Genomic DNA, 72,089 nt, shown 5'->3' on the forward strand with positions numbered 1-72,089 from the left:
GTGTATAGTAGTGTAGTGTATAGTAGTGTATAGTGTAGTGTACAGTAGTGTATAGTGTAGTGTATAGTGTAGTGTATAGTGTAGTGTATAGTATAGTGTATAGTGGTGTGTAGGTGTACTTTTGAAGCATACGCAATTAGAAAAGAACACTTACTACCCAGGAAAATATTTTTTTTGTTACACAGTGAATTACCATCACTGTGTGTGGTGTGTGTAATGGTGTATATGGTGTGTAATCGTGTGTGTGGTGTGTGTTACTGTGTGTGTCACTGTGTGGGGAGCGGTGGTGTATTGTTTAGCGCTACGCTGCGCTACGAACCCGGCGACCCGAGTTCGATTCCCGCTCACGGCCAACACCAGTGGCGATTATCTGAACAGGTCCTCTGCCTCCCCTAGGTCGACTCAGAAACCGACTGGGTCTGTTTACCCAAAACAGACCCAGTCGGTTTCTGGGTTGCTTTGGAACTCGAGCGTTGCAGCACTGCCGACTTGTTTGAACACGAGAAGTCAACTGTAACGCACGGCAGACGGACAAAGAAAAAGACCCCCAGTGTAGCCTGCAACAGGCTGCTGGGGCAAGTGTTTGTTAGCGTGTCGCAGGGCCTATGAAGTCTACTGGCACTATGGCACACACAGAGGGGGTGGGTGCCCAGTACCACCACCACGCCCGGCTGCTTTTTATTCTCCCCAGTGGCGATGTTCACGACACACCACAGCACCATGTACTCATTTGTGGCTGAGTCGACCTAGGGGAGGCCCAGGACCGGTTCAGATAATCGTGGGCCGTGCAGCGAGCTAACCACGACACTACCACTCCCCACGTGACCGACACACACCGACACCACTACACACACAACAACAACCGCCATTCGCTACGAAGTGGCAGTGAGGTCATCGCGACACTTGTGTTAGGCTATGTGCACCTTGAGGCCACGTGAAGTGTCGAACGCCCGCTGGCAGGTCACCGGGCAGACCCAGATGCCACGGGTAGACTGACTGCGGAGCGACAGACCAGGTAGCTTCCACACAGCGTTACACAACCGATGAAAAGAAAATGCCGCTCGACTGATTCTGAGTGAGACCTCTGCTGCCAAACCGGAGCCGGTCATGAGCACACTGCCCAGGTATGGGAAACTCTCCACTCTCTCCACAACTGCCACATCACCGATAATCATGAGCAGAGGGTCAGGGACTCCGAAAGCTCAAAGAACAACCCAGAGCCCAGGCCTACTGATGATATCATAGCCCTTGACCAGGTCAATAAAGCAGAGATATAGGTCTTGTTGGAATTCTGCTACACCTCGGCTGCAGCAGATGGACACACTCTCACACACACACAGACACACACACACCCACGGAGAGTTTTATGCGCACACAGAATTTCCACAGAGTGGTGACGATGACAGATATCATTGAACGAAACTGAGAGTGATTGCTTTCGTTGAAAGTCCCCAAATCCCCCTGAATGGTGTTTATCGTGAACGGATTCGTTCTAAGCATAGTCAGCCAGCCGGCTATGGGGATCACTCGCGCCGCGCAAGGCCAGTCGCTTGTCGGTGAGTCCAGACCCTGCGTCGTCTTGTCCCGTCCGCGTTGTCTCGTGCGTAGCGAGAGAGAGTGAGTGACAGAGAGACAGAGAGACAGGGAGATAGAGAAATGGTGAGAGGGACAGAGAGCGAGAGAGAGAGCGAGAGAGTGAGCGAGAGAGTGACCGAGAGAGTGAGCGAGAGAGTGACCGAGAGAGTGAGCGAGAGGTGGGGGTTTACATAAAGCAAAGTTATTATTTAATAAAAAAAATTACGAAATGATAAACGAAGCAAAATGCCGATTACACCGAGCATCTTCTTGTTTCCTCTGATCGTAAAAAAGAGAGACAGAGAGGTAGACAGAGAGAGAGTGAGATAGTAAGAGAGCGAGAGACTTTTGACTTTTGAACAACTTTTATTGCCACCAGCAGCAAAAAGCACCGGAGGCGACTCCAATACGAAAACCAGTCACCAGCAACCGAAAAGAAAACAAACGTTACATAATGGTTACAAATCTACGTGCTGTGGTGCTGAGAGCACCGCACACAACACAAAAGTCACGTGGTTGTGGTGTCATCGCGCACGTCACGGTGACGAGCGAGCATTTCAGAAAGTGAACACGAGGGTGCCGTCCACGCTAGTGCAAAGGGCCTTTCCGGCTCCCCAGCGTTCGAAAAATACGTGCACATCACCGACGTGTGTGTGGTACGCGTGCTCCAGCCGGAGCCGCGCCTTAAGCAGGCCTCTGAACACCGGAAGCACAGAGCAGAGAGCGAGAGAGACAGGGAGATAGAGAGACACGGGATACGTAGTCAAGACGCTAACGATGTGTTGTCCTTCCCCCCACCCCCACACACTCCGATTAGCGTGGTTGGTGACATACGGTGCCAAAGAAGTACACATACACATATACACACACATACACGTACATACAAACACACATACATATACATACATATATACACGTACATACACACATACACACAAACACATACACACACATACATACACACACTTACATACATACAAAAACATACTGTACACACAAACACATACATACACACACACACGCGGGCGAATGGAGAATGGAACCAGGCTCAACCCGATGCACGAACACTGCGGCCGTCATGAGTCAGGACGAGGAGGGGCGGTGAGACTGCTGGTGATGTCTACGCTGCTCTGCCTGCTCTTGGTGAGTTCAACCTCTCGTGATGGATACTTCATTCATTGTGAAAGGTTCCAGATAAACGTTAATGTTGTAATGCGAGCGTAAATGGGGTTTGCTGCTGGGCTCTGGCTCAATCACACGACCCGAGGTATTGGGAGGCGGAGCCTGGTATGGGGGGCGTGTGGGAGGGACCGCCGTTCACCTCGGGTCCAATGGGAAGCGAGGTGAATGGGGGCGGAGCCAGCAGGGCAGTATGGGAAGGCCGGATCTGACGATCCGGAAGGGGAGGAGTCAGGGTCACGTGGGGGAGAGGATATAAGTGGGAGCCCGGAAGAGATCAGGGGAATGCGTTGTCTTTGAACTGTGCGCCTATTGGCATCATCTGGTCGAACACCATATGAGACTAGGCTCTAAAGAAAGCTGTCTCTGGTGTGGACCAATCAGTTTCAAAGACAACGCATAAATTATCAGAGTATTGTTTTTTGTTTGCATTTGACTGCAAGTATTGTGGTTAATGTAAGCATGATTCCTTGCAACAGGTGTCAGTTTTGTTGCCAGAAAAAAGGGGAAAACCCCTATTAGTAGATCAGGGGAAGTTGAGGGAGTTAAGAGGCTGAGCCACGTTGGGTGGTGAGAGGAGATCCGCGCCATCGGCCACGTGGCCGAAGGACCTCAGCACGCCGTCGGCCAGCGGTGTGCGGAGTGCGGGAGTGGAGGAGCTAACGGAGGAGCTAACGGAGGAGCATGCGTGGGCACGCGCGAGACGACGCTGGTCCGCAGACAGGACCAGCGGGATGCGGAGAAATAACCCAAAAAAAAGACCAACGGAGACCAGCAGTGCTGACGGAGTCTTTTATTACAATGTTAAAGGTTCACCCATAGACTTCAATGTTAAAGGCTCCCCATAGACTTGAATGTTAACATTAATCATTCAAATGCATAATGCGGCATTGCATCCGAGGATCCCAATGGCGCAATGCATGAAAGGCAGTCAACTACAAGAACAGAACCAGGGGCCAAGTGACCCATCTAGAGAGGCAAGGGTCATTTTAAAGAGATGGGGAGCTTCTCAAAGCCGACTTGAATCTGCCCCGATTTCAAGTGGCGTTCCATGGTTTGTGGGTACCGTTGTGCGTGAAGCGTCCTTGTGATATGTTATTATTGAATTTTATTGATTCTCGAAACGTAATAATAGGTTTTACCCTTTCTGGCCATAATAAAACAGCCGTGTGAACATGTTAAAATGCCAAACTGAAACCGTTCGCAAGGAATCGTGTCAGCATTGACCACACATATACTTGTGGTGACCATGCAAACAAAACCCACGCTCTGGTAGTATATGATGATGATGCATTGTATTTGAAACTGATTGGTCCACACGCTTTTATTTAACTCACTCTGTCTGTTGTTGTTGTCGTATACTCAAATCTTGTAACTCAATTTGAACCCACTTCCCAATGGGCTATCCACTGCAAACTTGGTATACTTATGTCTTATTGATGACAATACCATATTCTATCATAAAAAATATATTTTTAAACAATCTTTTTACACCCTTTCTATTAACTCACTCTGTCTGTTGTTGTCGTATCTTCAAATCCTGCAGAGACCTCGTTCCTCCAATCGGAGACCTCGGTTTGCCTTTTTGAATAGCCGCGAGGGTGCACATTGGCTTGGGGTCATTTACCGGTCATTGCACAAGTACAGCCAAGCCACGAACATTTACAATCTTGATTAGCGTGATGTTTCGCCGGTATTTCACAAACGGCCTTATCGGGCGACAGCCACAGTTGTGGCAGAAGTCCACCGGTTTCGTTCCTTAAATAGAGGGGTGGATGTAATGGCGTCACTTGTGCGCTGTGTCGGTTGGTGGCGGGTTTAACGACACATTATTATATATGAACGCGGTCTAACCCCAACAAAATCTGTATCGGGGATTAATTATAATCATCATGTAAAGCAACCAAAAAGACGTGAAAACACCTAGGTTTACAATTTATGAGTAAAACTCTACTCATAATATAGGTTTTTGGGTCAGATCGCGTTATTTATAAATGTGTCGTAACCCTCCACCACCCGACACGGCCAAACAGTAAAAAAATGTGTCACGTTTTACACAGGACAAATTAATTCACTTCTTTAGCCCACCGGTGTGCTGAAGAGAGAATCAACAGCATTTTAAAATTTGAATAGTCCGACGTTTCGCTGATAATTACAATCAGCTTCACCGGGCAAGAATGGTGAAGCTCTCCTGTTGCTTCCGGTCTTAAAAAACGTCGTACTACTCAAATTTTAAAAATGCTGTTGATTCTCTCTGGTGATGATGATATAACGACACAGCAGCCGCAGTGGGGCCTTACACCTGCTAACATACCACATCGTGTATTTGTATATTTGTTTATGTGATTTGTTTACCTCTTCTATACTGTTACACTCCTGTCGTGTTGTTGTTGTAACGTTCCAAGAGCCGTGCACTCCACTGGACCATCCGTGATTTTATTTTCGTACAAAGAGCTTCACAGCTCATCGGATTTCTCCTCCAGCCATCGACACGATAATCATTCCGATCATTTACATCATTGGAACCTCATTTGCCAGTAAAAAACATAACTGATAATGTATGCACTTAGCAGAGTTATGTTTTTTGTTTGCATTACGACTGCAGGTATTGTGGTATATGCAAACATGACTCCTTGTAAAAGAAAAGGTGTCAGTTTTGTTGCCAGATAGAAGGGTAAAAAACCAATGATCATTACGATCATTCTGAGGAGAAATTTAAAGTTGGTAGGTCCACTCTTTGGTTATTTCGGTAAAGTCACGTATAAAGAGAAAACAATACATTAAATACTAGGTCCATGACTCACTCAGCCCGCCAGGTAGCGCTGCGTCACAGTGAATTGTCATGGTGGGTGTGGTATTGGAGGTCACGTTGCTCAAGGGGGAACTACATCAGCCACGTCTACGCTGGTACACTTCCTTTCGCTTGTGGTCGACCAAGCCATCCACCGCCATGCACCGATGATGAAGTCGAGGTTGATGGCCTCGCGACTATAAAGGAATTGACAACGATGACGAGCCTGCCGGATTACATCACCGCACTTCTACTCGCGGCGTTCGTGGTGAGTCTCTGTGTGAGTGAGAGTCTCTGTGTGAGAGTCTGTGGGTCTCTGTGTGGGTGAGTCTCTGTGTGTGTGTGAGAGTCTCCGTGTGAGAGTCTGTGGGTCTCTGTGTGGGTGAGTCTCTGTGTGTGTGTATGAGTCTCTGTGTGAGGGTCTGTGGGTCTTTGTGTGGGTGAGTCTGTGAGTCTCTGTGTGTGTGAGTCTGTGTGTGAGTCTGTGAGTCTCTGTGTGTATGAGTCTCTGTGTGAGAGTCTGTAAGTCTCTGTGTGGGTGAGTCTCTGTGTGTGTGTATGAGTCTCTGTGTGGGTGAGTCTCTGTGTGTGTGTATGAGTCTCTGTGTGAGAGTCTGTGGGTCTTTGTGTGGGTGAGTCTCTGTGTGAGAGTCTGTGGGTCTCTGTGTGGGTGAGTCTGTGAGTCTCTGTGTGTGTGAGTCTGTGTGGGTGAGTCTGTGAGGCTCTGTGTGTATGAGTCTCTGTGTGAGAGTCTGTGAGTCTCTGTGTGGGTGAGTCTCTGTGTGTATGAGTCTCTGTGTGGGTGAGTCTGTGAGTCTCCGTGTGTGAGTCTGTGTGTGAGAGTCTGTGAGTCTCTGTGTGGGTGAGTCTCTGTGTGTGAGTCTCTGTGTGAGAGTCTGTGGGTCTCTGTGTGGGTGAGTCTGTGAGTCTCTGTGTGTGAGTCTGTGTGTGAGAGTCTGTGAGTCTCTGTGTGTGTGAGTCTATGTGTTAGAGTCTGTGGGTCTCTGTGGGTGAGTCTGTGTGTGTGAGTCTGTGTGTGTGTGAGTCGCTCTGTATGTGAGTGAGTCTCTGTGAGTGAGTCTCTGTGTGAGTCTCTGTGTGTGAGTGAGTCTCTGTGTGTGAGTGAGTCTCTGTGTGTGTGTGAGTCTCTGTGTGAGTCTTTGTGTGTGTGTGAGTCTCTGTGTGAGTCTCTGTGTGAGTCTCTGTGTGAGTCTCTGTGTGTGAGTGAGTCTCTGTGTGTGAGTGAGTCTCTGTGTGTGAGTCTGTGGGTCTCTGTTTGGGTGAGTCTCTGTGTGTGAGGGTCTCTGTGTGATGCTGTGGGTCTGTGTGTAGGTGAGTCTGTGGGTCTCTGTGTGTGTGAGTCTATGTGTTAGAGTCTGTTGGTCTCTGTGGGTGAGTCTGTGTGTGTGAGTCTGTGTGTGTGTGAGTCGCTCTGTATGTGAGTGAGTCTCTGTGTGTGAGTGAGTCTCTGTGTGTGTGTGAGTCTCTGTGTGTGTGTGAGTCTCTGTGTGAGTCTCTGTGTGTGAGTGAGTCTCTGTGTGAGTCTGTGTGAGTGAGTCTCTGTGTGTGTGAGTCTCTGTGTGTGTGTGAGTCTGTGTGAGTCTCTGTGTGAGTCTCTGTGTGTGAGTCTCTGTGAGTCTCTGTGTGAGTCTCTGTGTGTGAGGGAGTCTCTGTGTGAGTCTCTGTGTGTGAGTGAGTCTCTGTGTGTGAGTCTCTGTGTGTGTGAGTGAGTCTCTGTGTGTGAGTCTCTGTGTGTGAGTGAGTCTCTGTGTGTGAGTCTGTGGGTCTCTGTGTGGGTGAGTCTCTGTGTGGGTGAGGCTCTGTGTGTGATGCTGTGGGTCTCTGTGTGGGTGAGTCTCTGTGTGTCTGTTGAGGGGGAGCGGTAGTGTAGTGGTTAGCGCGCTGCCCTATGAACCTGGAGACCCACGTTCCAATCTCGCTCACGGCCAACATCAGTGACGATTATCTGAACCGGTCCTGGGCCTCCCCTGGTGCGGTGTGTAGTAAACATCGCCACTAGGGAGACAAAGGCGGCCGGGCGTAGTGCTGGCCATCCCATGTATGCCGTGACGACCTTCATAGGTGCTCGCTAACAGCACTTGCTCCTAGTCTGTTTTGGCTACGCGGGGGATCTTTTTTTTGTGAGTCTCTGTGAGTGAGTCTATGGGTCTCTGTGTGAGGAGTTGGAGCAGATGCTGCTCAACCTGGAGCGTGCCACTAAGAGATAAGGTTTTGCCATCAGCCCCACCAAAACTAAGCACCTGCCTGGGTATTTTGTACCATCGGACACTCCACCCCCACAACTCCAAATTGGTGATGGGGCAGAGTGCAGAGTTTCCCATACCTGGGCAGTGTGCTCATGACTGTCTCTGGTTGAGCAGCATTATATTTTCATTGCATAATGCTGTGTGGAAGCTACCTGTCTGTCGCTCCGAACGATGCTTTGGGTCTTCTCGGCCATAGTTATGCCTTCCCTTCTCTATGCTTGTGAAACCTCCCCTAATGGAAAATATTCACCGGTTAGAAACATTCAGGCTGGCCTGCCTGCGATCCGTCTGGGGTTTAACCAGGCCCCACTGCATGCCGAAACAGCTTTTGTTCGGCCGCATAGAGGGGGGTAAGTGGGCGCGGCACGGGCTACAGAAGAGATGGAGTGATGTGGTACAAGAGGATGTAGAGCTGAGTGGACTTGCCGATGACCGGTGCCAGTGGTGTCAAGATCGGCCTCCGTGGAGGAGACTCGTGAAGGACACTGCTACTGGGCAGTTGGAGGGAGTCGCCCTCCAGCAACAATGGAGGGCAGAGAAGTGCCGGGCAGCTCGGGGTACAGGTGGTGCTTTGGCCAGTCATTTCAGTCAACCCATGGCACCTGCAGGTTCTGTCCCAGGACCTCCTGCCAACGGGTGGTGGAGACTTCACGTGGCCATAAAGTGCACATAGCCTGGCACAAGCATTGCGGTGACATCACCGCCACTTGGCGAATGGCAGTTGTTGCTGTCTGTGGGTCTCTGTGCGAGTCTGTGGGTTTTTGTGAGTCTATGGGTCTCTGTGTGAGTGTTTGGAGTCTGTGTGAGTCTGCGGGTCTCTGTATGTGTCTCTGGGGTCTCTGTGGATCATGAGTTTCGAGTTATTTGGCTGCTGTTAAAAATTTCGACACAACGACAATAATGATGATGATGAATATATGTCACTTCGTTGAGCTTTCATTTGTGATGGCCAAGTCACTTCGGGAAAAAATATATACATAGCTCAGTGGGCCTTACCTGGTAAAATAAAAAAAAACATTTACATAGTTTTGTGGATCTGTTGGTCGCAAGAGGTGAAATCCAGTTTGTGAATCATCACAGCCGGTCGCCTCGTCATTCGTTCGCGAGTGGATACATACATGCCAGACACACCGGCCCCAACTTCAGGCAACGGGGTAATTCTTACTTATTGTGTTCGTCGAACGATTTTGTTGCGCGATGACAAATGGCGCAGTGCAGGTCTCGGGGTACGCGGACCCCCCGATTCGCACTTAACACTTTGCCACTCGCTACGTTCACTGCATGCGCATGGGGCGGGAAGCGAGGAGTGGAATCGCACCCCTTGCCACCACACCAGCGGTGGATTTGAGGGCATGTGACCAAAATAATCTCCGGTGTTCTATCTGACCTGGATGCTACCGATGGTTATTCAATCAGCGGCAGCATTTACTCGACAGTACTGTACTTTATTAAACATTCATGTACATTTACATATATTGTATATACACTCCTACATTTTATATACAACACTCGTGTAGTAATATAGCGTGTGTTGGAGAGCAAAGTCACAACATTTACACACCGGTGTGCTGTACTAGTAACGACTTGGCACGTTCTGTTTACGTGACAAACCTTACTAATTGGTTGTGTCGGGTGGTGGCGGATTTAACGACACATTTATATATTTACGCAATCTAACCCAAACAAACCTCTATGATGAATATTGGTCGCAAAGCCTCCTAGGTGTTAGACTGAAATATGTAATGAGTCCACCAGATGAAGATTGAGACGACACAACTCTTTATTCAGCCCACGTGTCACATGCCGCGTGCGACAGAGGTCGCAACCGGGTACCTGGTACCCGTACCCTACCCGGCTACCCGTACCCGGGTACGGGTAGCCGTTTGCGACCCTGGTGCGGCCAGGTACGGGTAGGCCGTGAGTCACTGGTGAGTCACCGTTTGTTACTCATTTTGGGTAGGGTACGGGTAGGGAACGGCCGGGTACGGGTACCCATTTGTGACCCTGGTGCGGCCGGGTACGGGTAAGGAATCAAAACCCGTTTGCGATCTCTGCGTGCAACCACTCCAATTCAAATCCCACCAGGAAGCTTCCCCCCACAGCCCCGCCTCTTCCGGTGACGTCACCCCCATCCCCCCTGAGAGTTCCCAAACTCTCACGCCCCGCCCTCTCTTTCCTTTCGTTCGTGACGTCATCTTGAACAGTAGCCTGGGATCCCTTGGGAGTTATTGGCACTACATATACATTAGAGCATAGCTGTCAACCCATACGGTTTACCCCGGATTTTCTTGTACAGGGAAACTGAGTTTTTAGGCCCTTATGGTGAACAGCCGTTTCAATATGGGCACCAAAAAATGTGTCTTTGTGTTTATCCCTTGTGATGGGACTTTGTAGGATGAACGTTGAGATTTATAAGGGTCATGGGTTGACCAATAAGGTCTGAATTGGTCTGTAATAAGGTAAGGGGTTGACAAGCATGTTAGAGGTCATAATCTTCTACCAAAATTTTCAAATATATGGTGTAGGCCAATCAGTTTCAGAGGCAGCACGTATATTATAATCAGAGCATGGTTTGTTAGCTTGATCGCCGCAATCACTGTGTTGGTTAACGTAGTAACACAACAACTGTTTTATTGTCAGAAAGGGTAAACAAACCTATTCCTCTTCTTGGTTCTTTCGGTAAAGTCACGTAGAAGGGAAATAATTAAAATAAAACATAATAAAATACAATTCTCACGACGTTTCGGCCACAACGCAATTAGCCGTCCTCAGGTGAAGAACAGGTCTGTCGGAAAGACAGCGTGTCTTGGTGGTGCTCATTCAGACTCAGTGGCGGCTCCTGCAAAATCTCTCAGGGGGGGCAAATGTCTGGATGATTGATAAGGATAAGGTCCACCCATGCAATGGATAAATTAACAGCTTAAGCATGTAAAGGCAACTTCACTTCTTTAATATTAATGAAAAATAAAGTGACTCTTACAATACATCTTGTTTGTTTCTATACTCACTATTAATACAATCCACTCAAGTTTCTTTTATTAAAGATTCCACTAGGTGGCGACAAATTATATTGTTGGATGAAACGTGCTTACGTATGATGACGTAAGCACGTTAGGGCGAGCCCTCCCGGAAGCCATAGAGAATGCATTGCAGCGCCCCCCGGTCGAAAAAAAACATCTTTGAATGTAAGTCTATGGGGCCACTCGGGGCGATTCTCAGCCGGAGTGAAATCGCCCAAAAAGAGGCGGTACTCCACAGAACGTGACATGACGCTGATTGGACTATATCCAGAGGCACAGTGACGGCTAGCGTGACTCTGTGGTTGAATGACATTGGTGGTGCGTCGCCCAATCGCCCTAATGAAGAAACCGCCCCTGTTCAGACTCTGTCTTCTCGACAGATCTGTTCTTCACCTGAGGACGGCTGCTTGCGTTGTGGCCGAAACGTCGTGAGAATTGTATTTTATGATGTTTTATTTTTATTATTTTATTATTTCCCTTCTACGTGACTTTGCCGAAAGAACCAAGAAGATGAATCCCTGCAGTCACGAAAGCTTTAAATCGAAAATTAAACCTATTCCTATTTTTCATAATTTTGATACAGCTGGCAGATAGGTTATCCCATAGATATGTAACAGCTCGACCAGAGGTCGCAAACGGGTTTTAATTCCTTACCCGTACCCGGCCGCACCAGGGTCGCAAATGGGTACCCGTACCCGGCTGGGTACGGGTACCCATTTGCGACCCCGGTGTGGCCGGGTACGGGTACGGGTAGGCCGTGAGTCACTGATGAGTCACCGTTTGTCACTCATTTCGGGTAGGGTACGGGTAGGGAACGGGTACCCGTACCCAGCCGGGTACGGGTACCCATTTGCGACCCTGGTGCGGCCGGGTACGGGTAAGGAATTAAAACCCGTTTGCGACCTCTGGTCGAGCTGTTACATATCTATGGGATAACCTATCTGCCAGCTGTATCAAAATTATGAAAAATAGGAATAGGTTTAATTTTCGATTTAAAGCTTTCGTGACTGCAGGGATTCATCTTCTTGGTTCTTTCGGCAAAGTCACGTAGAAGGGAAATAATAAAATAAAATAAATATTGTGTAAACTAATATAATACTATATTTTCCATTGTATTATGTTTTATTTGTATTATTTTATTATTTCCCTTCTACGTGACTTAACCGGAGGACTGTGAGAAAAATCCACCCAGGGACCACCACAGGGAGAGAAAGACATTTACTACAAATATACAGCAGCAGCAGCATGATTAGTCAGGGTCACGGGATCGAACCCACGCCCTCCTGCATACCAGCCTAGGGGGTTAACGTCTCGTAGCAACCGTGGCACCGCAATGGATAGATAAGTATAACCAGTAAAAACAAAGTTTTTCACTATAAATCCTTTATATGCGTGGCGGCTAGAGTCCTCTCGTCCTCTGGCTTGAGATGGCTGCCACCTATGGGTCAGATGATTGCATTGCACCATTAAGCAATTGGTAATTAAATATGATATTTTTGTCCTAAAAAGTGTAAAATTTTGGAAAAAAAATTTCACGAACATTAATTGTCACGCACAACGAGTCTGTGTGGAAAATGTCAGCTCGATTGGATCACGGGAAGTGGGTTAAAAAACGACCGAAAGATTTGCACGGTCCTAAGCAAGCAAGCGAACTTAATATAAAGGATTTAATAAAGGATTTAAAAATATATTCGCCTGTGGAGGACGCGGGGATCGATCCCGCGACCTTTGGCATGGGAAGCGAGGGCGCTACCAACTGCGCTACTCCACCAGGGCCTGTGGAGGTGTCACGCTCTGGGCTCCTACACTGTGACGTTCAGCCAAAGCCATGAATGAGTTCTATTTGAATAAATGTAAAATAATTTTTTTGCCTAAAAATTGTAAAATTTTAGAAACATTTTTTCACGAACATGAATTGTCTCGCACAACGAGTCTGTGCGCAAAATGTCAGCTCGATTGGATCACGGGAAGTGGGTTAAAAAACGACCGAAAGATTTGCACGGTCCTAAGCAAGCAAGCGAACTTAATATAAAGGATTTAAAAAGGGAAGCGGGGAATGAGAAAAGTGAAACTGCCTCCATCCCTTCACTTCCCCTCCGTCTTGTCGCCGCACGTTAACATCCTTGACTGTCCATCACCGTGGTGGCTGTGAGATGTTAACTCTAGATTTGAAGCTTTCGTGACTGCAAGGAATCATACTCTTAGGTTTTTTCGGTAAAGTCACGTAGGTAAAAAATAAAATTAATAAAAGTAATAATAGGAAAAATAATAAAATAATATTATAATATTAAATAATAAATCTTTATTTTATTTCTATTATTACTTTTATAAATTTTAATTTAATTTTTTACCTACGTGACTTTACGGAAAAAACCTAAGAGTGGATGTTAACTCCCTCGCCTGGTATGCAGGAGGTCGTGGGTTCCAATCCAGACCCTGACAATGCCTGCAGCTTTATAATTGGAGTCTGCGTCTCTCTATCCCTGTGGTGGTCACTGCGTGGATTTTTCTCCGGGTCCTCCGGTTTTTCCTTCCAGATTTACAATCAACGTCATAGTATTTTACTGCAATGAATTTCCACGTGATGATGATGATGATATCAGCCACGTGGTTGAACTGCTATCACTTGTTATGGCCAGGTCGACTGATAAAGAGCTACATAGCTCAGGTGTAGGCCAATCAGTTTCAAAGACAATGCCAAATTATCAGAGCATGTTTTTGTTTGCATGTTCACCACAAGTACGCGTGGTGAATGCAAACAGGATTCCTGGAAAAGGATTCTGTTTGAACGCCTGTTTTATTGCCAAAAATTGTATTTTTTTATACCTTGAATGCTATTCAAATGCTTGTACTTGTGTGAATGTTGTAATGGTTTAGCACCGTACGTAACCAGCCGCGCTAACCGGAGGTGCGAATGCCCGAATCTGAGAGTCAGCAGCTCATGAAGGTCACACAGTGACACACACCACCCACACACAGTGACACACACACTCACACAGTGACATACCATACACCACCCACACACAGTGACACACTCACACAGGATTCTTGACATGGTCAATAGCTTCTGAAGTGACAGAACTATGGTAAGGAATGTGAAAACCCTCCCCTGTCCATTGTCCAACTGCACAGCAAAGATGTGAATGATACCTGGGCTGGGCAGACTTGTAACCGTCTCTGGCAGGCCAGGGAATATTTATAACTCACAGACCGCTCCCTCAGTCTCACTGGGTGTAATGCACTTTTAAATCATCCGAATTGACAACTCATTTCTGTAAAACTGCAGAGTAGTAGAGTATATACAGTGAGGGAAAAAAGTATTTGATCCCCTGCTGATTTTGTACGTTTGCCCACTGACAAAGAAATGATCAGTCTTTAATTTTAATGGTAGGTTTATTTGAACAGTGAGAGACAGAATAACAACAAAATCCAGAAAAAGCATGTCAAAAATGTTATAAATTGATTTGCATTTTAATGAGGGAAATAAGTATTTGACCCCTCTGCAAAAGATGACTTACTACTTGGTGGTAAAACCCTTTTTGGCAATCACAGAGGTCAGACGTTTCTTGTAGTTGGCCACCAGGTTTGCACACATCTCAGGAGGGATTTTGTCTCACTCCTCTTTGCAGATCTTCTCCAAGTGATTAAGGTTTCGAGGCTGACGTTTGGCAACTCGAACCTTCAGCTCCCTCCACAGATTTTCTATGGGATTAAGGTCAGGAGACTGGCTAGGCCACTCCAGGACCTTAATGTGCTTCTTCTTGAGCCACTCCTGTTGCCTTGGCTGTGTGTTTTGGGTCATTGTCATGCTGGAATACCCATCCACGACCCATTTTCAATGCCCTGGCTGAGGGAAGGAGGTTCTCACCCAAGATTTGACGGTACATGGCCCCGTCCATCGTCCCTTTGATGCGGTAAAGTTGTCCTGTCCCCTTAGCAGAAAAACACCCCCAAAGCATAATGTTTCCACCTCCATGTTTGACGGTGGGGATGGTGTTCTTGGGGTCATAGGCAGCATTCCTCCTCCTCCAAACACGACAAGTTGAGTTGATGCCAAAGAGCTCCATTTTGGTCTCATCTGACTACAACACTTTCACCCAGTTGTCCTCTGAATCATTCAGATGTTCATTGGCAAACTTCAGACGTGCTTTCTTGAGCAGGGGGACCTTGCGGGCGCTGCAGGATTTCAGTCCTTCACGGCGTAGTGTGTTACCAACTGTTTTCTTAGTGACTATGGTCCCAGCTGCCTTGAGATCATTAACAAGATCCTCCCGTGTAGTTCTGGGCTGATTCCTCACCGTTCTCATGATCATTGCAACTCCACGAGGTGAGATCTTGCATGGAGCCCCAGGCCGAGGGAGATTGACAGTTCATTTGTGTTTTTTCCATTTGCGAATTATCGCACCAACTGTTGTCACCTTCTCACCAAGCTGCTTGGCGATGGTCTTGTAGCCCATTCCAGCCTTGTGTAGGTCTACAATCTTGTCCCTGACATCCTTGGAGAGCTCTTTAGTCTTGGCCATGGTGGAGAGTTTGGAATCTGATTGATTGCTTCTGTGAACAGGTGTCTTTTATACAGGTAACAAGCTGAGATTAGGAGCACTCCCTTTAAGAGTGTGCTCCTAATCTCAGCTCGTTACCTGTATAAAAGACACCTGGGAGCCAGAAATCTTTCTGATTGAGAGGGGGTCAAATACTTATTTCCCTCATTAAAATGCAAATCAATTTATAACATTTTTGACATACGTGTTTCTGTTTTTTGTTATTCTGTCTCTAACTGTTCAAATAAACCTACCATTAAAATTATAGACTGATAATTTCTTTGTCAGTGGGCAAACGTACAAAATCAGTAGAGGATCAAATACTTTTTTCCCTCACTGTAGTGTAGCGTAGTGTATGGTAGTGTATAATGGTGGTGTGTAGTAGTGTAGTGTATAATGGTGTAGTGCATTGTATAGTGTAGTATACAGTGTATAGTAGTATAGTGTATAGTAGTGTACAGTGGTGTGGTATATAGTAGTGTAATGTACAGTGTAGTGTATAGTAGCGTATATTGGTGGTGTATAGTGGTGTATAGTAGTATAGTAATGTACTAGCTTTTGCCTGGGGGTAAAAACATCAATCCTTTCTGATGTTGGTCAAGGTATGAGCAGATACCAATGATTTCAGTGGTTCAGGCGGCAGGATCTGCACAAGGCAAAGTTTGACTTGTTCCATCACTGTTGCACATTTTCCTCGGATTCACCTTTCCACGCTTTAGCACCGCATCCTTCGCAAGCAGCTGACACAAAGCCTAATATCGCCATGGACTGATAACACTGGTCAACACACGTTTTCTGGCATAAGGTATTCCAACGGGTTTAAAGTAAATTTGGGGTGCCTATTCCAAATCTGGCATCAGTTTTTGTCTATCACATCAGGTTTTTGAGATATCAAATATTGCATTTTCAATAAAAACTGCAGAAGAGAAATATTAAATAAATGTGGATATCTACATAAAATTATATTATAAACACACTATCCTAAAAACACAGCACCATATTTTAACACTAAAGCAGTCACTGACTCGCAACAACTTGCAATCATAAGTGACAGAGTTAAATTGGGGTAAAATCAATGAAAATGGGGTATGCCGATAGCATAAAATGAGATGTGATAGAGCAAATCTGAGATCAGATTTGGAATCAGCACCCTGAAATTAGTCTAGAACAGCTGCAAAAGTCCTGGCCAGAAAAAGAAGTATTTTTTGTTGTTGACCAGTGTTATATAATTATAATCCGATCTCCAGTTGGTAAGTTAAAGCTGCTGTTCCAGTCTGGGTTGTTTCTTCTTCTTTGCTGCAGCTGAGTGACGGACTTGCCTCTAAGGCACCGTTTTTTGTTATGTTGAGGTTCCTCAGCCCGTGCTGCTGCATTGACTGTGCAGTCTCTGACCTTGTCTCCACGCACGCTGTTCAGGATTTTCCTCAGCCCGTGCTTCTACAGCAGTCACTTTGCAGTCTCTGACCTTGTCTCCACGCACGCTGATCTGGAGTATCATCAGCGACCTATAGAATTACTTTGATAGGTTAGTGTGGTGTATGCACGTCGCATCTCTTTCGCACCGTACGTAGCCAACCGGGCAAATCGGAGGTTCCCTTAAAAAAACCTTATCTTTAGGGAGGTGGTGGGCAAAAGTCAGCGTGCCCTAAAAGCGTTATCTGTGCAGGTTTATAAAAAGCACACACACAGACAAAGATCCCCCCTATAGCCTTTAACAGACGGCTAGGGCAAGTGCTGTTAGCGTGTAGCAGCGCTGGCAGGGCACACAAGGGGGTGGGTGGCCAGCACCACGCCCAGCCGCCTTTGTCTCCCCGGGTAATAATTTGAGGCTGAGTCGACCTAGGGGAGGCCCAGGACCGGTTGTTCACTGGTGGTGGTGGCCGTGAAGGTGGAATCCAACTTGGGTCTCTGCAGAGTTCGTAGGGCAGCGTAGCGCTATCCACTACACCACCACCGCTCCCCATACAAACACAAACATACACACACAGCTACACAGACACACACAACAACCGCCATTCGCCACTAAGTGGCGGTGACGTCACCACGACGCTTGTGCCAGGCCATGTGCACCTTGAGGCTACGTGAAGTGTCCAACGCCCGCTGGCAGGTCACGGGGCAGACCCAGCAGGTGTCACGGGTCGACTGACTGAGATGACCGAGATGACTGGCTGATCCACCACCTGTGCCCCCTACTGTGCCAACTTGCTGTGCTTTAGCCACCCGGCGCTCCGCTCGTTGTTGTGAGCGTCGCTCCTCCGCCCTCTGTTGTTGTTGGAGGGCGACTGCCTCCAACTGCCCAGTAGTGTCCTTCACGAGCCTCCTCCACAGAGGCCGATCTTGACACCGCTGGTACCGCTCCCCATACATATACACACCCACACAGCTACACAGACACACACAAAAATACACACAGCTCCACACACACAGCTACACACAAAGACACACAGCTGCACACACTGTCAGCGTTGTACGATGTTCGAGCGCGGATGAAAGGTGCGATTGTCAGTTTCCTTTATGACACGTGGGAATGTTTTGGGGCAACAAAATTCATCTGAACTTAGAGCCTCCATAGAGGCCTGTTTAGAATGAGAGGCCCATATAGAACCAGCGACCCAAAGACTCGAATAGAACCAGAGACTCGAATAGAACCAGAGACCCATATAGAACCAGAAACCCACAGAGACTAATTTAGAACCAGAGACCGACAGAAACTCCTATAGAACCAGAGACCCACAGAGACCCACATAGAACCAGACAGACCCCATAGAGACCGAGCAGCAGCAGCAGAAGGCATGAGAATCTTTATTGAGACTGCAGGCAGAGGAAATCCGAAGAGCTATCAAGCTCTTTTGCATCGCACATTTCAAGTAAGGGGGTCACGCACGGCGGGGGTGTTCAGAACGTGACTCAAACATCGGCGCATCAGCAAAGCGTCGCGCTAACGAACTACAACTTCAACAACAACCGCCGTTCACCACTCGGTGGCGGTGACGGCACCACGGCGCTCGTGCCAGGCTAGGTGCACGTTAGAAGCACTCACGTGAAGTGGCAGGTCACGGGACAGACGATGCAGGTGCCCATGGGTTGACTGCCGTGCCAGGCTAGGTGCAGCAGGTGGTCACGTGACAGACCCTGCAGGTGCCCATGGGTTGTGCCAGGCTAGGTGCACATCAAGGAACAGACCCAGCAGGTGCCATGGGTTGTACTGCTGCTGTGCCAGGCTAGGTGCATGAGGTCACGGTATAGATCCAGCAGGTGCCATGGGTTGACTGCTGCTGTGCCAGGCTAGGTGCAGGAGGAGGTCACGTGACAGACCCTGCAGGTGCCATGGGTTGACCGACTGAGATGACCAGCAGACGGCAACTGCCCCAACAAAGACAAAGATCCCCCGTGTAGCCTGAACAGACTGTAGGGGCAAGTGCTGTTAGTGGCGAGTAGCAGCAGCAGCGCCTATGAAGGCTACCGGCACTGTGTCACACACAGAGGGGGTGGGTGGCCAGCACCACGCCCGGCCGCCTTTGTCTCTCCCCCAGTGCTAGCGATGTTTACTACACGCCATGGCACCGGGTACTCATTTAAGGCCGAGTCGACCTAGGGGAGGCTCGCTGTCACCGGTGTTGGTGGTCGTGAGCGGGAATCGAACCTCGGGCCTCTGCAGGATTCGTAGCGCAGCGTAGCGCTAACCGGAGCGCCACCGCTCCCCACACAGATACACGCCACACACGTACACACGCCCACCCCCCCACGCACCCATCCGCATGTACACAGCCGCACCCATGCTCACGCATGTCCAGATGCTCACACACCCACGCTTCCGCACGCCCGCACTCCCACACACTCACACGCTCGCACGCTCACACACTCACATGCTCACACACTCATGCGTACACACCCACGCACACACCCACGCGCCCGCACTCATACGCACTCACATGCTCACACATGCCCCCACGCACGCACGCACCCGCACGCATCCATCCGCATGTACTCACGCATGTCCAGATGCTCACACACTCACGCACTCACGCGTACACACCCACGCACACTCACACACGCACGCTCCGGTAGATTCCTCGACTCCACCGATGATGATCTACCCCCTCCCCCGGGTTGCGCGTCTCCCCCCTCAGTATCCAAACAGCTTCAGCGGCAGCTTGAGGAGTCTGCTAAAGAAGACGCCGGGAGGTTTGGGAGTCAGCGTCTGATGCAGATCGGGAGGCGCTAGCAGCAAGCGGCAGCATGAAAAGACCGACACAAACTTAGAAACAGCAGCGTCAACATCCTCGTGATGATGATGACGATTGTCTCCACTCGTAGCGCTGCGTAGCTCAGTTTAGTTTGGTCTGTGGGTCTCTGTGTGTCTCTGTGTATATCTGTGGGTCTCTGTGTGTGTCTATAGGTCTATCTATATGGGTCTCTATGTATCTATATGGGTCTCTGGGTCTCTATATGGGGATCTGGGTCTCTCTATGAGTCTCCTATACATGTGTGTAGTGCGGTAAAATACGCGGTGCGCACGCAGTCGACCGAGAGCATTTGAGGGCTAAGCAGGTGCACGCATGCAACATGGAGTTGTGCGTGCAACATGGAGTTGCGCGAGCAAACCGCCATCTAATTAACGAGAGAAACACGGTGCAACCGAGGTCGAGCGGGTACATGGAATGCGACCTGAGGTTGCTGCCAAAGAGGATGATTGATGGGGCCAACTGGCGACGGCTTATCGGCAGATTGAGAGGAAGCACTTCAGGCCTCGGCATGAGCGGGGAGATGCAAGCTGGGGCGTGCGCGAGCTCAGGGTTAGTCGCTGAGTGAAGACATCTCGCCGCGGCCGCTCCAGGTCAGAGGTCGCAACCGGGTACCCGATTACCCGTACCCTACCCGATACCCGGCTACCCGTACCCGGCCGGGTACGGGTACCCGTTTGCGACCCTGGTGCGGCCGGGTACGGGTAGACCGTGAGTCACTGGTGAGTCACCGTTTGTCACTCATTTCCCAACGTCTTGTCTCTTCTCACAATTCAAGTTCCTAGAATCAACCCAACCGCGCCTGCAACATGGCTTCATCCCAGAGGTCGCAATCGGGTACCCGATACCAGAGGTGGGACAAAGTCATTGTTATGCAAGTCCAAGTCGAGTCGCAAGTCATCAAATTCATGACTCGAGTCTGACTCGAGTCCAAGTCACATGACTCGAGTCCACATCTCATAGGTGGGACAAAGTCATTGTTATGCAAGTCCAAGTCGAGTCGCAAGTCATCAAATTCATGACTCGAGTCTGACTCGAGTCCAAGTCACATGACTCGAGTCTGACTCGAGTCCAAGTCACATGACTCGAGTCCACACCTCTGCCCGATACTCGTACCCTACCCGAAACCCGGCCGGGTACGGTACGGGTAAGGAATCAAAACCCGTTTGCGACCTCTGCTCCAGGGACAGCGGTGGAGATGTAGAATTGCTGTGTGCAAAGCCTCTGTGTGGAGAAGCTGCTGATAGCTGAGCTGCTATGTGTAGGTTAGGTGAGGTGTAACGTAGATAAGAGTGGGGAACAGGTTAGCAAGAAGTGACCGTTTCGATAGCGATAGGTGTGCCTACGACTGGTGCAGAAATGGGTTAATAAAGTGTAAGCATATTCTTGGTTCTTTCGGTAAACAATAAAATTCTCACGACGTTTCGATTGCAACACAAGCCATCAGCATCACACCTGATCACACCTGATGATGATTGCTTGTGTTGCAATCGAAACGTCGTGAGAATTTTATTGTTTTATTATTTCCCTTCTACGTGATAAACTTTACCGAAAAACCAAGAATTTGAATCCCTGCAGCCGCGAAAGCTTTAAATCGAAAAAAGTGTAAGCAGGCGACTTGTTACAACGTGTCAGTCCGAGTGATTAACAAGACACCACACACACACGTACAGTATTTGGCTGCTGCTATGTCCGCACGATGACATCAGCCACTACTAAAACTAAACTTTGTTTTATACTGGTAGGAACCTCCTGGTTACACCAGCCCACAGGGGATTATTGTGTCCGTCCGTCGTGCATCCAAAAATGTGAGGGGTGGGGCTGGGTGGAGAGGGGAGGGTGGGGAGGGGAGGGTGGGGAGGGTGGGGAGCGGCTGGGTGGTTAGGGTGGGGAGGGGCTGGGTGGGGAGGGAGGGGCTGGGTGGGAAGGGGAGGGTGGGGTGGTGCTGGGTGGGGAGGGGCTGGTCACCCCGTGGTGCCCTTATAAAACTCAACGTTTAACCTACTCACGCCGGCTTGTGCCCGCCCTCACAGTCGGGCATATTTGCGGAATACACCACGCCCTTGCCATTGACCCTGCAGGCCATTGACCGAGTAACCCAACGTTCCTACCAGCTCCCTCCGCAGTAGGAATGTGTTATTTGTACCAGGTGTAAGGCCTCACTGAGTAGCTGTGTAGGTCTTTATCAGAAGCAGCCACCTGGCCATCAACACTCAATGTTAGCAGCTCAATCGAGTGGCTGATATCATCATCACGTTGACATTCATAGCAGTAACCAAATACTTAGAACGCGTAGAGATACCTAGATACCCTTAAGAGACACGTAGAGATACTGTACATAGAGAGGCATGGAGATACATACAGACCCAGAGAGATACATAGAGACCCACAGAGATACCTAGATAACCGTTGGGAGACAGAGAATCATGAAAATACATACAGACCCATAGAGACCCACAGAAATGCAGAGACACAGAGACCCAGATAGACCCATAGACTAAAGTAAACTACCTGATGACATGAGCTTGTGTTGTGTCCGAAACGTCGTGATTTATTTTGTTTTATTTTCTACCCACGTGACTTTACCGAAAGAACCAAGAATATGAATCCCTGCAGTCACGAAAGCTTCAAATCTAGATACAAACAAGTAGCAGTTATGCCCGGAAGATAGGCACAGCAAACACGTACACCAAGCTCTCAAGGCAAATGGATATTCTGATTCTTAAGTTTTTTTGGTAAAGTCACGTAGTTAAAAAATTAATAAAAGTACGATTGCTGTATCACTTGATATGGCAATTGCTGTATCACTTGATACAGCAATCGTGCTGTGACGGTTCCACCTGAAGACGGATGCTTGTGTTGCCTCCAAAACGTCGTGATTTTTATTATTTTATTTTTACTTTTATTAATTTTAATTTTTTACTTACATGACTTTATCGAAAAAACCTAAGAATATGAATCTTTGCAGTCACGAAAGCTTCAAATCTAGAATGGATATTCTGACTACACAATCTGCAAAGCCATCACCCCAATTGTGAGGAAGGAGCCATCTGAGGATCCACCATCATCATCAGCACCATCACCATCACCAGCACCATCATCACCAGCATCATCACCAGCATCATCATCACCATCATCAGCACCATCACCATCATCAGCACCATCACCGTCATCACCATCACCAGCATCATCATCACCATCATCACTAGCACCATCACCACCATCACCAGCACCGTCATTACCAGCACCGTCATCACCAGCACCACCACCATCATCACCGTCACCACCACCATCATCATCACCATCACCATCACCAGCACCATCATCACCAGCATCATCACCAGCATCATCATCACCATCATCAGCACCATCACCATCATCAGCACCATCACCGTCATCACCATCACCAGCATCATCATCACCATCATCACTAGCACCATCACCACCATCCCCAGCACCGTCATTACCAGCACCGTCATCACCAGCACCACCACCATCATCACCGTCACCACCACCATCATCATCACCATCACCACCACCACCGTCACCACCGTCACCACCACCATCATCACCATCATCACCATCACCATCATCACCAGCACCATCATCACCACCACCATCACCAGCATCATCATCACCATCATCATCACCATCATCACCACCATCACCATCATCAGCACCATCACCACCATCACCAGCACCGTCATCACCAGCATCATCACTAGCACCAGCACCATCACCACCACCATCACCAGCACCGTCATTACCAGCACCACCACCATCATTGCTATCACCATCACCACGACCGTGACCACCATCACCACCATCATTGTTGTTATCATCATCACCATAATCCTTACCCAAAAATGGCTCTGGCCCATATTCCTAGCTGGCTTACGGCTTTAAGATCATCACCACCATCAGCACCATCAACACCATCACCACCATCAGCACCATCAGCACCATCCTTGGCTGGTTCCGTGACAATCTCGGAGCGTCCGTGCCATCCGTCCCTGTCACTGCGTTGAGTGGAGATTGCAGCAGCAGCAGCAGTGGCAGTGGCATGGCCATCTGCTAACACAGATATCCATGAACATGTTTTTTGGTTCATAGATGTTCCAGTCGGGGTGGGGTCAGAGAGTTCAGAATATGTATACACTCACCCACTCAACTCACCCACACATTCACCCACACACTCACCCACACACTCACTCACCCACTCACTCAGCCACCTCTCACACTCACCCAGCCGCACACTCACTCACACACTCACCCACTCACTCACCCACTCACTCAGCCACCTCTCATACTCACCCAGCCGCAACACTCACTCACACACTCACCCACACACTCACCCACTCAACTCACCCAGACACTCACCCACACACTCATTCACTCAGCCACACACTCATTCACTCAGCCACCCACTCACTCAGCCACCTCCGATTAGCACGGATGGCTCTGTACGGTGCCAAAGAAGTTCAACATACATAATCTACTATACACTACTATGCACTACACTACTATACACTACTGTGCACTACACTACTATACACCACACCGTACCTACTGACGCTCACTCACCGTGTGCGAACGTCTCCTGTCCACTCCTCCTCTCGCTCCCTGTGGAGTGGAGTTCCGAGGCTCGTGATGAGTCACTCCCCTGCTGAGGAATGGGGGGAACGAACGCAGTGACGGAATCTTCAGGATCAGTGTGTAGACTGCGAGGTGGAGGAATCCAAAGAGTTATAAAGCTCTTTGTTCACAGATGGGCCGGTAGGGGTCACAGGGTGAGAACGTTACGTAGGTGGCTAGTCATAGGTGTGTGGGTCAGTGGGTGGGTGAGTGGGTGGGTGAGTGGGTTGGTGGGTGAATGGGTGGGTGAATGGGTGGGTGAGTGGGTGGGTGAGTGGGTGGGTGGGTGAATGGGTGGGTGAGTGGGTGAATGGGTGGGTGGATGAATGAGTGGGTGGGTGGGTTGGTGAATAGGTGGGTGAATGAGTGGGTGGGTGGGTGGGTGAATGAGTGGGTGGGTGGGTGAATGAATGGGTGGGTGAATGAGTGGGTGGGTGGGTGAATGGGTGGGTGAATGAGTGGGTGGGTGAATGAGTGGGTGGGTGAATAAGTGGGTGGGTGAATAAGTGGGTGGGTGAATAAGTGGGTTGGTGAATTGAGTGGGTGGGTGAATTGAGTGGGTGGGTGGGTGACTGAGTGGGTGGGTGAATAAGTGGGTGGGTGAATGGGTGAGTGGGTGGGTGAATGGGTGAGTGGGTGGGTGAATGGGTGAGTGAATGGGTGGGTGAATGAGTGGGTGGGTGTATAAGTGGGTTGGTGAATAAGTGGGTGGGTGAGCGAGTGGGTGGGTGAATGGGTGGGTGAATGAGTGGGTGGGTGAATGAGTGGGTGGGTGAATGGGTGGGTGAATGAGTGGGTGGTTTGGGTGGGTGAATGAGTGGGTGGGTGAATGAGTGGGTGGGTGAATAAGTGGGTTGGTGAATTGAGTGGGTGGGTGGGTGAATGAGTGGGTGGGTGAATGAGTGGGTGGGTGAATGAGTGGGTGGGTGAATGAGTGGGTGGGTGAATGAGTGGGTGGGTGAATAAGTGGGTGGGTGAATAAGTGGGTGGGTGAATGGCTGAGTGGGTGAGCGAGTGGGTGGGTGAATGGGTGAGTGAATGGGTGGGTGGGTGAATGAATGGGTGAATGAATGGGTGAATGAATGGGTGAATGAATGGGTGAATGAATGGGTGAATGAATGGGTGAATGAATGGGTGAATGAATGGGTGAATGAATGGGTGAATGAATGGGTGAATGAATGGGTGAATGAATGGGTGAATGGATTGGTGGGTGAATGAGTGACTGAATGGGTGGGTTGGTGTACGTTGAACCGTGCGTAGCCAACCGCGCTAAATCAGAAGTGCGAGGGGGAAGACAACAGACTACAACCACAACAACAAGCGTCAGTTCTAAAGAAACGAGTTTCAATCTCGATTGAAAAGTGCACAGCACACTTTATGCGGCTGGACGGGCGTGGTGCTGGCCACTCACCCTCTGTGTGTGCCACAGTGCCGGTAGCCTTCATAGGCACGGCTATTCACTAACAGCACTTTCCCCTGCAGTCTGTTGGAGTCTTTATATGGGAGATCTTTGTATGTTTTGTATGTGTGCATCTGTGTATGTGTGCATCTGTGTGTATGTGTGCGTATCTCTCTGTATCTGTATATCTGTGTGTATTTATCTGTATGTATCTATTATGTATTTGTGTATGTATCTCCGTGTGTGTCTCTCTGTATCTGTGCATCTCTGTATGTACCTCTCTGTATCCGTGTGTATCTCCGTGTGTATCTGTGTATTTGTATGTATCTCTGTATGTGCCTCACCGTATCTGTATGTATCTCCGTGTGTATTTGTGTATTTGTATGTATATCTGTGTATATCTCTCTATCTGTGTGTATCTGTGTATTTGTATGTATCTCTGTGTATGTGTCTTTGTATGGGCGGTGGCCATTCCGCCCCTGGTGCTGTTGTAACTCGCTACTCAGTAACAGCTTGTTAAGAGGCATGAGATGGGGGGGGATGTGTGTTCTTTGTGAACACAGCGTGAAGGGGAAATCCTGGTGGGGCTAGTCACGAGTTTGGTTTCACTATCGACAACACACACCATTGTGTGATGTGTGGGGAACATCAGAAATGGATGCCTCTTGTTTGTAAGAGAGAGCGGTAGTGTAGACATATGCTGCCTTATAAAGGGCAGCGCACTTCAATAGGGATTAACGTTTGTACGGCTATTTTAATACTCACAATAAACAGGGAGGACAACATCAAAGGGCTCGCATCATGCACACGCACTATGTACGTTGACTCAGTAATCTCCCCGCCCTCCACTTTGCGCAAGAGCGTAGAATCGTGGTCACCACATCTACGCCTCGATATAAGGAACGAAACAGCAAGAGACTTCTCCACAAATCTGGCTATCGCCTGATGAAGCTGGTTGTAATTACTGGCGAAACGTCGCGCTCAGATTGTGAATGTTGTGGCTTGGCTCTCCAACATACTGGTGTGATGTACTAGTATACTATACACTACACTACTATACACTACTATACACTACATTATACACTACACTACACACTACACTACTATACACTACACCACTATACACTACACTATACACTACTATACACTACAGTATACACTACACTACTATACACTACACCATACACTACACTATACACTACAGTATACACTACTATACACTACACTATACACTACACCATACACTACACTAGACTATACACTACACTATACACTACACTACTATACACTACACTATACACTACTCTACACTAGTGCTGTATTAGTGACGATTTGGCACGTTCTGTTCATGTGACAACCCTTACTAGTTGGCTGTGTCGGGTGGTGACGGGTTATGTTTCCTGACCTGTCGGTTTTCACCGCCACCATCGCCACCGCCACTATCACCACCACCTTCAACGCCGCCTTAACATCTCTTAGCCACCATGGCACCCATCATCATCATCATTGCTCCTCCGTTTGAATTCACGTTGCTTATCACTTTGACGTGGCTGATGGTGAAGGTTGTACCAACCGTTAAAGCTCTGCCATTGTCATCATCCTCGTCATCATGTTCATCACTCCTCCTTCGTTTCAATTCACGTTGCATCTCCTCGTCATCCTCCTCCTCATCATCATCATCAGACTCCTCTTCAAGACAGTCCGTCTCCTGAAGCAAAAAGCAGAACGAACTTAATACATTATCGACGTACGTGTGTGTGTGTGTACGTTGAACATTTTGGTGCATGTACGTAGCCAACCGTGCTAACCGCAGGTGTGTGGGTGAGTGTGTGGGTGGGTGAGTGGGTGGGTGAGTGGGTGAGTGTGTGGGTGAGTGTGTGGGTGAGTGTGTGGGTGAGTGGCTGAGTGAGTCGGTGGGTGAGTGGGTGGGTGGGTGTGTGGGTGAGTGGCTGAGTGACTAGGTGAATGGATGGGTGGGTGAGTGTGTGAGTAGGTGGGTGAGTGGGTGAGTAAGTGGCTGAGTGACTAGGTGAATGGGTGGGTGAGTGTGTGAGTAGGTGGGTGAGTGGGTGAGTGAGTAGGTGGATGGATGGGTGAGTGAGTGTGTGGGTGAGTGGCTGAGTGACTAGGTGAATGGATGGGTGGGTGAGTGTGTGAGTAGGTGGGTGAGTGGGTGAGTGAGTGGCTGAGTGACTAGGTGAATGGGTGGGTGAGTGTGTGAGTAGGTGGGTGAGTGGGTGAGTGAGTAGGTGGATGAATGGGTGGGTGAGTGAATAGGTGGATGAATGGGTGGGTGAGTGGGTGAGTGTGTGGGTGAGTGGCTGAGTAGGTGGGTGAATGGGTGGGTGAGTGTGTGAGTAGGTGGGTGAGTGGGTGAGTGAGTAGGTGGATGGATGGGTGGGTGAGTGTGTGAGTAGGTAGGTGAGTGGCTGAGTGAGTAGGTGGATGGATGGGTGGGTGAGTGTGTGAGTAGGTGGGTGAGTGAGTAGGTGGATGAATGGGTGGGTGAGTGTGTGAGTAGGTGAGTGAGTGTGTGGGTGAGTGGCTGAGTGACTAGGTGGATGAATGGGTGGGTGAGTGTGTGAGTAGGTGGGTGAGTGGGTAGGTGGGTGAGTGGGTGAGTAGGTGTGTGGGTGAGTGAGTGGGTGGTTAAGTGGGTGGATGTGTCTTGAACTTCTTTGGCACCATACTTAGTCAAATGTGCTAACCGGAGGTGTAGGTGGTAATAACAACAAACTAACCACAACAACAAACAGTTCTAGATAAATTAGTTTGTCAGTCCTAGATGATGATTTAAAAGTGCATCATAGCTCCCCAGCGGTTTCCTAAAATCTAATGGGAAGAGCGTTCCAGACGGTAACATCATTAACATCACCGCCACCACCATCATCATCACCACCACCACCACTATCATGTACGTACAGTTAACTTATTTGGCACCGTACATAAGCCAACCGCAGAAATTTGAGGTGCGGGGGAAGGCCAACAAGCTAAACACAAAGCAGTTATAAATAGAAGGGAAGTAATAAAATAATAAAAATAAAACATAATAAAATAATTCTCACGATGTTTCGGCCACAACGCAAGCAGCCGTCCTCAGGTGAAGAACAGGTCTGTCGGAAAGACAGCGTCTGAATGACAGACCTGTTCTTCACCTGAGGACGGCTGCTTGCGTTGTGGCCGAAACGTCATGAGAATTGTATTTTATTATGTTTTATTTTTATTATTTTATTATGTTTTATAATTTTATTGTGTTTTCTTTTTATAATTTTATTATGTTTTATTATTTTAGTATGTTTTATTATTTTAAAATGTTTCATTTTTATTATTTTATTATTTCCCTTCTACGTGATGACTTTACCGAAAGAACCAAGAAGATGAATCCCTGCAGTCACGAAAGTTTTAAATCGAAATCAGTTCTAAATAAATTAGTTGTAAATTTAGTATAGTTGTGTAGTGTATAGCAGTGTAGTGTATAAATACTACACACTGCACTGCACTACACCACTATACGCAACACTACTATACACCGCACACATACACTACACACACGTCTGCATTAACCACACATTGTGGTATAAAATGCCCCCCCCACCCCCCGATAATGTGTAACAGCTCCAACCCCGAGCTATGTGACGCTGCCTTTGATGTTTGCGCTGGTTAAACATTTATTTTTAAAAATTACCGATCCGTCAATTTGGCAATTCCGATTCGAAAAGGCGGAGATGGGCAAGAAACTACAACCGCCATTCGCCACCAAGTGGCGGTGACATCACCACGGCGCCTGTGCCAGGCTAGGTACACGTTAAGGCCATGTGAAGTGTCGAACGCCCGTTGGCACGAGATCACGGGACAGACCCTACATGTGCCCATGGGTTGTGCCAGGCTAGGTGCACGAGGAGGTCACGAGACAGACCATGCAGGTGTCATGGTTTCTACTGCTGTGTCAGGCTCAGTGCACGAGGAGGAGGTCACGGGACAGGCCCTGCAGGTGCCATGGGTCAACTAAGATGCATCACCTGTGCTCCCTTGCAGTGCCAACTTAGCTGTGTTTAAAGCCACCCGGCGCTCCGCTCGTTGTCGCGAGGGAAGTCACACAAAAAACAAAAATCCCCCGTATAGCCTTAACAGACTGTCGTGGCAAGTGCTGTTAATGAGTCACAGCGCCTATGATGGCCAGCACTGCGGCACACGAGGGGGTGGGTGGCCAGCACTAAGCCCGACCGCCTTTGTCTCCCCAGTGGCGATGTTTACTACACTACACCACTGCACCAGGTACTCATTTGAGGCTGAGTCGACCTGAGGGGAGGCCCAGGAACCGGTTCGGATAATCGCTATCACAGGTGTTGGTGGCCTTGTGCGGGAATTGAACTCGGGGTCGCCAGCATCGTGGCATTAACCACGACACCACCGCTCCCTACACACTCACACTCACAGCTCACTCACTCACACTCACAGCTCACTCACTCACACTCACAGCTCACTCACTCACACTCACACACACAGCTCACTCACTCACACTCACACACAGCTCACTCACTCACACTGACACACACATCTCACTCACACTGATATCGTCGGTGACTGCAGATGCGAGATTTCCTGAGCCCGTTCCGTTCTCTGAAGAAAGTTACCAATGGAAGAAAAAAAAAATCACAATCCAGATTGGTGGTCGTCCTTCAGTTGGCGTGAGCACGGAACCGAGATACAAGGCAGCAACAATAACTGAATTTACCACAGAGACCATATACCCATATGGAGACTCTTAGATACCCATATAGAGACCCATATAGATACAGAGAGATACATAGAGACTGATAGTGGTGGTGGTGATAGTGGAGGTGGTATTGATCGTGGTGGTAGTCGTGATGGTAGTGAAAGTGGCAGTGGTGATGGTGGTGATGATAGTGATGGTGGTGATGGTGGTGATGGTAGTGATGGTGGTAATGGTGGTAATGGTGGTGATGGTGGTGATGGTAGTGATAGTGGCGATAGTGGTGGTGGTAGTAATGGTAGTGATAGTAGTGATGGTAGTGATGGTGGAAATAGTGGTGGTGGTAGTAATGGTAGTGATGGTAGTAATGGTGGTGATAGTAGTGATGGTGGTGATAGTGGTGGTGATGGTAGTGATAGTGGTGATGGTAGTGATGGTGGTGATGGTACCGTGCACTCGGGAGCCATCCAGCGCCTCCACGTAGATGATGAACATGCAGGGGTGGGACTTGAGGTCAACGCCGCACTCACGGAATTTCATTGTCCCCGCGGCTTCCCACGTGTGCTTGTCTTTTACACACGCACGCAGTGGACGTAGTGGTGGTGGTGATGGTGGCGGTGATGGTGGCAGTGATGGTGGTGGCGATGGTGGCAGTGATGGTGGCAGTGATGGTGGTGGTGATGGCGGCGGTGATGGTGGTGGTGATGGTGGCGGTGATGGTGGTGGTGATGGCGGCAGTGGCTCGGGATGAGCGGGGAGATGCAAGCTGGGGCGTGCGCGAGCTCAGGGTTCGTCGTTGAGTGAAGACATCTCGCCGCGGCCGCTCCAGGGCAGAGGTCGCAACCGGGTACCCGATACCCGTACCCTACCCGATACCCGGCTACCCGTACCCGGCCGGGTACGGGTAGCCGTTTGCGACCCTGGTGTGGCCGGGTACGGGTAGACCGTGAGTCACTGGTGAGTAACCATTTGTCACTCATTTCCCAACGTCTTGTCTCTTCTCACAATTCAAGTTCCTAGAATCAACCCACCCGCCCCTGCAACATGGCTTCATCCCAGAGGTCGCAATTGGGTACCCGATACCCGTTTTCAACCCTGGTTCGGCCGGGTACGGGTACGGGTAGGCCGTGAGTCACCGTTTGTCACTCATTTCGGGTAGGGTACGGGTAGGGAACGAGTACCCATTCGGGTACGGGTACAGGTGTAGTGATACGCGCTGGGGTAGCGATCAGGTGCCAGCGCGTTGTGATTGGATGTGTGGGTGGTGACGCGCGCTGACGGTGAGGGATCAGGGGTCAGCGCGGGTTGTGTGGTGTTGATTGGCTGGGTGCCGGTGACGTGCTGGTGTGGGAGTGATCGAGTGGCAGCGCGGCGTGATTGGTTGGTGAGTGAAAACACGCGTTGGGGAAAAAGGATCGTAGAGATAGCGCGTTGTGATTGGTTCACTAACAAGCGATGCTCGCATCGAGGTCCGCATCCGCTCCGTCTCCCGGGAGGAACGACTATATAAGGGGATGCGCACAGGCGCACGGGGAGAGTGTAACCAGCGAAGACTGAAGACGGGAGGAAGAGCCAGGGCCCTGCGGTACCTAGTCCCGCTGTCCTGCGAGGACCGGGACTCTGTGTAACCCAGAGGCGGGGGTAGTGTGAGCAGGCAGTGTCAGCATGCCGAGTGTGTAGCCGGGGCCTAGAGTCTACACGAGACGAGTGATATGGGTGTAGCCAGAGGCGTAGGGTCTACACGAGACGGGTCTACACGAGAAGAGTCTACACGAGACGAGTCTACACAAGAAGAGTCTACACGAGACGAGTGAGGCGTGTGTAGCCAGAGGCTTGGAGTCTACACGAGTTCAGTACGGTGTGTTATAAGAAGAACAGAGGTTACGAGTTGTACCGGTGTCTGGTGACCGTACGCGGAAGAATAGAGACTACACGTTGTATCGAGATAAGCGAAGATTTAATAAAAGAAGTGTGTTACCCGTCAAGGAGTTTCCTGCCGTCATTTCCAATACTTCACAGGTACCCATTTGCGACCCTGGTGCGGCCGGGTACGGGTAAGGAATCAAAACCCGTTTGCGACCTCTGCTCCAGGGGCAGCGGTGGAGATGTAGAATTACTGTGTGCAAGCCTCTGTGTGGAGAAGCTGCTGATAGCTGAGCTGCTATGTGCAGGTTAGGTGAGGTGTAACGTAGATAAGAGTGGGGAACAGGTTAGCAAGAAGTGACCGTGTAGATAGCGATGGGTGTGCCTAAGACTGGTGTAGAAATGGGTTAATGTAGTGTAAGCATATTCTTGGTTCTTTTGGTAAACAATAAAATTCTCACGACGTTTCGATTGCAACACAAGCAAGCATCATCACACCTCATCACACCTGATGATGATTGCTTGTGTTGCAATCGAAACGCCATTGACCCTGGCCATTGACTGAACCGAACGTTCCTACCAGCTCCCTCCACAGGAATGTGTTATTCAGGCAGACCTTGCTTAGCGCGACCCTCCCGTAGAACGCCATGTCGTTATAGCATCCCTGGAGAGCATTGTTATGTAATTGTCACGAACCGATTCTCAGCAAGCCCTGACCCAGTTTAAGAGAACCCCAGTTTAATCATAGGTAGCTGGAGCCTAGATTAGAACCAAGGATCTTGGCAGTGCCCACTCGGCATCTCTGAACTCTCAAGTCACCTGGCCACCTCCGCGAGATACGGAAACCAACGTCGGTCCTGTCACCGTGGACTAGCAGTGGCTGCTTATTTGTTTTGTGGAGGAAATTTACTGCGATGTTATTCTTTGAGTGACAAAGATGAATTTAACATATATTGAATTAATATTGCCATCATTTTGTTGTGTGTGTACACAGTTGTGTTCAGGCACGAAGGCTGATTGTCCCCAGGGACAATACAGAGCGAGTCCTGGTCTGTGCTGTCTACTCTGCGATGCCGGTAAGTTTCTTATTCTATTGGGGCCTCACGGTGGCTAGGAGATGTAAGCTACCTCACCTTGTATACAGAAGGGTGTGGGTTCCATTGCGACCATGACGCCAGCTGTATATTTGGAGTTGGCATGTCTCTCTCCCCGTGGTCGCGTGCATTTTTCTCCGGGTCCTCCGGTTTTTCCCCTTTACATTTATAATCAACGTCACGTGTTGAGTATTTGGCTGCTTTATACATTTCTAGATAAGCCACTTCGTTGGTCCATCATGTGGCCAGGTCATCAATTAAATGGTGGCTTCGGGGGGGGAGGGAAGGGGGCGCTAGATTTAATAAAAACGCCAGATGACACAATTCTTTAAAATAGATTCGTTTTGCACATTCTTGCATAACATTGCTTTCAGGTGTTTTGTATGTTTTTTTCGTGTTTAAATTGTTGGTTACTATATGAAATTGCATAACCATATCCTACTGTAAAAAGTTACTTATTTACTGGACCATACTTACCACTCCAATCCCGAAATCTGCATGGGGTGATGTACCTCATGCTACTCGCCTCAATCTCCTAGGAACCTTCAAGATTGAAGACTGCTCAACGGAGGGCGGGTATGCCCACTGCCTGTCCTGCAGCGATGGCAAGTACACTGATGGGGACAACCAAGAACCCTGGTGCTTAACCTGCACAGTCTGCGGCCAAAGTGAGTTCCAGTACCGAGAGGTGAAAGTTATTTTGCCCCACTCAATTATGAAATTCTGACTGCAGAGTATCTGACCTAACTCGACCACCTCCATCACACTTGTGTCCTTGCGTTTCTGAACAAATGCCCTTTTTTGTTCCTGGCAGATGAAGTCATCCAGCGAGATTGCAAAGCGACACAAAATAGGAAGTGCGTCTGCGATGCTGGATTCTACCGACCAAAAAACGGCGACCCCTGCCAGGAGAAATCACGTGAGAGCCCAGAATAATTTACCAATTAAAATTGTGATTGTGTTTTTTCTTCTTGGTTCTTTCGGTAAAGTCCCGTAGAATGTAAATAATAAAAATAAAACATAATAAAATACAATTCTCACGTTTCGGCCACAACGCAAGCAGCCGTCCTCAGGTGAAGAACAGGTCTGTCGGAAAGACAGCGTCTGAATGAACACCACCAGGCTTGGCAGCATATATTTAAGCTGGGTTAGAGGGGGAAGGGCGCCTTGACAAAGAAATTTGCATATCAAGAGGAATTTTGCATATTTATGGGAAATGCAGATATGGGATTAGTCACTACTTGTGGAATGCGTAGGAGGTGGGAGGGGGGGGTTTCAAAGTCATAATATGCCCGTGTATTATGCAGGATTAGCAGCATCAAAGGGAAGGAGTAGGGTTAGCAGTAAAAAAGGTGTAATAAAAGTCTCCGTCAGGCACTGCTGGTCTCCGCTTGTCTTTATTTAGGTTCTTCTCCGCACCCCGCTTGTCTCCTCCTCGGACCAGCATCGTCTCCTCCCGCGTGCTGCGCACGCTCCCTCTCGGGTGCCGCGCACGCTCCTCCGTTAGCTCCTCCACTCCCGCACTCCGCACACCGCTGACCGACAGCGTGCTGAGGTCCTTCGGCCACGTGGCCGATGGCGCGGATCTTTCCTCACCACCCAACGTGGCTCAGCCTCTTAACTTCCCCGACTGCCCTGATCTCTTCCGGGCTCCCACTTATATCCATTCCCCCCCCCCCCCCCACGTGACCCTGACTCCTCCCCTTCCGGATCGTCAGATCCGACCTTCCCATACTACCCCGCTGGCTCCGCCCCCATTCACCTCGCTTCCCATTGGAGCTGAGGTGAATGGTGGCCCCTCCCACACGCCCCGCAGACCAGGCTCCGCCCCCCAATACCCCGGGCCGTGTGATTGGACCAGAGCCTAGTAACAACCCCATTTACGCTCGCATTACACATGTATAAGGCCCCACTGCACTGTGTAGCTATTTTTCAGAAGCGCACCTGCCCATCACATGTGATAGCAGCTCAACCAAGTGGTGGATATCATCACCATCACGTCGAAATGTATATCAGCAGCAAAATACTCTAAATGCATAGAGATACATAGAGACCCATAGAGATAGAGACCCATAGACTAAAATATATTTTACCAGGTAAGGCCCACTGAGCTATGCAGATTTTTTTCAGAAGCTACCTGCCCATCACACGTGATAGCCCAACGAAGTGGCTGATATTATCATCATGTTTTTCTAGCAGCAGTCAAATACTGTGAACATGAGGGAAAAACCGGAGTTAGACCCGGAGGAAAAAACCACGCGACCACGGGGAGAGACACGTAAACTCTAAATATACAGCAAGCGTCAAGGTCGGTATAGGATCCACAACTCCTTGTATACCAGGCGAGGGAGTTAACATCTCCTTGCCACCGCGGCGAGATGGAGAACGGTTTCATACGCTGGTGCAGCCCCAACAATGCCTGATTCACAAATGGCCCCTCCTTTTTAAACGGGCATGTTTTTCTGTGCATGTGTGTGTGCGTTTTTCACAGTTTTCCAAGCATCTGATGGAGCCAACCTCCTGATTGCCATCAGCGGTGCTGTTGGCGGCGTGTGTCTTTTAGTCGCAGCACTGATTTGTTATTTCCTGATGAGGAAATACTGGAGACGCGGTAAGTACCTCCCGATTTGCGCGGTTGGCTACGTACGGTGCAAAAGAAGTTCAATATACATACTACACTGCTATACATTACACTATACACTAAATCACTATACACTGCACTGCTACACACTAAACTACTATACACACTACACTATACACTAGACATTAAACGATACACTACAAGTCTGCGCAGACTTGTCGCAAATCGCCTTGGTGTCGGTAGCAGTCGTTACGCGTTTGTGGATATGAGTTTATGTCGTTACTGTGGGTGTTTAACTGACTCAGAAAGGTCATAAAATTTGGGGCTCCCCACCCCTAAATGGCATAATCCAATTGCACAAACCACAACAGCAGCAGAAGCAGATGACGCGGATACCCGATGCACAAATGGAAGATTAAAAACTCTCCAGTGGTAGTGTGGCTACCGTTGGTCATCCAGAGCAGGGAGCGTAGTACAATATTTGATGACGCAATAACGCCCCGATCCACAAATATGAAGTTAGACATCATCATGGCGATGATGATACTACTCCACTTGCTATGCCTGACGCGGTTATCTGCTGGGCTTGACCACCTGCATGTGACATTATTGTAGTCGTTGTGTGCTTTGCATCTACACCGGCCGTACGACCCAAGATCGTCGCTTGTGCACCACCGTCTCCGATTAGTAAGAACGGTTCTGGCGATGTTTCTCTGCATCGTTTCGATTTACCGCAGCTCTCGTGCGTCGTTTTATCCCGCAGGTGCAACCAACTGACTATTCAAGATATAACATACCCGTCACGGGTAAGTAAATTTTTTTTACTTGTCGGTATTCGGAAAGAGACACGTTTTGGAGATGCTCGTGTGAAGAGCAAATTTCGCCAATGTTGGCTCGATGAATATCGTACGCGCAACGGCTGTCAGATGCCTTCTAAAGCTTTAGAGAAGTTCTCTCTCTCATCTCTTTTTCTGATGACTTTATTTAATCGCTTTAGCTCTCATCGCTTTATCTCTCGTCATTCTATCTCTCTCTCTCTCATCACTTTCTCTTTCTCTCTTGATGCAGCAGTTCCAAATTCATTTCGCGGACGGCCAAAAAAAAATTGCGGATCGCCAAGTTCTCAACATTCGATTCGGTCGTCTGAACCTCTTACCACCGGCCCCCCAACAAAAAAAGGCGGCCATTTTTTGACAATAACGTTTGTGACAAGAGTTTCACCCACTCAAACGCATTTCCCCTTTGCAGAGGAACACCTCATGGAAATCTACAAGGCTCGCGCTGACAGCTCAGCGGTGGCCTTCGTGAACGTGATGAGGAACGCCGGTCTTCCGGAAAGAGTCATTGAAAGGATCCAGCACGACTACAAAAACGTGGAGGAGCAAAACTACAAGATGTTGTTTGAGTGGTTGCAGGTGATGGGTAGGAAAGACACATGTGCCGCCCTTCTAAAGGCTATGGATGAGTGCCGTTTGCACAAGCTGAGCGAGGACTGCCAGAACAAGTTTGACGAAATAATTGAACGGAAAGGTCTTAAAAAATGCGCCAAAAATGATGATGACGACGAAGATGGTTAAAAGGGTGAGGTGTATTGCACAGAATAAACTAAACAAGAGAAAGCACAAACTTACATCTCTCTTTAGCTGTGAAGCTGAACCAAAGCACCATTTTGGAGTGGGTGTGTTACGTGGTGTTGGAGGGAAAAAAAGCGGAGGACCCGCGAGGAAAAAATCCATGTGACCACCACGGGGTGAGAGACACGCATTAAAAATATACACCAGCAGGCGTCAGGGGGTCGGGATAGAACCCACGACCTCTTGCATACCAGGCAAGGTAGTAAACGTCTCCCAGCCACCGCGTCTTGAGGCAAAGTTCAAAGTTCATTTATTAGGTATAGCCCTGTGAGCCATTCGGCTCTTGAATCGGGTGCAACCGCAACAAACAAAAAAATGAACAAGAAAACATCTTAAAGTGACTATGTGCAAACAGAGGCCGCAGTTTACACGAGCTACTCACCATTGTGGTGGTAGGGCAATGGGGCTAAACTGTACTGATCAGCCGTAATGAAGGTGAAACCGGCATGAGCACCGTTGCACATCGGAGCAACATGTAGGAGGCTTTCGCGACAAATATCATTCGTAATAAAGGAATTTTTCGTGGGTTAGATGGCGTAAATATAAATGTGGTCTCGTTAAACACCGCCGCCACCACCTGACAGCCAATTGGTAAGGGGTTAGTTGTGTCAACACAATTCTGGCAAATGTCCCAATGAAGCTGTTGGTTGTTGTAATGACTGGTAAAACGTCACACACCAGCTAACTCTTATTGTAAAAAGTTGTTGTGCATTTACTACTCTCCAACACACACAACAACCGGTTTAGTGCACCAAACTAAGTAAACTAAATTGGCCGCGTTCTGTTTAACACGACACAAACCCCCTCACTTGAATGCCAGTGTGTTGATCGGTGGTGGCGGTAGTGGGTTCAAGCATTTATATTTAACATGATATAATCCAAAAAAAAAATACCTTTACTATGCAGGAATATATTTGTGTCGCCGAAACTGCAATGGGCGTGCACAGGTTAGCAAGTCGCACGCGCGGATGCAGGCGTGCGGGTGGGATTGACCCTGGGCAGTCCCTCCACCATCATTCCCATCAGGGGCAGTTATAAAATGAGGCGTACTTTGTGGGAAACTTAGCATAAGTCCTTGCGTACATTGAATTTATTTGGGCATCGTATGTAGTCAACCACGCTAATCGGGAGGTGGCGGGCGGGCGGGCAGGGACAAACCGACCTTTTAGCAAGACGTCACGTTGATCGATTTCCAGCAGAACATCGCACAAAAATAAAAACCTCGCTATTCAACATTCCAGTTTTACAGAAACAATTTTTTTTAATAATAATCGATTTTTTATACTTGCCCCCCTGACGACTTGGATTTGATTGGCCACGATTGGTCTAAAGGACACAGCCACGATGAACTTCTTTGGCGGCGTATGGAGCCAAACCGTGCTAAAAATAGGGAAAAACTACAAACACGAAGAGCAGTTCTAAAGGTCTACCCGAAACAAACGTTCAATATGACGACTCCAAAACTGGTGAAGTTGAATAAATCGGTGGCGTGCAGCTTATTGCGGCCCCAGTGTGCATCCAGTCTGCAGTTGCCATGTTGCCTCACTGCCACAACATTTAAGGTCAAAACATTCTCCCCCTTTTTAAATCTGGGAACTCGGAGAGGGTGTGTGGCCCGGAGATGTTAACTGCCTCGCCTGGAATACAGGAGGTCCCCGCGGGTTCGATCCCGACCCTGACGATGATACTCTTAGGTTTTTTCGGTAAAGTCACGTAGGTAAAAAATTTAATTAAAAGTGAATAAAAGTAACAATGGAAATAAAATAAAATAATAAATCACGACATTTCGGAGGCAACACAAGTCTCCGTCATCAGGTGGGACCGTCACAGCCAGATTTGCTGTATCAATACATATCAATACATCAATATCAATACATCAAATCTGGCTGGATGATTGTCTATCATTTGTGATGGCCAGGGTGCTTCTGAAACTGTTAACTAAGCATGTACAAAAATCGAATACAGGCAAGCCCTCGCGTATCGCGCAATCGTGTGGAACACCGATTCGTTGCGAGCACTCTTTTGTCCTGGAGATTATTTAAACCAATAATGTTTAAGAAACTAAAAGACGAGGAAATAAAAAAATCTACAAATCTCTTACGAACGAGGAAACGTCCCCCCCACCCCGGCCCCCATCATTCACTCAGCCAAAGAGAGTGAGGCATGACTTCAGAGCCAACCAGAACCCCACTACCACCCCCACCACTATTTGATTATCACGATTTGTGGTAGCGATTGTGTATTAGTACAGTTAGAATGCACATAAGAGTACAGTACATATGTAATAATAATGAAAACAATTCTTATTCATGAGATTAGTTTCCTACCTGTATTATTATTGGCACTTACCGATAGCCCACATCGAAGCCCTCGTATACAAATCGCTTGTACGAGATAAATAACGCCAAGTTGGAACGCTATGCCCCACGTACACAATGGATGCCACGGTGGCTAGGAAGATGTTAATTCCATCACCTGGTATGTAGGAAGTCGTGGGTTCGATCCCGTGACCATGACACCTGCTGTATATTTGGAGTTTGCGTGTGTCTCTCTCCCCATGGTAGTCGCATGGATTTTTCTCCGGGTCCTCTGGGTTTTCCCTTCACATTTATAAACATGCGTTACTAAGACTATTTGGCTACTGTAAATTTCCATGTGATGACAAGCCACTTCGTTGAGCTGCTAGCGTTTCTTATGGCAGGTCGCTTCTGAAAAAGCTCGGTAGTGCCTTACTTGGTAAAATAAGAAATAGTTTATAGTTTAGTTTATAGCAACCCTGCAACCCCCCCCCCCCCCCATTAGCGCCGATTTCAGTTAGCGCTCCCATCTCACGGGAACGATGAGCGAATGCGTCGAGTAGCAGCACTAAGCGAGGTCTACTGAAGCCGCACACTTAAGAAATAATGTCGTTGGAAACACGCTAATCCCCACACTCACAACGGTATAGTGACACCCTGTTAGTGCCGATCTCGGCTCGCGCTCACTTCTCCTGTAAGGAACAAACACCTTTGCGAGTAGCGGTGCTAAGCGAGGTCTGCCTGTAATCCAGACATTTTTAAATCCTTTATATTAAGTTCACTTGCTTGCTTGCACGCTTACGACCGTGCAAATCGTTTTTTAACCCACTTCCCGTGATCCAATCGAGTTGACATTTTGCACACCGACTCGTACGTGACAATTTATTTTCGTGAATTTTTTTTTCCAAAATTTGACACTTTTTAGGAATTTTTTTTTTCATATTTAATTTAAAATACCAATGTGATAAAAATGAAACTCTTACTCAAGAAAAACAGAAATGAATAATAAAATGAAACCGATGGCACGCATATAAAGGATTTATAGTGAAAAACGTTGTTTTTATGGGTTAATTTTTTTTTATCCAAAAAAAAAAACCTCATCCGCGATATTTACATTGTAATTTATGTCAAAATCTGTGTGCGCCGGTTCATTCGCAAATCGGATCAACCGCACGCGCGGATAATCGAGAGCCTTACTGTATTTTGTTTGAGAGCGATAACCCGATCGTGATGGATAAAACACGAACGCTTCACGTGATGGTCAATGTCGCATGATTTAAATGTCGGCAGATGCTCTCTAGAAGATGGTAATTGCTTGCGTGCAAGATTTAAAAAAAAATGTATCGCATCGTGTATCACATTCAGCAATTTCGATTTAAAGCTTTCGTGACTGCAGGGATTCATCTTCTTGGTTCTTTTGGTAAAATCACGTAGAAGGGAAATTATAAAAATAAAACATAATAAAATACAATTCTCACGACGTTTCGGCCACAACGCAAGCAGCGGTCCTCAGGTGAAGAACAGGTCTGTCATTCAGATGCTGTCTTTCTGACAGACCTGTTCTTCACCTGACGGCTGCTTGCGTTGTGGCCGAAACGTCGTGAGAATGATTTTATTGTTTTATTTTTATTATTTTATTATTTCCCTTCTACGTGACTTTACCGAAAGAACCAAGAAGATGAATCCCTGCAGTCACGAAAGATCTAAATCGAAATGTCCCCAACATCTTCCGTGGAGTGTCCGGATATCGATTCGAGGAGGGCTAGATCTGGCAATGCCAATTGTGCACAACTACTAGCTCAGATGAGGACACAGTCGATGCACAGGCAATGTAAATCAAGCATAGCTCTCAACCCATGCGGTTTACCCGTATTCTTGTACAGGGAAATTGAGTTTTCGGGTCCATACGGTGCACAGCTGTGCCAATACGGGCAAAAAAAAGTGTATTTAATTGTGTTTCTCCCTTGTGATGCAACTTTGTAGGATGAACGTTGAGATGTATAAAGGGCACGGGGTGACCAATAAGGTTTGAATTGGTCTATAATAACTGATAAGTGCTTCAATCTTGATTTGAAGCTTTCGTATTCATACTCTTCTGTTCTTTCGGTAAAGGCACGTAGGTATAAAATAAAATAAATCACGACGCTTGTGTTGCGCCCGAAACGTCGTGATTTATTTTAATTTATACCTACATGACTTTTCTGAAAGAACCGAAGAGTATGATAAGTGTTTTTTTTTAAGTTAGATGATTAAGACTATTTGGCCACTGCGAGATATTTCTATTTGAAGAATCCACTCGGCTGCGACCATTCAAGATAGCCACCTCGCTTCTGAAAAATGAGCTGTGTAGCTTAGTGGAGCCTTGCCTGGTAATAAATAATATATATCGATAAGATGTTTTTTTTGTGTGTTGGATTAGATCACGTAAATATGTGTCCGATTGTAAATGTCGTAGTGGGTTTGCTCTCCAACACAACCGGTTAGTGCTGAACTAGTATACTACACTATAAACTAGTGCTGTAACTCGTAACTAATTGGCACGTTCTGTTTACGTGACAAACCCTTTACTAATTAGCTGTGTCGGGTTTAAATATATGCATTTATATTTACGCGATTTAACCCAAAGAAACCCGCTTTTATGGATAACATTAGTCGAGAAAGCCTTACTACTATGTGTTAAATAGATGTAACTCTTATGTCACTAATGTATCTACGTAAGGAAATGTATAGCAGCAGCTAAACATTCTTATTGGTACCGAGGCACTACTCCCCTGCTCTCTCCTCCCTGCAACCCACATTGAGTGATAGAACATTTTGGCTTGTGTGTGTGTATAGAGTTGTTGTAAACCCCTAGAATCATAGTTCATGATTGTCTCAATGCTGGATTTCCGATAGCCGTGTTAATTCTATGCCCTGTGTCTGTTATTTTTATGCTTTTATTCATAAAGATTGCTTCATTAGTTGTTCAACTGCGGTTCACTCACATGGGATGCTCCAGTTAGCGCGGTTGGCTGCATACTGTGCAAAATAAGTTTTAAGTATTTACCAACATAATCCAGAGGGTTTTTTGGGTTAAATTGTGCAAATATAAATGTGTCGTTAAACCCGCCATCATCCGACACAGCCAATTAGTAAGGGGCTTGTCACAAACAAAACGTGGCAATTGGTTACTAATTCAGAACACCGGTGTGTTGGAGAGGAAACCTACAACAATGAGTACGACACATTTATATTTACGCGGTCTTGCCCCCCAAAAAACCTCCCATGGATATTGGTCGCGAAAGCCTTCGTGTTCAACTACATAATTGTGGTGATGGTGGTGATGATGATGTTGCGGTGCCTGCATGATGAAGTGGGGGATGTTGATGGTGGTGTTGGTGATTTGTGATGGAAATAATAGAAATAAAGCATAATAAAATACAATTATTATTTTATTATTATTTCCCTTCTACGTGACTTTACCGAAAGAACCAAGAGGATGAATCCCTGCAGTCACGAAAGCTTTAAATCGAGATTTGTGATGGTTTTGACGGTGTTGGTGGTGATGATGTAGCGATCTGGAATGCTCTTCCTTCCAATATTAGGAAGTCACTGGAGCTATGCAGTTCTACATCATAATAATATAACGAGCCAAGAATGTGTGTCCCACATGTGACGTCACTCCACGTGAGCCCCCCCCCCCCATCATTAATTATCATTAGCAGGTTGATTTTTACATTCACGCAGGTCGAGAGGAAATAATATTTTTATAATGCAAATTCACTTTTACGTTTCTTTATTGAAAGTGAATCAAATAAATAATACTACGCAGCAACAGAGTGGATTTGGTGTCTTTATTTATTTCTTCAGCACTTGAAACAAAAGGTAAGTCTAATTTATGCTTCTAAATTATGATAAAATAGACTTTCTCGATGATTTTCCAGCCATTGTATCGATTTAAATTTTATGTCAACCCCAGCAAGCGAAAGCAGACGAACAAAGTATTAGAGCAGTGAATTTGAGCAAATTGAAGGTGAGTTAAATACAGTGCTATGGTGACATGAAGTTAGGTGTTTGATGACATAGTTTTATGCAAGATTCACTGCCATTAAATTTACACAAGATACAATTATACTCTGGTAAATGTTTTCGTAACTTTAATCGTTCTGTTCGGTCTTTTTTAATTGAAAACGGACTTCTGACAATATCAGCAGTCTACTTTTTTCACTCATCAATATCAATCATCCACCGGGGAAGAAAAATCTGTCAGTTCAAAGCTTCAGGTGAGTTGAAAGCAGTTCTAAAGTGAAGTGTTTATTCAAATTATTTTGTGACAGATTGTTTGCCTTTGAAAATTGCACAAGATACAGAAGAGCCGGTCCGACATTCATTGGGCGTTGCTACTCACTAACAGCACGTGCCCCTAATGTATAAGGCTACACGGGTAATCGTTTGTCTTTGTGCAAGTCTATGGCGTATCTACACTGCCCTCTGCTGCCTACGATCGGGATAAATATGTTTGAAATTAAATACAACACTAAACTATTTTTCCTTTTAGCAAGTAAGGCTAAAATACAACTTAAACACTGAACTAAACAGCTTCTTTATATCAGAAGCGATCTGGCCATCACAAATGATAGCTCAACCAAGTGGCTTATCGCGTGGAAATGTATAGCAGGAGCCAAAAATCATAGAATCAGAGACCCATAGAGAGCACTGAGATCCTCAGACTCACGTAGCATCGTAGAGACCCATAATAATCTAAACGTGTGATGTTCATTATAAATGTGGAGGCGAGAGAGATAACATCTCGCAGGATCCGGGGTGGAGCCCACGACCTCCTGCATAACAGGCGAGGTAGTTAACATCTCCTATCCACCACGGCACCCCACTGATTAAGCTCCACACAATCACAGTCATCACCACCATCATCATCAGCCATGGTCAAGCCACTGCTAGATGCAGTGCACTGATTGCTCACCATACGGTGCTGTAACATTGAAATCGTGACTTTGATAAGCTATTGTAATGTATTTACACAGAGTGAAGTGTAAACTTTCTTCAGCACGATAACAATAATGTACAACTTGCATTAACTAAGCGATTAGGCGCAATATCTAGACATTACGTTTAACTATTTAAATTGATAATTGTTTTTTTACCCTTTTATCTGGCAACAAAACTGACACTTTTTTTTACAAGGAGTCATGTTTGCATTGACCACAATACCTGCGGTCGGAATGCAAAAAAACACAACTCTGATAATTAATGATATGCACTGTCCTTGAAATTGATTGGTCCACAACCGAGACAGGTTTTCTTAGAACCCAGTCTCACATGGTCCTTGAAATGGATTGGTCCACACCGGAGACAGCTTTTCTTAGAGCCCAGTCTCACATGGTCCTTGAAATTGATTGGTCCACACCCGAGACAGATTTCTTAGAGCCCAGTCTCACGTGATCCTTGAAATGGATTGGTCCACACCCGAGACAGCTTATCTTAGAGCCTAGTCTCACATGGTGTTGGACCAGATGACGCCAAAAGGCGCACAACTCAAAGACAATGCACCATCAGAGTATGAGAGCTCGGGGTAAGCATTTACACCATTGGAACCTCCTTACCCAATTATCATATTTTGCTACTGGCAAAGGAGGTTCCAATGGTGGTATTTAAATTCACACGATATGTAGAAATTAAAACGCTTAACTATTTAAATTGACACGATATCTACACATTATAAAGTTTAACTATTTACATTAAACACGATGTTTATACATTATGTTTAACTATTTAAATTGACACTATATTTAGACATTATAACGTTTAACAATTTAAATTGACACGATTTATAGACATAATGTTTAACTATTTAAATTGACACGATATTTAGACATTATAACGTTTAACAATTTAAATTGACACGATTTATAGACATAATGTTTAACTATTTAAATTGACACGATATTTAGACATTATAATGTTTAACTACTTAAACTGACACGATTTCTAGACATTATAACATTTAACTATTTAAATTGACACGATATCTAGACTTTATAACGTTTAACTATTTAAATTGACACGATATCTACACATTATAATGTGTAACTATTTAAATTGACACGATATTTAGACTTTAAAACGTGTAACTATTTAAATTAAACACGATATTTAGACATTATGTTTAACTATTTAAATTGGCACGATATTTAGACATAATGTATAACTATCTAAATTGACACAATATCTAGACATTATAACGTTTAACTATTTAAATTGACACGATATTTAGACATTATAACGTTTAACTATTTAAATTGGCACGATAATTAGACATTAAAACGTTTAACTATTTAAATTAACACGATATTTAGACATTAAAACGTTTAACTATTTAAATTGGCACGATAATTAGACATTAAAACGTTAAACTATTTAAATTGACACGATATTTATACTTTATAACGTTTAACAATTTAAATTGACACGATATCTAGACATTATAATGTTTAACTATTTAAATTTACACGATATTTAGACATAACGTTTAACTATTTAAATTGACACGATATTTAGACATTATAACGTTTAACTATTTAAATTGACACGATATTTAGACATTATAAGGTTTAACTATTTAAATTGACACGATATTTAGACATTATAACGTTTAATTATTTAAATTGGCACGATATTTAGACATTGTTTAACGATTTACATTAAACACGATGTTTATACATTATAACGTTTAACTATTTAAATTGACACGATATTTAGACTTAATAACGTTTAACTATTTAAATTGACACGATATCTACACATTATAATGTTAAACTATTTCAATTAAACACGATATTTAGACATTATAACGTTTAACTATTTAAATTGACACGATATTTAGACATTATAACGTTTAACAATTTCAATTAAACACGATATCTACACATTATAACCTTTAACTATTTTAATTAACACGATATTTAGACATTATAACGTTTAACTATTTAAACTGACACGATATTTAGACATTAAAACGTTTAACTATTTAAATTGACACGATATTTAGACTTTATAATGTTAAACTATTTAAATTGGCACAATATCTAGACATTATAACGTTTAACTCTGTAAATTAAACACGATATTTAGACATTCTAATGTGTAACTATTTAAATTGATACGATATTTAGACATTATAACGTTTAACAATTTAAATTGACACGATATTTAGACATTATAACGTTTAACAATTTAAATTGACACGATATTTAGACATTATAACGTTTAACTATTTAAATTAAACACGATATCTAGACATTATAATGTTAAACTATTTAAATTAAACACGATATTTAGACATTATAACTTTTAACAATTTAAATTGACACGATATTTAGATATTATAACGTGTAACTATTTACATTAAACACGATGTTTATACACTATAATGTTTAACTATTTAAATTGACACGATATTTAGACATTAAAACGTTTAACTATTTACATTAAACACGATGTTTATACATTAAAACGTTTAACTATTTAAAGTGACACGATATCTACACATTATAACGTTTAATTATTTAAATTGACTCGATATTTAGACATTCTAATGTTTAACTATTTAAATTAAACACGATATCTACACATTATAATTTAAAATCAATATAATTTTACCTCACGAAATCTTCGCCGTTTAAGTTTTTCAAAGCCTATAAAATAAAAACCAACACGAGACATCGACGACGCTCACGAAACTAAAACATTTAATAAGAAAAACTAAATAATTGAAGCTAAAAACACAAATTTATAAAACGCAACACTTTAACATTATCACCGTTATAGTCGTCAATGTCACCTCACAAACTTAAATCCCTTTGCCCTGTAATCAGACAAAGCCGCCTCTATAACCAAACACGACAACTTGTTTGCTTTAATCGCCGAAGTTAACTCTTAACGAATTTAACAATTTTTACTTTTATAATCCTTAACTCGCTAAAGCAACGTGAACAACCTCGCTGCAGGAATCGATTCATTTTCTCAACTTACCGCGAAATCGATTCCACACGCAAGCCCCATTGAAGTGACGAAATCGAATCACAAATCGATTCCACACGAAAGCCCCATTGAAACGATAGAATCGATTCCCTTAGGATTAATTAACCGCCATCGATTCCTGAGCGTGGGGTGCGGGGGGTTGTTTTTCCCGCCAAAACTACGACAGGTGCCACGTGACTTGCCCCGTTATAAACATTAAAGTTGTAATTATCTGGTCGTTTTGTGCATCTATAATAACAAGTTACCTCATAGTTTGTAATTAAATGGGTTAAGATGCACATTTCAATGCGCGTTTTGTTGATATCTGAAATTTCATTTTTTTTACAGTACATCAATTATACACTAATTATTGTATTATTGTGTGCGTTTATAAGTGCAACTTACCTCTATTTGTATTGAAACGGCTTAAATCGTACATTTCGAAGGGGTTTTTGTTCATATGTACGATTTATTAAACATACTCTTCACATATATACTGCCTATTAAATTATACCGCAATTACCACGTCATTTTGTGCACTTATATTTACAAGTTACCTTGTTATTAAACGGATTAACCCATTTTATGAGGTAACTCGAGATTATAAATTCACAAAACGATGAGATAATTAGAACTTTGTGGTTTATTGAGGGGTTCAAGCATGTGGCGCCTGTTGTTGTAGTTTTGGCGGGAAAAATAAGCAATTATTTTACGTAAAGTATATTAATATTTAGTCTTTTAATCACATAATAAACAAAGAGCTCTACGCAATGTACCACTTAATTACATTTAATTGCAAACTATGAGGTAAGTTGTAATTATAAATGCACAAAACGATTAGGCAATGACAGAAACAAATGTTAAATGCTGTACACGATTACATTTTAAAACATCTCATAAACAAAAAGCACATCGCAATGTGTACCTTAAAGTTTTCTTGAAGTGTGAATTGTTTTAAAAGAACGTAGATTCACAAAGAGTTTAATGATTCATAAACATTAAGCAGCACGTTCAACATTGTGAGCGTTAAGGTAGTCAAAGTACAGTACAACATTGTCTCAGTATATCATTGTGTGTATATACAAGATGTTAATTTATTAGTTTAAATCGCACATTATATACAAAACGCCCCTCGCAATGCACAATTAACATTTAATTAACAATTTAGACAAGTTGTAATTACAAGTGCACAAAACGATCAGGCAATGACTTCTACATCATTTTATAACCTAAAAATCTCACGAACAAAACGCGCAGCACAATGTGCATCTTAAGCCATTTAATGACGAATTATGAGGTAACTTGTAACTATGAATGCACAAAACGATCAGAAAAGTACCTCTTTAGGGGTTTAAAGAGGGGCAAGTCACGCGGCACCTGTTTAAGTTTTGGCAGGAAAATAATAATAATTACAATGTAAGTGTAATAAAAAACTTCGTCAGGCACTGCTGGTCTCCTTTGGTCTTTTATTTAGTTTCTTTCTCCGCACCCCGCTGGTCCTGACCGCGGACCAGCGTCTCCTCTCGCGTGCCACGCACGCTCTTCCGTTAGCTCAGCGGTCGGGAACCTATGGCTCGCGAGCCATATATGGCTCTTCCAGTGACGGCATATAGCTCCCAGACAATTTTGATTTGGAAAAAAAAAATAAAAAATCAGTTTGGAACTGCTTTTAAAATACTTGTGATATTGCTTAATAATACTGTGTCATTTTAAAGTAAACAGAAATTATTTTTGAAGATAAATTTCACGGGTCACGCCTGCATGAAGCTCAACCTCACCACGTACGAACCAGACTCCAAGGCCATCAGCAAAACCATGCAGCACCAGAAGTCGCATTAAAAGTAAGACATTTAATTTATTATACGTTCAAAATACTATATGGCTCTCAATGAAATATATTTAGAAATATTTGGCTTTTATGGCTCTCCCAGTCAAAAAGGTTCCCGACCCCTGCGGTAGCTCCTCCACTCCCGCACTCCGCACACCGCTGGCCCGACGGCGTGCTGAAGGTCCTTCGGCCACGTGGCCGATGGCGCGGATCTCCTCTCTTCACCCAATGCGGCTCAGCCTCTTAACTCCCTCAACTCCCCTGATCTCTTCCGGGCTCCCACTTATATCCTCTCCCCCACGTGACCCTGACTCCTCCCCTTCCGGATCGTCAGATCCGGCCTTCCCATACTGCCCTGCTGGCTTCACCCCCATTCACCTCGCCTCCCATTGGAGCCGAGGTGAACGGCGTCCCCTCCCACACGCCCCCCAAATACCCCGGGCCGTGTGATTGGGCCAGAGCCCAGCAACAAACCCCATTTACGCTCGCATTACACATTTATTATTACTCTTCGGTTCTTTCGGTAAAGTCAAGCGTCACGGCGTGTGCCTGCTCATATCACGCATCCCCCCCCCAATCCTCCACAGGTAAAGTGCCAAACACATGTGTTGCAGGTCTAAGGCGTTCTTCGCTTAGCATTGGTTTATTGTTTCAGTCGTTTACTGCCCTACGCACCCTGAAAGTTGTGTGTGTCTGCAGCAAGCGCGTGTGTGTGTGTAGGTGAGTGGTAGTGTAGTGGTTAGCGCTACGCTGCGCTAAGAACCCTGCAAACCGAGTTCGATTCCCGCTCTCGGCCACCACCGGTGACGATTATTTGAACCGGTCCTGGGCCTCCCCTAGGTCGACTCAGCCTCAAACGAGTAAGTGGTGTGCTGTGTGAACATCGCCACTGGGGAGACAAAGGCGGCCGGGCGTGTTGAATCCAAGTCCCGGGCGAAGCCGGGTAGTAAAGCTAGTAACAGTATATCATGTTAAATGCTGTATATGATTACAAAAAAAATTCGCACATGAACAAAACTAGCATCACAATGTGTATATTAACCCATTTAATGACGAATTACGAGGTAACTTGCAATTATAAATGCACAAAAGATCAGAAAATTATAACTTTAGGGGTTTATAGAGGGGCGAGTCACGCGGCACCTGTTGAAGTTTTGGCGGGAAAATTATAAACAAAATCTCCGCTCAGGAATCGATTCCCCATCGACAGACTCAAAGCCACTCGATGGGGCTTGCGTGTAATCGATTGGTTATTCGATTCCATTGCTTCAATGGGGGATTGCGCGTGGAATTGATTGGTGCATACTTTTAAGAGACTAATCGATTTCGGCGTGAGGCGTTTGGGTAGCTTGCGTGAGTTAACGATTATAAAAGTTATAATTGTTACATTCGTGAAGAGCTAACTTTGGCGATTGAAGCGAACAAGTTTGCGTGATTGGTTATACAAGTGGATTTGTCTGATTACAGTGCAAAGGGATTTAAAATAGCGACGTGAAGTTTGTGAGGTGACATTGACGACTCTGAGGTCAAACGCGCAAACAGACTGCAAAATGTGTTTAACAATCGCCGGACTACACTACTATACACCACTACAATCCACTACTTTACACTACACTCCTATACACCAATACTATCACTACACTAAACACTACACAACATTACACACGCACACTTTCGCCCAATTGTACTGTGTATATGTTCTGTTTATATGACTGCAAAATGTATAACTACGTACAGTATGTCATAATTAACCAGAGAATTGCCCGTATGGAATAAAACTGCATACAATGGAGTTTATTAGGAATCACATCACGACCGTTCGCAGATTTGTCCACCAGTTGGCAGCCAGAGCTCGAGTTTGAGTCTGGGTTGGTACTCTCAAGCAGGGGATCCTCAAAAACACAAACACGCATTTCACATTAACAATGACATCCTAAACAGATGTCCCAATTGTAACGTATTACTTACTGTTTGTAGCTCAGCTTATTGGAGAGTATATTTAGTATACTGATACTGATGTAGTTTATACTTTTTACGTGGTGGTTTAGTTGCTGCAGCTCCTTACAATTAGCATTCCTTCCCTTTATTCTTCACCTGAGGACGGCTGCTTGCGTTGTGGCTGAAACGTCGTGAGAATTATTTTAGTATGTTTTATTTTTATTATTTTATTATTTCCCTTCTACGTGACTTTACCGAAAGAACCAAGAAGACAATTGGGACACTTTTGCTTGGCGTGCTCCTCACTCTGGTTGTGATAACCCCCCGAATTAAAATGTATTTCTTTAAGGTCAGGCAATTTTTCAAACCTTCCTTTCACAAAAAATCTCGAAGTTGATTAAAAACAGAAGACTGAAGTCAACACGAATTGCGAAAATAACGACCGCTACAAAGCACATTGCGTGTACACACTCGGTACTTATTACCGTCTAATGAAGATTACGGTGGGGAGGGGGGGGTGTTAAAAAAGTGAAAAGCTACCAAATAAAAAGAAAAACATTTATATACCAATAGAAAACTGGTTTACAAATGGAAGTTTTTTTTGTTGGATTCAAAGTTGTGCCGTGTTGCGTTCCTTTTGTTTGGGTTTTCCACTCTTCCCAACTCGCAGCTCCAGCTGAAGGGAAATCTCGAGAAATGGGGGGTGGGGGGTGGGAAATGAATCCAAATAAAACCACGACCTGGGCACACGAACACACATGTAGTGGTGATACGCGCTGGGTGTATATGTCGTGTGCCAGCGCGTATGTACGGGTGTGTGTGTGGTGACGCGCGCTGACGGGGAGGAGCAGGCGTCAGTGCGCGGGTGGGGGTAGTGCTGCTGATTGGCTGTGTGCCGGTGACGCGCCCAGAGGGAGTGATCGGGTAGCAGCGCGGTGTGATTGGTCGGGGAGTGGAAACACGCGCTGAGCGGAACCGGATCGTAGGGATAGCGCGTGGGGATTGGGTAACTGAGGAGCGGTGCCGACGTTGAGGTCCGCATCCGCTCCGTCTCCCGGGAAGAAGAGGTATATAAGGTGATGCACAGAGGAGCAGGGGGCAGAAGTGGAACCATCTAAGAATGAAGACGAAGGTGCAGAGATAGAGCCCGGAGAGGAGAGTAATGGAGAATAGAGGAGAGTAAGGTATAAGTGTGTAGCCAGCGAGAGAGAACGGTCTACACGAGCTGAGTAATGTATAGTGTGTAGCCAGAGAGAGAGAACGGTCTACACGAGCTGAGTAATGTATAGTGTGTAGCCAGAGAGAGAGAACGGTCTACATGAGCTGAGTAATGTATAGTGTGTAGCCAGAGAGAGAGAACGGTCTACACGAGCCGAGTATGCATACGGTGTAGCCGGAGAGAGAGGAAGGTCTACACGAGCCGAGTATGCATACGGTGTAGCCAGAGAGAGAGAGATGCAAAGTCTACACGAGGCGAGTGGAGAGTGTAGCAGAGGCGCAGAGTCTACACGAGGCGAGAGAGGAGTGTAGCCGAGGCGCGGAGTCTACACGAGGCACAGAGAGCCAGCAGCACAGAATCCAGAGAGTCAAGAGAAGCGTAGGGTGAAGAAGAAGAGGTCACGAGTTGTACCGTTGTATGGTGACCGCATTGTGAAGAAGAGAGGCCACGCGTTGTATTGTTACAAGTCAAGATTTAATAAAAGAAGTGTGTTCTCGTCAAGGAGTTTCCTGCCGTCATTTTCCAATACTTCATCTGGCGTCAGAAGTGAAACGGGCTTCCAAGTATGGAGACAAGGAAGACCCGTAGGACCCACGGGATTGACCGCGAGGAAGACCTGGACGACTCGGGGCCGCTGGTGGCGGGGGGTGAGGAAGAGGACTTGCCAACGCTGCAGGGTCCGTCGACGGCGCCGGCCGAGCGACCGGGGACCGACGCCGGGCTTCGTGAGGCGCACTCCCGACTGGCGGAGCTGCTGCTCGCCGCCGCGTCCATCTTGGCGGAGATCAGCTCGTCGGGAGGAGCGGGGACGGTGGGGGACATTTTACAAGGTCGCCCCGCAGATTCCCGCCAAAACGAATGGGGGATTCCCGCCATTGCGCCTGGGCCTACTTTTGGCGGGAACGGCGAGCGCCACGTGGTGGTGGGTTCCCAAGCGCGCGCATCGACGTCATCAGCGCGCGAGGGGGTCCGCCATCTTACGTCTGCTGCTGGAGCCGCCATCTTAGACACCGACGGACAGGCGGAGAGGAACCACGAGGCGGATGACTTCATTTTTCAGCAGCGCCTGCCCACGTTGTCAGCCTTCAAGGCGGAAGGCGGAGACTGGGGCCAATTTCAGCGAAGGTTTTTGGCGCATCAAGAGATGTCAGCGTGGTCCGATGCTACGGCGCTGCGGGCATTGCCCGCCATGCTGGACGACGATGCGCTCGCGGCCTTCAGGGCTGCACGGAAGTCGGACCGCTCCACGCTGAAGGATGCGCTGGGTTTGTTGGCCAGGGTCTACGGACCTCCCTCTACGTGCCGCCATCAGTTCTACGCAAGACGGAAAGCGGCCACGGAGACCGCGCTGGCCTATCGCACGGCGTTGCTGGCTCTTGCTGATGCTGCGTTCCCTCGGATGGACGAGGAGGGCCAAGACGCGATGGTTTTGGAGCAGCTGCTCAAGTTGGCGCAGGACCTGGGGGTCCCTATCAACACAGCTGACGAGATTGATATTTATTCTTTGAGAGTCGCCACGAGTATTCAAGCACACGAGGCCCTACAACGGAAGCAAGGCGTTGGTTGCAACGCTGCTGTCGTCGCAGCCCCGGGTGTGGTGGTCGCCAAACCCCAAGTCGTCAGCCCACGAGAGGAGGCGTTCGCCACGGGACGACCAGGGGACTGGAGGCCGGGGGCCCGGTCGCCTCTGCGATCGGGCCGAAAGTCGGAGCAACCAAGATCTACTCCGACCCTCGTCACGTGCTATAACTGCGGCCTCCAGGGCCACGTGGCGTCCGGGTGCCGCGCTCCGCGGCAGCGCGCCATGGGAGCTCGGCTGGACGACGACCGAGAGCCCAAGTCATCTCTACAATCCCCGGCAAGTCGCGGCACCTCACACGCTCGGCCTGTTTATTCGGCACACATGGGACGCCGCGTTGCGGCGGAGGAGGGCCGGTTAAGGTTCGGGGATTCGGTTCGGCGAGGGGGGTTCGGCCGGGACCAGGGAGACATTGAATGGGCGGAATTGGGGCATAGAATTGTGGCTGCTTCGGCGGGTTCGTCCGTTGTTACGGGATCTATTGAGGGGGTTGAGATTAGGGTGTTAGTGGACACGGGGGCATCGGCAACTATTATATCGGACCTCATTTATAATATTCTTCCAGTCCAATGTCGTCCGCTGCTTCCAGTGGATGTGCCATTTTACGCCGCTAATGGGGGATCGTTGGGCATTATCGGTCAGGTTAGGGCGTCCATTTGCATTGGAGATATCAAATTGTCGGGATCCGTTTTCGTTTCGTCTTCTTTGGCAGTTCCGTGTCTTTTGGGCACTGATTTTTTGGCTAAAATGCCTATTAAAATTCTTATCGATCAACGATGCATTGAACTGCCATCGGGTCGCCGGATTTCATTTTTGACGGGCCCTACTGACATTCGGACGGCGTGCGCTACGATACAAGCGGTGGCGACGCAGACAGTGCAAGTGCCCCCGGGTTCACAGATGTTGATTCCCCTCCGGTTGCGGAAACCATGGGTGAGGGAGGCTTCGGGACAGAGTATGCTTTTGGGTCCTTCTAACAAGGCTGTCGGGGGTCTTGATTTATCGGTGGCTCACACTTTGGTGCGGGCTGACAGGGATCCGTTTGTGATGGTTTTGAACGCGGGGTCGCGACCAGCTGTCATTCCGCAGGGCACCGTGCTGGCTCACGCGGCGCAGGTCCCTGGGGATGATGGGTTGGTTGCGCAGGTGGGCTCGAGCCCCGCGCGGAACGTTGAGCCAAGGGAAGACCTTGAGTGGGTCCATTCGCTATGTGCCGCCTCGGACGATTTGTCGGCGGCGCAGTTGGGTGCGCTGCGCAAGTTGCTCATTGAATTCTCTGATGTATTCAGTAAACATAAGTATGACATTGGGTGCACGGATTTGTTGCACCATCACATTGAAACGGGCGATGCGGCGCCGGTCAGGCTAAATCCCTTCCGACTGAGTCCCGTGGAGAAGGAACATGTTCAGTCGGCTGTTAACGATATGCTAGAAGCCGATATTATTTCGCCCTCCTCTAGCCCGTGGGGAGCGCCTATTGTGCTGGTTAAGAAGCAGGACGGGTCCCTGCGATTCTGCGTTGATTTCCGTCGCCTGAATAAGATCTCTGTGGCTGATGCGTATCCGCTCCCCAGGATGGATGAGTCCCTCGATGCATTGTCTGGTGCGCGATATTTTTCGACTCTTGATTTGTTATCGGGGTTTTGGCAGTTGCCGCTCGACGAAGAGTCGAAACCTAAGACAGCATTTCGGACTCCAGGGGGGCTGTTCCAGTTTAACCGGTTACCCATGGGACTTCACTCCTCTCCAGCGACGTTTCAGCGACTTATGGAGCTGGTTTTGTCGGGCTTGCAGTGGGATACATGCTTGATTTATATGGACGATGTCATTGTTTTCAGTAAAACGTTTGAAGAACACCTCCGGCGATTGAGAGGGGTGTTCTTGCGAATGCGATCGGCTAAGTTGAAATTTAAACCGGCCAAATGTCACCTCCTTCGTAGGTCCGTTAGATACTTGGGTCACATTGTCGATTCTTCGGGTATCTCCACCGATCCCGCGAAGACGGATTGTGTCGGTTCGTGGCCGACACCTACGTCCGTTTCCGACGTGCGTAGTTTCATCGGGTTTGCTTCTTATTATCGGCGGTTCGTTGAGCACTTCGCCACCATTGCAAAACCCTTGCACGCTCTAACGGCGAAGGGAGTGAAGTTCAAATGGGGACCGGAGGAGGAGGCCGCGTTTCGCTCCCTCCGGGACGCCTTGGTGGGTGCCCCACCCTTGTGTTATCCCGATTTTGCCAGTCCCTTTTTGCTGGACACGGATGCTAGCAACACGGGCATTGGGGGGGTGCTATCCCAAGTCGTTGGGGGTGTCGAAAGAGTTGTCGCCTACGGTAGTAGGGTGTTGTCTCCGGCGGAGCAGCGCTACTGTGTCACCCGTCGCGAGCTGCTTGCCATTGTTTTTTTTGTGCAGCAGTTTAGGCCATATCTCTATGGTCGTCACTTTACAGTCCGAACGGACCACGCGGCGCTACAGTATTCATTGAGGGTCGCCCAGCCCTCTGGCCAGTTGTCGCGTTGGTTGGAAGTCCTCCAGGACTATCAGTTTACGACTACGTACCGTAAGGGGTTGCGACACACTAATGCCGATTGCTTGTCGCGGTTGTTGCCTTGTGATGAATGCGCGTGTTTGTCGGGATCGGCGCGCTGTAAACCGACGCTTGCGGGGGAGATGGGGGCACTGGCTGCGACAGCGGGCGCACCGATCGGGGATGATTCCACTGCCTCTCAGGGTCGGGACTCGCTGCTCTCGCTGTCGCTCAGCGAATGGGGCCGCCTCCAGATGGCGGACAGCTCGCTGCTAGCATTGCGCCGCAAGGTTGGGGGTCCCGAGGGGGACCAGGAGCGTACCGGCTCCTATGTACTTGAGCAGGGCGTGTTATTGAGATGGGACAGTTTGTCCCGGCGGAACGCACTCGTGGTGCCTTCCGCTGTGAGGGGGAGGGTTGTCTTGGCGGCACACGAACGCCTCTTGCACTTGGGAGTTAACAAGACGCTTGCCCTGCTTCAGCGTGACTATTACTGGCCGGGAATGGGAAGTGATGTGGTACATATTCTGAAGGGGTGCGTTGAGTGCGCCAGGCGTAAACCACCGGCCGTGGCAGCTAATCCACCGCTGCAATCTATTCAGGTCTCGCGTATCAACGAGCTCGTTGCACTCGATATTTTGGGGCCCTTCCCAGTCACGCCGAGAGGGAATAAATATTTGTTAGTGGGGGTCGAATACTTTACCCGATGGCCTATGGCGTGGCCTCTCGCTAACCAGTCGGCAGCGGCTGTGACGGATGCCTTCGTCCAGGGCTATGTCCTGGACAAGGGGGCTCCCGAACGCCTGCTGACCGACCAAGGTAAAAATTTTTCGAGTAAATTGTTGCAAGAGGTGTGCGATCTGTTGGGTACCAAGAAGGTGCGTACCTCCCCGTACCACCCGCAGACTGACGGGATGGTGGAGAGACTCCACAAAACTTTGACTTCCATGCTGTGCCAGCAGGTGTGCGAGGCACATGTAGATTGGGACCTGCAGGTCCCGGGAGTCCTTGCCGCGTATAGAATGGCCCCCCATGCAGCTACGGGGTTTTCCCCATTCTATTTGATGTATGGTCGGGAAGCTGACCCGCCAATGGAAACGCAACTTGGCCTGTCCGCTCCACGAACTAATTCTAATTTTAGATTTGAAGCTTTCGTGACTGCAATGATTCATATTCTCAGGTTTTTTCGGTAAAGTCACGTAGGTAAAACATTAAAAGTAATGAAAGTTTGTGGAGTCTCTCCACCATCCCGTCAGTCCCACCTGATGACGGAGACTTGTGTTGCCTCCGAAACGTCGTGAATTTTATTTTTATTTTTGTTTTGTTTTATTTTACTTTCATTACTTTTAATGTTTTACCTACGTGACTTTACCGAAAAAACCTGAGAATATAATTCTAATTTGGCAGAACATATTAAGTTTAATATTCACAAGCTGACAGAGGCGAGGGAGGCCGCACGGCTTAATTCGCGGGCTCGCCAAATTGTTAATGAACGGTTGCGGGCACGGAAGGTGTCCATGCACGAATGGAAACCAGGTGACAGGGCCTGGCTGCATTGCCCTCAGGCACCCTTGGCTACGTCGCCTAAATTGTTGAGACCGTGGAGGGGACCCGTGGAGGTCGTGCGCGTTGCACGGCCCCAGTGCGTTCAGATAAAGTGGGGAAAGCGCCGTTGGTACGTTCACCCCTCCCGACTGAAACCGTTCTCGCCTCCATATGGCCTCCCCTTGTGTCGTGATGGCCGGGCGTGTGACGTGACCGGCGACCCAGAGGGGGAAATGTCTCTGCCTGATCCACACGTATTTTCGCCTGATCTGCTCCCAGGTGTCTCGGAACTGACAGCTGCCGATCACCGGCGGCCGGATCTCCGCGGCGGGGCCGGCCCTTTCAGGCCCGTTCCGCGCCGTCTGGAGCAGCCGGAACCGCCGGACGGTCGTCAGTGTCCCGCCCCATACGATGGACCAGCCAGACGGACTCGCGCCAGGTCGTGCTACTTTGCATGACCTGCCTCGTGAGGAGTCGGGGCAGTTGGAGCGCCTCGTCACTGCGTGTAGCCGCAGGGACGTGGGGCGCGTTCGTTTTCGAATTTGCTCGTATCGTGTTATTGTTGACTTTTCGTGTTCATTGTCAATCTGTACATAGTTATTCTTGTTGTTGTTGTTGTTGTGTTATGTTACGGGGCACACTCGGGGGGTTACGGGGTTTTTTTTTGTTGGTTGTCGTTTTATCGTCGCGGTTGGTTGTTGTTAGCAGCCGGGCCGGCTGCGAGCTATGTGGGAGGGGGTGATGTAGTGGTGATACGCGCTGGGTGTATATGTCGTGTGCCAGCGCGTATGTACGGGTGTGTGTGTGGTGACGCGCGCTGACGGGGAGGAGCAGGCGTCAGTGCGCGGGTGGGGGTAGTGCTGCTGATTGGCTGTGTGCCGGTGACGCGCCCAGAGGGAGTGATCGGGTAGCAGCGCGGTGTGATTGGTCGGGGAGTGGAAACACGCGCTGAGCGGAACCGGATCGTAGGGATAGCGCGTGGGGATTGGGTAACTGAGGAGCGGTGCCGACGTTGAGGTCCGCATCCGCTCCGTCTCCCGGGAAGAAGAGGTATATAAGGTGATGCACAGAGGAGCAGGGGGCAGAAGTGGAACCATCTAAGAATGAAGATGAAGGTGCAGAGATAGAGCCCGGAGAGGAGAGTAATGGAGAATAGAGGAGAGTAAGGTATAAGTGTGTAGCCAGCGAGAGAGAACGGTCTACACGAGCTGAGTAATGTATAGTGTGTAGCCAGAGAGAGAGAACGGTCTACACGAGCTGAGTAATGTATAGTGTGTAGCCAGAGAGAGAGAACGGTCTACACGAGCTGAGTAATGTATAGTGTGTAGCCAGAGAGAGAGAACGGTCTACACGAGCCGAGTATGCATACGGTGTAGCCGGAGAGAGAGGAAGGTCTACACGAGCCGAGTATGCATACGGTGTAGCCAGAGAGAGAGAGATGCAAAGTCTACACGAGGCGAGTGGAGAGTGTAGCAGAGGCGCAGAGTCTACACGAGGCGAGAGAGGAGTGTAGCCGAGGCGCGGAGTCTACACGAGGCACAGAGAGCCAGCAGCACAGAATCCAGAGAGTCAAGAGAAGCGTAGGGTGAAGAAGAAGAGGTCACGAGTTGTACCGTTGTATGGTGACCGCATTGTGAAGAAGAAAGGCCACGCGTTGTATTGTTACAAGTCAAGATTTAATAAAAGAAGTGTGTTCTCGTCAAGGAGTTTCCTGCCGTCATTTTCCAATACTTCACACACACTGGGAGCAGAACGAGTGTCCGCAGCTCAGCGTGGAGGGGCAGACGAACGTGCCCAGGCAGATGGAGCAGAGGAGCTCACTATCCACACTCTCACTGGGAGTCGCGCTCGCCATGACCCATGGCTTCGCTGGGATCGCTCGCTGTGTGGCTCAGAGAGACGCTGGACCAGGACCTCTCTCTTATAGCGACGGTGAAGAAGGAAAATACTGAAAATGTTTTCATTGTCGTCACTGACATCATGAGACACCGCCTGGAATGTGAACCCGCGCCCCGAGGTGCGCAAATAGCAGCCTCAAGGTGAACATGGCCACTGTACACACCCTGACATCTATATAAATGAGTGCTGCTGTTAATATAAATAGGTGAGGTTCAGCTTCGGTGGCTCATTCGTGCGATGAGTGTCGAGGGATAAACTCATCCTTCGACAGCAAGTTGGTGGCAAGATGTTAGCTCCCTCGCCCGGTGCACAGGAGGTGGAGGGTTTGATCCCAATCATGATTCCTGCTTTATATTTAAAGTTTACGTCTCTCTCTCCGTGGTGGCGTGAATTTTAATCCGGGTCCTCCGGTTTTTCCCTTCACATTAACAATCAACATCACGCGTTTGGAGTAGTTGCCTGCAATACATTTCCACGTGATAAGCCATCATTTGTTATAGCCAGGTCGTTTCTGAAAAAGAGCCACGTACTTCAGTGAACCTTACCTGGTAAAATAAGAAAAATAGTTGTAGATGTCTCATGATGGCCTGTAATTATATCTCCACGCAATTACCCAAATGCGCTGAGTTGCTTGAATGTCATTGTGGCATCCGAGATGGAATTTGTCTGTAGACTCCCGTGACCCATCCTGGAATCTGGAGCCTTTTGCTAGAAGTGTGAATCCATTACCAACTCTACCTGCCTCCATCACCCACTGCTGGGTGAGATCTACGTGGGGTACACGCACACACACCCTGGGGGTGCAAGATGCCCTTTCTGGGAGTGTGAGACGTGGCCAGATCTTTTTTTAGAAGGTAAATCACCTAAACACAAATTTAGCACGGGCAGGTAAGTACAACTCCTTTGTCTCATCAAACCCCCCAGGTATTTATTAACATTATATTTTTTAACCATTGAGAACCAAAGGGGTGCAAGGCTGCATTAAATAATAACACGATGTAACACAATTTTTGTTCCTGGGTACTAAGTGTTATTTTTAAATTGCTTATGCCTAAAAAGTGCAGAAATTCCCAACGAAGTTTGCTTTTGTGACCAGGACTTTATGTAAGACACATTCACACATTTTCTCATTGAAAATAGGTACATTTCTAAATATCACTGTCCTGTTTTTGTTACACAGTGTAATCTATATGTAAGGCGCCTTCTACTAAAGCATAGTATAGTATATAGTAGTGTAGTGTATAGTGGTGTAGTGTGGTGTATAGTAGTGTACAGTGTGTGGTGTATAATAGTGTCGTGTATTGTGTGTGGTGTATAGTTGTGTGTGATGTATAGTAATGTGGTGTATAGTAGTATAATGTATAGTGTGGTGTTTGGTAGTGCAGTGTATAGTTTGTGGTGTAGTTTATAGCCCGTGGTGTATATGTATTTAAGCTTTGCACGGGTAAGTCGCCAATGGTTCGTATTCGGAATGGTAGAGGAAGGTAAATCCATGTTAAATTGGACAGACGAGTTTCATCAAGCCTCGCAGGCTGCTGTGTGGCGAGGCAGATGTTATCTACGTCGCCGAATATGCACTGGAGAGACATGCAGTCGGGCGTGGTGTTGGCTTACAGCACTTGATCCAACAGTCTGTTCACTCACCCACTCACTCACCCACTCAACCAACCACCCCACTCACTCACTCACTCACGCACCCACCCATCCACTCACTCAGCCACTCACTCACCCACCCCACTCACCCACCCACTCACTCACCCACTCAACCACCCACCCCACTCACTCACCTACGCACCCACTCACCCACCCACTCACTCACCCACTCAACCACCCACCCCACGCACCCACCCACTCACTCACCCACTCATCCAACCACCCCACTCACGCACCCACCCATCCACTCACTCAGCCACTCACTCACCCACCCCACTCACCCACCCACTCACTCACCCACTCAACCACCCACCCCACTCACTCACCTACGCACCCACTCACCCACCCACTTACTCACCCACTCAACCACCCACCCCACGCACCCACCCACTCACTCACCCACTCATCCAACCACCCCACTCACTCACTCACGCACCCACCCATCCACTCACTCAGCCACTCACTCACCCACCCCACTCACCCACCCACTCACTCACCCACTCAACCACCCACCCCACTCACTCACCTACGCACCCACTCACCCACCCACTCACTCACCCACTCAACCACCCACCCCACGCACCCACCCACTCACTCACCCACTCACTCACTACAGGCGACCCCTCAAACCGACGACCGCTCACTACAGGCAATCCCCGCATCTGTGTGTGTAGGAAGCGATCTGTAAATTAGTGGCGATTCAATTTACCGTATGTCTGTATGCACCTGTAAGTTGGGGAGCGGTAGTGTAGTGGTTCGCCCACTGCGCTACGAACGCAAAAAACCTGGGTTCGATTCACACTCACGCCAACACCAGTGACGATTATCTGAGCCAATTCTGCTGTAGCCTCCTCTAGGTAGACTCGGCCTCAAATGAGTACCTGATGTAGTGTGTAGTAAAAATCGCCATTTGGAGAGACAAAGGTGGTCGGGCTTGTGTGGTGCTGGCAGGGCCGGATTAAGATTTTGTAGGCCCCTGGGCTACAGGTACTGAGGCCCACAGTAATATTTTCAATTTCTTTTTTTTACTTTTACAATGCTAACCACATATACAATTCAGCATTCACAAATAGAATAACTTTTCACTTCATCTCTGGAGGCCCTCCAGCTGGTGGAGGCCCCTGACCTGCAGCCCCTAAAGCCCGTGCCTTGATCCAGCCCTGGATGCTGGCCAACCTCAAAAGTACCACAGTGACGGCCTTCATAGGTGCTGCTACTCGCTGCTCACTTAACAGCCACTGTCAGCAAAAGTCTGTTACAGGATATACGGGGGACCTTTGGAGCAACCACTCTTAACCATTTCCCAAAACTAAAATAATATGATGACGTATGTGTATGCCGTCAGAACGGAATTCGAAGAAAAAAACCGAAGAACTTCATGGATATCGAGGCTTTTTTTTTGAGAAGCGGCCACATAGAGACACAGAGACCCTGTCACATGGCACCAAAAAATGTCAAGGCAGACCACAATGGAGGGTGGGTTCCACCTGTAATAGGGAAAGCCAGCTGATGAAAATGAGAGACACCATTAGGGCAGCCGGCTTCCTAAAAATAGGGAGCACCCCACCAGGAGATAGTGGATGGTATTCTTAGGTTTTTTCGGTAAAGTCACGTAGGTAAAAAATTAAAATTAATAAAAGTAAAATAAATAAAAAATCACGACGTTTCGATTGCAACACAAGCAATCATCATCAGGTATAAATGAAATAGCAACAAAAATTCTAACCAGAAAAACTATAGACAGACACTCTCTCTCTATGTATCTTGGTGATATCTGTCTGCTTATGTCTGTCTATAGTTTTTCTGGTTAGAATTTTTTGTTGCTATTTCATTTATACCTGATGATTGCTTGTGTTGCAATCGAAACGTCGTGATTTTTATTTTATTTTACTTTTATTAATTTTAATTTTTTACCCCCGTGACTTTACCGAAAAAACCTAAGAATATGAATCCTTGCAGTCACGAAAGCTTCAAATCTAGAATAGTGGATGGTGTATGGAGGAAGACCCCAGCTATATCTGCTCGCGAGCTCGAACCAGCTGGGGATAGGAGCAGGAGCAGTCCCCGAAACCCTGCAGGCGTCCAGCTCGGGGACCCGGTGGGGGCGCGGGGATGGGCAGAGGGGCGCAGGGAGGCTGCCTCTGACGCTGCCCTGTTGTGGAGTGGAGCCAGCAGCTCTCTTCCTCCTCGGACGACGGAGGCAGGCCGGTGTTGGTCCACGGCGTGCAACGTCCAGCGTCACCTCGAAGTTTGCTTTCTTGTGAATGTAGCCCAAAAGTGGGTGGTAAATGCCAGCTAACGAGAAACGTGCCTTAATGGTGTGTGTGTTCGAGAACGCGTAGCTTCAGGTGTGAGTTGTGGGGACAAAGGGGTCGTTCTGGGTTATAGTGTAATCACACCGTGTGGTGCAGATATACGCTATGGTGTGATAGCAGGCAGGGGGAGATTGTCTAAAAATTGAAGACGAACCATTACTCTTATTATACTCGACCCACACTATACACGAGCGTGACTTGGCTGACCAAAAATATAATAGTGGCGGCAATAAAGGTGAGCCTTGAAATAGGCTATAACAAAAAGCGACACACATACCCACAACACACACCCGGCGTGCATCCATGATGTGTGGATGCGCCGATGCCAGAACAAACACACAGATAGACACACACAGATACCCACACAGATACACACAGATACACCGATACCCACACACAACAACCGCCATTCGCCACTAAGTGGCGGCGACGTCACCACGACGCTTGTGCCAGGGCATGTGCACCTTGAGGCCACGTGAAGTGTCGAACGCCCACTGGCAGGTCACGGGGCAGACCCAGGTGCCACGGGTCGACTGAGATGAGTGGCCGATCCACCACCTATGCCCCGTATTGTGTCAACTCGCTGTGCTTTAGCCACCCGGCGCTCCGCTCGCTGTAGTGGTTAGCGCTACGCTGCACTATAAACCCGGCGAACGGAGTTCGATTTCAGCTCATGGCCAACACCAGTGACGATTATCTAGGCCTCTCCTAGGTCGACTCAGCCTCAAATGAGTACCTGGTGCGGTGTGTAGTGAACATCGCCACTGGGGAGACAAAGGCGGTCGGGCGTGGTGCTGGCCACCCACCCCCTCGCGTACCAATCCGGCCTTCATAGGTGCTCGCTAACAGCAATTGCACCAGGCGAGATAGTCAACATCTCTCAGGATCCGGGATCGAACCCACGACCTCCTGCATACCAGCGAGAGAGATAACATCTCCCTATCCGCTTAAGTTCTTCTCCATCTCGAGTTTATTATTCCTCACGATGGCACAAACAGCAACAACGACAAGACGAAGAGTCGTAGTTTGTGTGGCTTCGCTTTCGGAATCGGACTCTTGTAATTTAGACTGGAGGAGGAATCTGAAGAGCTATGAAGCTCTTTGTTCACTGCTGGTCCATTATGGACACGGAGTCACAGCATTACGACAACAGACACAGTAGATGTCAACACGATAGGAGTGAAACATGAGAAAGAGGAAGTTAGAATGGACACAATACATTCATTTTCTTCCTGGCCTTACCGCTGCGATTCATCACACACACAGTGACACACCACACAAACAACACTCATATAGTTACACACCACACACACACACAGTGACACACCACACACACTACATTCACATAGTGACACACCACACTACACAACACTCATATAGTGACACACCACACACACCACACACACACAGTAACACACCACACACACTACATTCACATAGTGACACACCACACTACACAACACTCATATAGTGACACACCACACACACAGTGACACACCACACACACACAGTGACACACCACAGACACTACTCACAGTGACACACCACACACACAGTGACGCACCACACACACAGTGATACACACAAACACCACACACACAGTGATACACACAAAGTGACATAAGTGACTGCCTGGAATGTGAACATGCCCCCGAGGTGCGCAAACAGCAGCCTCAAGGTGAACACAGCTCCTGTACACACCTCAACATTTAAATAAATGAGTGCTGTTAATATAAATCGGTGTGGCTCAGCTGTCGTACATCGTACGTGAGATGAGTATCGAGAAGAGACTCATCCTTCCACAGCTTAGCGCACAAGTTGGTGTCTATGGTAAGACAGAGCAATGGATTGGGTTCCACGGTGGCTAGGAGATGTTATCTCCCTCACCCAATATACAGAATGTCGTGGGTTTGATCCCGACCCTGACGTCTGTATATTTAGAGTTTGCATCTAATCTCCCCGTGGTCACGTTAATTTTGATGCGGGTCCTCCGGTTTTCCTCTCCACATTTAGAATCAACATCACGCGTTTAGAGTATTTGGCTGCAATAAATGTCCACATCAGCCACTTGTTGCGCTATAATGTGTGGCCAGGTCGTTTCTGAAAAAGAGCCACGTAGCTCAGTGAACCTTACCTGGTAAAATAAGAAAAATTGTTGTAGATGTCTCATGATGTCCTGTAATTCTATCTCCGGGTGATTATATGCGACGAGTTGCGTCAATGTAATTGTGGCATCTGAGACAGAAGTTGTCTGTAGACTCCTGTGACCCATCCTAACGACTGCTACAAAGCATGTTACGTTTACACACTCGGTACTTATTACTGTCTAATGCAGATTACGGGGGGTGTTTTGAGAAAGTGAAAAGCTACCAATTAGAAAGAACATTTACATATCCAAATAACGCAGTGGTTTACGAATGGAAGTTTTTTTGTTGGATTCAAAATTATGCCGTGTTGTATCGCTTTTGTTTGGATTTTCCACTCTCCCAAGTCGTGTCCCCAAGCTCAAGGGAAATCTCAGGAAGTGACGGGTGGGGGGGGGCAAATTCATAAAAAATAAAACCACAAAAGCAAAGTTTGTGGGGAATAATAGCCATTTTCTGTACTTTTGAAGCATACGCAATTAGAAAAGAACACTTACTACCCAGGAACATTTGTTTTGTTACACAGTGAATTACCATCACTGTGTCTGGTGTGTGTAATGGTGTGTAATCGTGTGGGTGGTGTGTGTTACTGTGTGTGTCACTGTGTGGGGAGCGGTGGTGTAGTGGTTAGCGCTACACCAGTGGCGATTATCTGAATCGGTCCTCTGCCTCCCCTAGGTCGACTCAGCCTCAAATGAGCACCTGGTGCGATGTGTAAACATCGCCACTGTTAAAGGCGTTCAGACGTGGCACCCTTTATCTGAAACAGACCCAGCCGGTTTCTGGGTTGCTTTGGAACGTCTAAAATACTTTCGTGGAACTGCATCACACTCGAGCGTTGCAGCTGTAACGCACAGCAGACGGGCAAAGAAAAAGATCCCCCGTGTAGCCTGCAACAGGCTGCTGGGGCAAGTGCTTGTTAGCGAGTCGCAGGGCATATGAAGTCTACTGGCACTGTGGCACACACAGAGGGGGTGGGTGCCCAGCACCACGCCCGGCTGCCTTTAATTCTCCCCAGTGGCGATGTTCACGACACACCACGGCACCATGTACTCATTTGAGGCTGAGTCGACCTAGGGGAGGCCCAGGACCGGTTCAGATAATCGTCACCGGTGTTGGCCGTGAGCGGGAATCGGACTTGGGCCGTGCAGCATGCTAACCACGACACTACCACTCCCCACGTGACCCACACACACACACCGATACTAATACCCACACACCAACACACACACCGACAACAACAACCGCCATTCACCACTAAGTGTCAGTGACGTCACCACGACACTTGTGCCAGGCCATGTGCACCTTGAGGCCACGTGAAGTGTCGAACGCCCGCTGGCAGGAGGTCACGGGGCAGACCCAGCAGGTGCCACGGGTCGACTGACTGAGACGACTGGCTGATGCACCACCTGTGCCCCCTACTGTGGCAACTTGCTGTGCTTTAGCCACCCGGCGCTCCGCTCGTTGTTGTGAGCATCGCTACTTCGCCCTCCGTTGTTGTTTGAGGACGACTGCCTCCAACTGCCCAGTAGTGTCCTTCACGAGCCTCATCCACAGAGGCCGATCTTGACACCGCTGGTACCAGTCATCGGCAAGTCCACTCAGCTCCACGTCCTCCTGTACCACATCACTCCATCTCTTCTCTAGCCCGTGCCGAGCCCGTTTAGCCCCCTCGATCCGGCCGAACAAAAGCTGCTTAGGCATGCGGTGGCTGGGCATGTGGGCTACATGACCCAGCCAATGCAGCCTTGCCTGCCGGAGGAGCTCACTGATGGGATTTTGCCCAGATCTTTCAAGGATTTGTGAGCTCCTCACACAATCCATCCTGGTTAAACACACAGTGACACATACACATTATACACAGTGACACACGCACCATACAGTGACACACACACACCATAAAGTGACACACACACCCCATACAGTGACACACACACCATACAGTGACACACACACACACAGTGACACACACACCATACAGTGACACACACCACACACAGTGACACACACACCATACAGTGACACACACACACCATACAGTGACACACACCACACACAGTGACACACACACCATACAGTGACACACACACCATACAGTGACACACACACACCATACAGTGACACACACACACCATACAGTGACACACACACCATACAGTGACACACACACACCATAGAGTGACACACACACCACACAGTGACACACACACACCATACAGTAACACACACTACACACAGTGACACACACACACCATACAGTGACACACACACACCATACAGTGACACACACACACACCATACAGTGACACACACACACCATACAGTGACACACACACACCATACAGTGACACACACACACACAGTGACACACACACACCATACAGTGACACACACACACCATACAGTGACACACACCACACACAGTGACACACACACCATACAGTGACACACACACCATACAGTGACACACACACACACCATACAGTGACACACACACCATACAGTGACACACACACCATACAGTGACACACACACACCACACAGTGACACACACACACCATACAGTGACACACACACACCATACAGTGACACACACACCATACAGTGACACACACACACACACACCATAGAGTGACACACACACCACACAGTGACACACACACCACACAGTGACACACACACCACACAGTGACACACACACACCATACAGTGACACACACACACCATACAGTGATACACACACACCATAGAGTGACACACACACTATACACAGTGACACACACACACCACACAGTGACACACACACCATAGAGTGACACACACACACCACACAGTGACACACACACACACAGTGACACACTCCCACGTGGAGTCGAATATAAAAAATGCCAGTTTTTTTTGGGTTAGATCGCGTAAATATATAAATGTGTCGTTAAACCCGCCACCACCAGACACAGCCAACTAGTAAGGGTTGTCACGTAAACAGAACGTGGCAAATTCGCCACTTGTACAACACACCGGTGTGTTGGAGAGAAAAGCCAAGCCAACATTTACAAAAATGCTCACGGAAGAGCATTTTTGTCTTTCTTTAAAAAAGGAGGGCGGTGGTGGTGTCCAAAACCACCGCTCTTCTGGTGTCGTGGTTAGCGCTATGCTGCGCTACTCTGCGCTACGAACCCGGCGACCCAAGTTCGATTCCCTGTCACGGCCAACACCAGTGATAGCGATTGTCTGAACCTGTCCTGTGCCTCCCCGAGGTTGACTCGGCCTCAAATGAGTACCTGGTGTGGTGTGTAGTAAACATCGCCACTGGGGAGACAAAGGCGGCCGGGCGTGGTGCTGGCCAACCACTCGCTCGTGTGCCAATCGAGCATTCATAGGTGCTCGCTAATAGAACTTGCACCAGGCGAGATAGTCAACATCTCTCAGGATCCGGGATCGAACCCACGAACTCCTGCATACCAGCGAGAGAGATAACATCTCCCTAGCCACCTAAGTTCTTTTCCATCTCGAGTTTATTATTCCTCACGATGGCACAGACAACAGCAACAACGACAAGACGAAGAGTCGTAGTTTGTGTGGCTTCGTTTTCGGAATTGGACTCTTGTCATTTAGACTGGAGGAGGAATCCGAAGAGCTATGAAGCTCTTTGTTCACTGCTGGTACATTATGGACACGGAGTCAGCGTTACGACAACAAACGCAGTAGATGTCAAAACAATAGGAGTGTAACATGAGAAAGAGGAAGTTAGAACACACACAATGCATTCATTTTCTTCCTGGCTTTACCGCTGCGATTCATCACTCATATAGTGACACACCACACACACACAGTGACACCACACACACACAGTGACACACCACACACACTACATTCACATAGTGACACCACACTACACAACACTCATAGTGACACACCACACACACACAGTGACACCACACTACACTCATATAGTGACACACCACACACACACACAGTGACACACACCACACACACACAGTGACACACACACACAGTGACACACACAGTGACACACACGCACACGAAGGGGTGGATGAACATCACCACGCCCGGTCGCCTTTGTCTCCCTAGTGACGATGTTTACACACCGCACCAGGTACTCATTTGAGGCTGAGTCGACCTAGGGGAGGCCCAGGACCGGTCCAGATAATCGTCACCGGTGTTGGCCGTGAGCGGGAATCTAACCCGGGTTGCGCAGCGCGCTAACCACTACACTACCACTCCCCACGTGACCCACACACACACACTATAACACACACACACCAACACACACACACACCGACACCAATACACACACACACCGACACCAATACACACACACACCAACACACACACACACCAACACACACACACACCGACACTAATACACACCCCGACACAAATACACACACCGACACCAATACACACACCGACACCAATACACACACCGACACCAATACACACACACACCGACACCAATACACACACACACCGACACCAATACACACACACACCGACACACACCGACACCAATACACACACACCGACACACATACATAGCATCCCCGTATCGTGTCTGATCAATTGAGGATTCATGATCTTTGCCTTCAATGTACGTTGAAGAGATTTTATTTTTTTCTTTTTCAGAAAAGATCAAAAACAATCGGCTGCCCGTGGTGGTGACTGCGTAGATTTTAGTCTCTCCGGAGCCCTCCACATTTAAGAATCGACATCACCGCGCGTTTAGTATATATTTGTCTGCTGCTATAACTGTCCACATGATGATGACGATATCAGCCGCTGGGTTAAGCTACAATCACTACGTGGTGATGGCCAGGTCGCTTCTGAACAAAGAGCTACACAGTAGTTCAATGGTGGCCTTACACCTGGTAACAATACAATTTTGTTTTAGTAGGGGTATTTATGAGTATGGGTCTCTGTGTCTGTGGGTCTTTCTGGGTCTCTATGAGTATGGGTCTCTGTGGTTCTTCATGTATCTCTGGGTCTCGAGATATATGTGGGTCTCGATGTATCTCTATGGGTGTTAGACTCGATTTTTTGACTGCTGATATGAACTCCCACGTGATGATATCAGCCACTTGATTAAGCTGCTATCATTTTTGATGGCCAGGTCATTTCTGAAACAGAGCTACACAGTAGCTCAGTGGGACCTTACACCTGGTAACATAAACAATAGCTGTAGTTTTATTTGTATATATTTTTTATATAAGCGATTTGTTTACCTCCCATGTGTTGTTGCACTTGTCGTGTTTTAATAGTAGGGTTTTACCTTTTTAACTGGTACAAAACTGACACCTTGATTCAAGGCATCATGTTTGCAATGACCACAACACAAGTAGTCAAAAAAGCAAACAAAAAGAAGCAACTCTGATAATGATAATAATATGCACTGTCCTTGAAGTTGATTGGTCCACACCCGAGACGGCTTTCTTTAGAGCCTAGTCCCCATTGGTGTTGGACCAGATGACACCAGAAGGCGTACAACTCAAACACAGTGCAATATCAGAGTATTGAGAGCTCGCGGTAAGCATTTACACTATGAGATCTTTTTCGATTTAAAGCTTTCGTGAC

At 47.6% G+C, this 72,089-nt stretch overlaps 2 protein-coding genes across 2 annotated transcripts; one reads left to right on the top strand and one right to left on the bottom strand.

The window, feature by feature from the left end:
• Positions 1-5,639: 5,639 nt before the first annotated feature.
• LOC144953821 (tumor necrosis factor receptor superfamily member 23-like) lies at positions 5,640-41,342 on the top strand. Its single transcript, XM_078884472.1, has 7 exons — positions 5,640-5,813; positions 33,223-33,304; positions 33,862-33,990; positions 34,137-34,241; positions 35,814-35,933; positions 36,667-36,709; positions 37,152-41,342. The coding sequence occupies exons 1-6, from the start codon at positions 5,763-5,765 to the stop codon at positions 36,678-36,680; spliced, it is 501 nt and encodes a 166-aa protein (XP_078740598.1). The 5' UTR covers positions 5,640-5,762; the 3' UTR covers positions 36,681-36,709; positions 37,152-41,342.
• Positions 19,500-30,909, bottom strand: LOC144953823 (uncharacterized). Its single transcript, XM_078884473.1, has 5 exons — positions 30,815-30,909; positions 30,219-30,271; positions 27,225-27,359; positions 24,202-24,280; positions 19,500-19,594 (listed from the first exon to the last, which is right to left on the bottom strand). The coding sequence occupies exons 1-5, from the start codon at positions 30,903-30,905 to the stop codon at positions 19,500-19,502; spliced, it is 453 nt and encodes a 150-aa protein (XP_078740599.1). The 5' UTR covers positions 30,906-30,909.
• Positions 41,343-72,089: the final 30,747 nt, after the last annotated feature.

The sequence above is a fragment of the Lampetra fluviatilis genome (genome assembly GCF_964198595.1).
Source record: "Lampetra fluviatilis chromosome 45 unlocalized genomic scaffold, kcLamFluv1.1 SUPER_45_unloc_2, whole genome shotgun sequence".
Lineage (NCBI taxonomy): Eukaryota > Metazoa > Chordata > Hyperoartia > Petromyzontiformes > Petromyzontidae > Lampetra > Lampetra fluviatilis.

What these genes read in the sequence shown, in the direction of transcription:
- LOC144953821 (XM_078884472.1), top strand. Translation starts at nt 5,763, where the DNA reads ATGACGAGCCTGCCGGATTACATCACCGCACTTCTACTCGCGGCGTTC. An exon ending in CTGTCTACTCTGCGATGCCG is followed by an intron (nt 33,305 to 33,861) that starts GTAAGTTTCTTA and finishes TCAATCTCCTAG; the next exon opens with GAACCTTCAAGATTGAAGAC. An exon ending in CCCCTGCCAGGAGAAATCAC is followed by an intron (nt 34,242 to 35,813) that starts GTGAGAGCCCAG and finishes CGTTTTTCACAG; the next exon opens with TTTTCCAAGCATCTGATGGA.
- LOC144953823 (XM_078884473.1), bottom strand. Translation starts at nt 30,905, where the DNA reads ATGAAATTCCGTGAGTGCGGCGTTGACCTCAAGTCCCACCCCTGCATG. An exon ending in GGATGGCTCCCGAGTGCACG is followed by an intron (nt 30,272 to 30,814) that starts GTACCATCACCA and finishes AACTTTCTTCAG; the next exon opens with AGAACGGAACGGGCTCAGGA. An exon ending in ACAGGAGACGTTCGCACACG is followed by an intron (nt 19,595 to 24,201) that starts GTGAGTGAGCGT and finishes GCTTGCTGCTAG; the next exon opens with CGCCTCCCGATCTGCATCAG.